At 39.3% G+C, this 72,089-nt stretch overlaps 3 protein-coding genes and 4 pseudogenes across 7 annotated transcripts in view; 4 read left to right on the top strand and 3 right to left on the bottom strand.

Annotated features, from left to right (window-relative positions):
- Nucleotides 1-20,738: 20,738 nt before the first annotated feature.
- pfdn4 (prefoldin subunit 4) lies at nucleotides 20,739-26,178 on the bottom strand. The gene is made up of 4 exons (XM_088329852.1): nucleotides 26,077-26,178; nucleotides 22,721-22,828; nucleotides 22,483-22,623; nucleotides 20,739-21,025 (listed from the first exon to the last, which is right to left on the bottom strand). Exons 1-4 carry the CDS (start codon nucleotides 26,101-26,103, stop codon nucleotides 20,894-20,896), a joined length of 408 nt encoding a protein of 135 aa, XP_088185978.1. The 5' UTR covers nucleotides 26,104-26,178; the 3' UTR covers nucleotides 20,739-20,893.
- Nucleotides 26,179-35,041: 8,863 nt separating this feature from the next.
- bcas1 (brain enriched myelin associated protein 1) lies at nucleotides 35,042-60,778 on the top strand. Its single transcript, XM_088329723.1, has 14 exons — nucleotides 35,042-35,060; nucleotides 35,136-35,198; nucleotides 35,478-35,553; nucleotides 37,487-37,791; nucleotides 39,599-40,348; nucleotides 45,310-45,450; nucleotides 46,108-46,161; nucleotides 47,779-48,000; nucleotides 48,583-48,645; nucleotides 48,766-48,807; nucleotides 48,902-48,961; nucleotides 50,683-50,805; nucleotides 57,737-57,955; nucleotides 59,996-60,778. Exons 2-14 carry the CDS (start codon nucleotides 35,160-35,162, stop codon nucleotides 60,065-60,067), a joined length of 2,166 nt encoding a protein of 721 aa, XP_088185849.1. The 5' UTR covers nucleotides 35,042-35,060; nucleotides 35,136-35,159; the 3' UTR covers nucleotides 60,068-60,778.
- LOC148368988 (U2 spliceosomal RNA) lies at nucleotides 51,951-52,042 on the top strand (annotated as a pseudogene).
- Nucleotides 55,597-55,852, bottom strand: LOC148368987 (U2 spliceosomal RNA; annotated as a pseudogene).
- On the bottom strand, nucleotides 56,062-56,201 carry LOC148368986 (U2 spliceosomal RNA; annotated as a pseudogene).
- Nucleotides 60,779-67,981: 7,203 nt separating the features above from the next.
- LOC148368984 (U2 spliceosomal RNA) lies at nucleotides 67,982-68,136 on the top strand (annotated as a pseudogene).
- A 3,226-nt stretch (nucleotides 68,137-71,362) lies between these two features.
- Nucleotides 71,363-72,089, top strand: part of znf217 (zinc finger protein 217) — an 11,362-nt gene continuing 10,635 nt past the window's right edge. Inside the window, exon 1 of one of the 5 annotated variants that reach the window (XM_088330915.1) lies at nucleotides 71,363-71,434. Coding sequence is in view for 2 of the 5 variants with exons in the window: in XM_088330918.1 (XP_088187044.1) it covers nucleotides 71,854-71,912 (59 nt within the window). In the remaining 3 variants the exon portion in view is untranslated. Of the gene's footprint in view, nucleotides 71,435-71,475; nucleotide 72,089 lie in introns of those variants that run through there. The other 4 variants (XM_088330918.1, XM_088330914.1, XM_088330910.1 and 1 more) reach the window with 4 other exon arrangements.

The raw sequence follows: 72,089 nt of genomic DNA, 5'->3' as shown, positions 1-72,089 counted from the left end.
TACAAGTTACTTATACAAGCCTGAAACATACTTATATAAACCTTAAACATACATTCCATACAAAACATGGCACTGAAGCAACTTACGAACAAATTCAACTTACGAGCGATCGTTCGTAAGTAGGGCAGCGTCTGTATGTAAGTATTTAATGTTTTTAAGGTTGTTTTGGTTTTGCTGGACATTTTCTGTTCACAGGGTAAATATATTCTTCTATTTATGCTGAAACCTTCACAATCCTTTCATTCAAAACATTTGAGAATTGGATCTTGATCTGGGTTGCATCTTGACCTTAGGTTGAAACGGTGCGTGGTCCTGTCAGACCAGTTGAGAGCCACTGATTTAAACACACCCCACACTACTTCTATATTGGCCCACTCGCACCAAAAGGTTTGAATTGGACCTGACTTGCGTTCAAAATCCAGATATGCCATGCAAAAACACAGCGCAAATATTCATTATTTCATGAATACATTTTACTATCTGCATTGAAATGTCTCAGCCCAGATAAACTGCTTTTATCTGTGAGTGCTCATAAATCAAAATGGAAGGGGGTCAGAGGCACCTGTGATTCTTTCTTTTGTGTTTGAAGGTCTTATATCTTGTTACTTTCTTTGATGAATAATTTTCCCTTGTCAGTTTCTTTGGAGTGCGCTGAGACAAAAATGATGCATGTTCTCACCTCAAAGCTCACCTGATCATCTTCCAGGAAATAAGAGGATTTCAAGCAAATGCACACATGCTCTCAAGAGGCTTGCGAGTGGGTTTGGAATTCTTGTTCATAAAATTGGAACACCGGCCAAGGCGCGATTGGTATGGTAGGATGGAAAAACATCACAAGCTCCATTGCAATAATCTTTAGAAATTATTAATAGATAGATAGATAGATAGATAGATAGATAGATAGATAGATAGATAGATAGATAGATAGATAGATAGATAGATAGATAGATAGATAGATAGATAGATAGATAGATAGATAGATAGATAGATAGATAGATAGATAGATAGATAGATAGATAGATAGATAGATAGATAGATAGATAGATAGATAGATAGATAGATAGATAGATAGATAGATAGATAGATAGATAGATAGATAGATAGATAGATAGATAGATAGATAGATAGATAGATAGATAGATAGATAGATAGATAGATAGATAGATAGATAGATAAGGGCTGCAACTAACGATTGATTTCCTAATGAATCAGTCAATTATTTTTTCGATTAATTGATTAATCGGATTTCTAATTTCCCTCCTTTTTATTTAAATATTGAAGTTTTGGAAAGATAAATGAAAACAAATATTCTATGATATAAAACCATACAAAATTAAAAGTGTTTGTCATTTAACTTAATAATAAAAAATGCATAGAAATGTATGCAATACACCTGCGAATATGTAAGATACTACAATTTTATCCACGGATCATATTAAGTTTGGACTTATCATAAAAAACAAAAAGTGATACATTTCAATTTGTATACATTTTTTAATCCACAAAATAAATAAACAAACCCACTTTTCAAAATGTTGTCAACAAATTTGTTTTGGGGGGTGACATTTTGTACTATGATAAATGTTGCCAATATGAAAATAATATATGCTCAAGAATTTGCACATTGGGTAGAGTTAAACATGTATTTATTACTATTTTTCTTTTTACTTTATTTTATACTTATTTTATGATTGTTTTCCTCAGTATTTCTGTCTGCTCCCTTAAAAATTGTTAACTTTGTTTCATGATGAAAAAGTCAAACTCTCCTAAGTTGAAACTCTCATGTTAATTTTGTTTGTAAATGATGCATGTTCAAAATTTAGTACGGAAGCTGCCCTACTTACGAACGAGGTTCCAGACAATCGTTCGTAAGTTGAATTTGTTTTGTAAGTTGCTTCCGTGCTATATTTTGTAGGGAATGCATTTTTGAAGTTTATACAAGTATATTAAGGCTAATACGTATTGTTTTTGACTACAAAAAAAAAACATTTCATTAAATAATATGCTCTATAAAGATAAGTAAAGTTAAGTTTAATTTACTTTTGGAAGATGAGCTTCAAGAGTCAGGTGACTTCCTCCTCCACGGGATAAATTGGCCGAAAAAAAGCGATTTTCTCAACCGCATCTAGCTTCCATATTCCACTTTCATTTAAAATGTAACGGCTCATCTCTTCTTTACACTTTACAACAACCATATCGAATGGATGCACGAGATATTATTCAATAAAAATGTCAAAGTTCTTAGCGCGCTGGATATTCAGTACAGTATGTTACCAGCTCAGTAGCCTAGATGGTAAGGCGCCCGCTTTGAGACTGGGAGGTTCGGGTTCGCGCCCCGGCCGAGTCATTCCTAAGACTTAAAAAGTGGTCGGCGGCGCCCTCTGTTGGCTGCGGCTGCATCGGCTCGCTACAACGGGTCAGGTGCAATCGACATTTCGTTCTGTGTACATTGTTACACAGAATGACAATACAAGGAAATTATTATATTATTATTATTGCACACGAACTAGGAAGAGGAAGCGGATTTTTTCTTCGGGATGGATTGGAGTGTCATCTATTGCTACGCAGATGACACTCAACTATATCTTCCGATGGAGGAATCTGCCACACTAAATTGTGGAAATTTGGAGGCCTGCCTCACTGAGATTAAAGAGTGGATGTCACTCAACTTCTTGCGCCTTAACTCTGAAAAGACCGAAATGTTAGTTATTGGTCCATCTAAATGCCGTGACTTGCTCTCAAAAACTGCTCTGAACATTGACAAATGTAAGATAACCCAGAGTGACTCAGTTAAAAATTTAGGTGTCATATTTGACCCCGATCTGTCCTTTCAAACACACGTGAAGAATATTACTAGAACAGCTTTCTTCCATCTTTGCAACATTGCTAAAGTTCGTCCTATGCTGTCTCAGTCGGATGCGGAGATTATAATTCACGCGTTTGTTACTTCCCGTCTCGATTACTGTAATGCACTACTCTCCGGTCACCCGAAGTCCAAAATCAAGAGCCTTCAGCTGGTACAAAATAATGCAGCGAGGCTTTTAACTAAGACAAGACGGTTTGTTAAAATTCCCCGATTTTAGCTAACCTGCATTTGCTCCCTGAAATCCGATTTGCAACCTCAGTGGAAATGTTTCAATCTAAGCCGCACCTGTATATAAGCCGCATGCGCCCACATTAAAAAAATGTAACACAAACACAAAATTAACCCAAACCCGACTAAGTCCCGCGATTAAAACTGAATGTTCTTCATAAAAGTACACAGTCCAAAAATCACAGCCGGCAAAATGAACGGAAAATAATACCGGTACTTAAGGTTTGATGCAGACCTGCAGAGTCCGGGTCCTGTTAAAAGTAATCCAAGGAAAAAAGTGTATATTTCCAAAGGTAAGGGTGGGAAGAATATATATCCACTATTGTCTGCCGCGTCCACAAACACTCACCTTTACCGGTCCCCACTTCCCGGCAGCCCGCGTTTTTTTCGCCCCTTCTTTTTTATTCGCCCGTGGGAAACATATCAGAATAAGTGTCTGAAATAAAGACATTACAAAAATATACAGTTGCAAATACATATTATACATGGTTACACATATTTACAAAGAAAGACGGTACACCGAGAGAGTTTTCAAAGCTTTAATAACTTTCATCCCAAACGGTGCCTGTGACAGGTAGCAACACGCGAGCAACACGCGAGCAACACGCGAGCAACACAGCAAACGGGTCTGTTAAAAAAACATACTGTACTTCTAAAAATCACGGTAAACCGTCCTCATCTTCCTCCTTAGAACTGAAGCCATCGAAAAGCAACTTTGTCATATAGACGTCGTCCCACGCTCCCTTATTCCAAAACACGCTAGCAACACGCTCGCAACACAGTAAATGGGTCTGGTAAAAAAAACATACGGTACTTGCAAAAATCACGGTAAACCGTCCTCATCTTCCTCCTTAGAACTGAAGCCGTCAAAGTCGTCTTCCTCAGTGTCGGAAAGAAATTTTGTCATATAGACGTCGTACCACGCTCCCTTATTCCAAAACACACTGGCAACACGCTCGCTCCTTCTTTTTTGGACTGCTCGATTGCTTTTAGCTTGAAAGCTGCGTCTTTCTTTTTGCATTTTGCATGATGAGGGTATGTTTACGCCAATTTAATTTACTGTATGCACAAGAAGTTGCCGTCTTCCTCGGCGCATATATTCCACCGGTCTAAATCTACCTTTTGTACTCGAGCGCCGCTGGCGGCCGTTAGTAAAATTACATAAATTGGTCACTGAATAAGCCGCAGGATTGAACGTTTGGGAAAAAAAGTAGCGGCTTATAGTCCGGAATTTACGGTATATTATTTTATAATTTTTTTAGTACCAAACAATACAGGTTACATATACAAACCTTAAACACATCTTATACATAAGTAGGGCAGTGTCTGTATACTGTTTTTTTCCTTTTCTACTTGATGTTAAATTGTTCTTTTGCCTGTCTGTTTTGAGTTTGTTTGGGGTGGGATTTCAGATGATATTTTTATAAAAAAATGTTGAAAACTGAAAATTAAAAAAGGAGAATTAAAAAAAAGAAGCGTTAGTTTGGTAAAAATGAACTAAAAAAATAGAAATTTGAGTTTTAATAAACATTATTTGTTGTACATTGTTTCCTTGAATAAACATTATGGGCCTTTCTTTGTATAATTAAGCAATTTTATTTTCTCCCCATCCTTCCCAATGAAATGTTGACACTGTCTACTGCAAGCTTACAAGGAAAAGTGTTATAAATGTATTTTGCAGACCTCCATTAGCTGACAATGTTCAACAATAATTTAAGGCAAACGGCAGCATTTGGCTAAGAGCCTTTTTTGAAGTCATCGGCAAACTTTGTCCCCAATTTGAATTAATGCAGTCACTCAAGTGTTCCTGTGCATTAAATCATTATATGTAACATGGCGTCCATAATGCACTCTGCATAAAAGCAAAACTCAGACTGTTTTCTGAACAGGAGAGGAAACAGAATGCAGATTAAGTTCAGCTTTTTTTTTAACTCCAGTTTTCATTGAGGTCACGGGTAAGTGTTTCTTCAGGAATCGTGTGGGAGGAAAACTGAATACCTGCTGGAAAACCCATGCAGGCAAGGGTGAAAATGTGAAAGAAATCCCCTCAGGAGGGAGTATCAAGCCCGTAACTTCGAATATGGGGCTGATGAAACAACCGCATGCCTACAGTGCTTCAATATTATCAATTTGCTTTTGTGAGGGTGAATAAAAATGGCAGCAGTTTGAGAGACAACACGGATTTTAATATGACCCTAATCATAAATTGCTGGTTATTTGTTGTTTCAGTAATGTGATACCCGATTTATGAGACAGAAAAACGTGACGTGAAAAAGAAATGTAAAGCAATGGATGCACTCCTAACTGTTAGAACCTGAACAGACGGAGGACCCAGACGCATAACGCTTGCACACAAGCTTTATTTTACAGGAATGGGGCAGTCATGTGCGGGAACACATACGCCAGAGGAAGACAGGGCCGAAACCGGACAGGACGGACGGGATCAATACACAAGCAGATACCGGACAGGACGGGACAGAGGGGATCAATACCGGATACAACAGCAAGATACCGGACAGGATGGGACAGACGGGATGGATGCCGGATACTGGAGCAAGATACCGGACAGGACGAGACAGACGAGATCCATAACGGATACTGGAGACTGGAGCAAGATACCGGACAGGATCAAAATACAAGTCTCGAGGTGTGTTGATGGACTGACAAGGAGTGAATGAGAGCACTGAGTTTAAATAGGAGGAAAGCCAATTAGGCAACGAGTGAGGGCAATAGGCAACCGTGACACTAACCTTCTTCAAGCTCCTCCTCATCCTCAATTGAAGAAAAGACAGAGCTGCCAATTAAATCAGTGAATTCCATCGTGTCCAAACCAGCAGGAGAAAGCCCAAGGCCAGAAAAAGACGGGTTTAGTTACTTAGCAATAACTGCCAATCATGGGCGAAATTGTACCTTGTTTCATGTATTCTTCTAATTTCTAACATTAATCATTCCTGAGAACTGAAGTCAGGAGCTTTATTCAAGCTCTGCTTGTGCAAATGCAAACATCCAGTTCAACAAAACATAATATAAAATCAAACAAAAGCTGGGGAGAGCAGTTCTATTGAGGATTTTATCACTATAAAACAAAGTACAACAACAAACAACACATTTTAAACATATTCTGGGTTTGTTTAGGAGAGTGTGTCTACTAAAAAAAGTGGGAAACTTGTGAGCAGGTATTTTATTAGACATAGGCTTGGTTTGGAAAAAGAGTCTGAGTGTAGTGGGAATTTACCAAACTGACCTTATTTTCAACCGTGGGCAGGATAAACTGACTCATTGGAATTTGGAATGTTCTGGCAAGGTTCCAGACACAAACTATAAGTAAATGCTTCACTCAAATACATAGATAAAACTAAGGGTGTTTTAACGAAGGGGTCTGCAACCTGGTGCCCGCGAACACCAGGTAGTCCTCTAAGAACACCCGAGTAGCCCACAAACAGGTTCTGAAACTAGCTCATCAGTGATGGGTTATTGCGATTTTTGTAAATTTGATTTCTAACTGATTTCCAACATGTTTTAGTGGTTGACTTAATTTCCAAAGATTACAACCTGGTAATAACATAGTAACAACATAGTAATAATATAAATTATTTTAAAAGGGTAAATCAGTCACAAAAAGTAGCTCTCAGCTTCAAAAAAATTGGTGACCCCTGGTGTTAACTTCAACATAATGAATGAGATAATGATTTAAATGGTCAAGTAGATATAATGGGAAAAACCCATGATTATGACTATATATAAAAGGATATTTATAATATTTTAAAAGAAGACACAAAACATTTTTTCTGAAGACTTAAAAAGGCTGTTTTCACAACAACCTTGTCCAAAAAGTGCAAATACAACCCAGCTTTTGTCCAACCACATATTGCTGCACTTAATTCTCCAATCACCAATCTATCATAAACCATACTAAAAGGGTCTCACATGGTTAGTAATTGAAAACTATTTTTGATTGTAGAAAAAAATATTTACATATGTGTTTTTCTCAACTGTGTCATGATTACTCATTACACTCACCTTTGCCCGCTCGTTTGGCGCCAGCTGCTGCTGGTTACCTGATTGGTTCCCTATTTAAGCTCAGTCGTATCACTTGTCTGTTGTTAGTCCGTCAGCGAATCTCTGTTCTCACAAGGCAAGCATTTTTGACTCTGACTCCCATCGGTCCCGTTCTGTCCCCCGTTTTTCACACGTTTGTTCCTGATTTCCCTGTTTGTCTCCTGCTACAACCTGTTTTTTTACCCCGACCACGTTTTGATTTCCCGTCCCGGCTAACGATGTTTTTTTTTTTTTTTTTTTTACCCAGACCACGTTCTGATCTCCTGTCCCGGCTAACGACCAGTTTTTCCATGTAACTACGCTACGATCTCCCGCTTCGGAAGATCCTCTTCCGCATTCAGAGCCCGCTCCGATCCCGGGAGCGGCTTGCTTCCCGCGTCCAGCGAGCACCGGATCTCTGGCGCTGACTTTACTCTATATTTCAATAAACGTTACGCATTTGGGTCCTCCTTCTGTTGGCGCATTTTTAGAGTTTTAGAGAAATCTGTTCTGGTCTTGACAAACTCACTCTTTTCTTTACGGTCTCTTTCTGTTTAAGAATTTAGTGCACTGCTTGGAAACAGGTCCTACTTCCCTTTTCATCTCCCAATGTTGTTTTTTTTTTTTTTTTGTTCTAGCTTATAAATTGAATCCGTCCATTTGATTCACTTGAAACAGGTCTTACTTCCCTTTTCGTCTCCCAATGTTGGTCTCTTTTTTTGTTCTAGCTTATAAATTAAATCCGTCCATTTGATTCACTTTCGTTCAATTTGAATATTTTGCCTGTCGTGTAAATGTAAAAATATGCTCTTTATTAAATGCAAAATGCATTTTAGTGCATTTTACAGTCCCCACTTTGCAAATCTCGAACATTCCAAAGCCGAGAGCAGATGCTTTTATAACAGCGAGTGAAAAAAATGTGATTTGAATAAAGCAAACAAGTCATAATTCGTCCTTGTTATCCCAGAGCTGTAGCTTCCCATTAGGCTGTAAAAGTGAGGCCTCATGTGAGAATGACGACTGCGGGTGCTGCTGCGCCATCAATTGAGGCTAATTGGCTGACAGCAGAGCTGAGTTGGCGCGGTAGCAATGTGACTGATCTGTTTTTAAAATCTTTTCTAAAACATAGTCCTGCTGAGGGGAATTTAAAGGATCCATCCTTCTTCGGTAAGTGCCATAAAGAGGGAATTTGTGGGCAACATGTGGACTTTTCCATCGGTTTGACAGAGCCACCCAGAGGTCATCAGCTTCACAAATCGTGCCGGACTGAAGCAGAGTTAACTTTTCCAAAGCTTTGCTCCTTTTGTCCATGTTATTTTCTTCAAATTTAAGTTAGTTTGGAAGGAACCTGAACAGTTTTAAAGCATTGTCAAATGCATCGGAAAAAGTCATCAGTGTCCCCTTCAAACCCCTGGACATCTACAACTCCTGCCTCATCTGCAAAGCCACCAGGATTGAGGGCTATACAAAGAAACATGTATTGACTATAAAGATAAATAAAGTTAAGTTTAACTTACTTTTGGAAGATTTAGGCGCCTTCCTCCTCTGTGGTAGAAAGTGGCCGAAAATAAGCATTCCGACCATTTTCTCAACTGCATCAAGCTTTCTTATTCATACCCGTCAACCTGTACGTTTTTGCCGTACAAAGTACGTTTATTATGCATTTTAAGATGTGTACAACGTACAGTGGAACCTCGGTCCTTGACCATAATCTGTTCCAGAACCCTGTTCGAAAACCGATTTGTTCGATCACCGAAATCATTTTTCCCATTAAAAATAATATAAATCGTTTTAATCTGTTCCAACACCCTGGATGTTTACCTTGAATGTTTAACGTAAACATAAAGATAACCCAGGCTAATCGTACGTTCGCGTTATCGTAATCTTCCGTGCGAAAGATTACGCTAACATGAACGTGTAAAAATTTAAAAATCAGGTCGTTTACAAGTCATTTAGCACCCGGGTCTTCAAAACAAGTGGTGAGCGGTTCATTGGAAAGGGGGCTCCGTTCCAACACCCTGAATGTTTACCTTGAATGTTTAACGTAAACATAAAGCTAACCCAGGCTAATCGTACATTCGCGTTATCGTAATCTTCCGTACGAAAGATTACGCTAACATGAACGTGTGAAAATTTTTAAAAAAGGGCTAAAACACTTCGTACACCTATATTAAAAGCGAAAGCAAAACGAAGCAAGTCCGCACGCGATAAAAGTTGGTCTACACCCGTACGCCGCTCAGCATCGCACCCTAGCGTACGCACTCACGCATTACCAGGGTTCGAACTCCGATTTTATGACCGAACAGCGAAGCAAGAATTTCTCGAAATTTTTGGTCGGACTCCTATTTGTTCGAACTGAGAGGCGTTCGAAAACCGAGGTTCCACTGTACACGAAAATCTGTACGGAAAAACGCAAATTTGTCAATTATGCGTACCATGCGGTATACACCGACTATCACGAAACGGCAAATCAATCAAGTCAAACGAGTTCGCCGCGGTGGCCTCTTTCACGGTATTGTTTTTTTTTTGTTGCAAACGAAGCGAGCGGTTTGATGCTACTGTGCGCATGCGTCTGCCGCCTTGGGATTTCCCATGGCTTCAGCAATGTTGCAATGGCTTAAGTTGTCCACCAGATGTCATTGTCACTGAATTCTTGAATCATTTTTGGCGCTGTTGTGGAATAGATTAGAGAACACTGTAGTAATTAAGCAATACTTGTAATTTCACCATTTATTAAGAATATGTAAAGAATGATATAACGAAACACATGTACAATATAACATGTTAAACTACATAAATAAAAATGCTTGAAAAAAATATGGTGTAAGATTTTTTTTGTATTTTGTAAGGGAAAATACGACAGTTAGTAAGGGCATGGAGCCCTGGAGGTTGACAGGTATGCTTATTCCACTTTCATTTCAAAAGAAATGGCTCGCTAGAGATACAGTGCAGCGTGTATGCACACAAACCAGGAAGAAGAAGCCAGATTTCTTCTTCGGGGTGGATACTGGGTGACCGGCGGCGGAAAGAAGCACTACATCACTGTCCTCTGTTCGGATAAAGGTGCACACAATACAAAATCTGACTTACAGCAGTGTCCGGATATTTTTTGACATCCCCCAAAAATTTTTCGTATCTACTGTTGTCGTAACTCGAATGTTCGTAAATAAGGGAGCGTCTGTACACTATTTAAGGGTTTGTTTACGTGGGACTAGTGACATCATAAAGACACGTCATTGCTTCTTAACAGTCGGACGGCCCGGTCATTAATATTAACCCTTGAATGCATAAGTGGGATAAATAATTACCTCACAGGTTGTTATTCTTCAAAATCTTTAAAAAATAAATAAGTTGCAATTTAGTCATATTCCAAGTATTCCTCATAAAAAATGTGTATGATATGATGCCATTAGTATTTTTATTTTTTTCCACTACTAATTACAGACTCCACTCATGGAAGACTGTACGGTAAGGTCATGCATCCAAGGGTTAAGTACTTACAAAATAGGACAGAAAATGCACCTTTCATCAAAAATCGAAAATCACATTGAAATTGCAATACTCGTCTGAAAAATCGCAATTGGATTTTTCTCAAAATAGTGCAGCCCTAATGTCAGGTAAATTGGTCGGTCCAAATTGTTCCTAGGTGTGATCGAGTGAGTTGTCTCTATGTTTCCTGTGACTGGCTGGCAACCAGTTCAAGGTGTCCCCTGCCCACTGCCCGAGTACAGCTGGGATGGGCTCCAGCATGCCCGCAACCCTATTGAGGAGAAGCGGTGCAGATAATGGATGAAGAGATAAAAAATTTCGGTAATGATCTATCCATCTATCTATCAACCCTGGTCATATCACTCAAGAGGGGTGACCGACAGCAAGACAAACACATACACAAAAATAAAGGAAATTAAAAAAGGGAAAAAGTAACAAAATACATACACATTTTTTGGACCAAGGCCAACCCAAATGCCCAAACACCCAACCAGGTTAAGCACCTCGGCACCTAAGTTGGTCATGCTTTCGTCCCTCCAGATGAAACGGGACACAAGAAAGCGGCCATGTCACTCGGGTCAGGGTGACACGACACACTCTTCTGTTCAACAGCAGGGCCCGACAGCTTTCACTGGTTTACCCCTGCCGCATCATACAGGTGCCCTGCTCATCCATTAAAACACGTTTAAACATCTCACTATCCTTTTCCAACACCTCTCCACTACTTCCTATCACCAACAAGAGCTCTAGCTTCCACTATATTTAGACCTCATAACACCATCCATCCACGTCAATTGCGGCCTTCCTCATGGTCTCCTTCCATTTACTTCAGCTCTGTAGATCCTCTTCAACATTCGCTCCTCATCCATCCTCTCCATATGTCCAAACCAACCGAGTAATCTCTTATCCGCTTGCTCAGTTCCACTACTACTCCGGTTCCGTCTCTCACAATTTCATTTCTCAATCTATCCAATCATTCCTAACATACTCCTCAAACTCTTCATCTCGTAAAAAATTAATTTACTTCTCAAATCTGCGTTCAGGCTCCAAGTCCCTGCACCATACAACACAGTCGACACAATCACAGTCTTTTCTTAACATCCATACTCAGAGTCTTGTTGCTCATCACTCTCCTCAGAGCACCCAACACCTTGCTTCCTTGATTCACTCTGTGCAATATGATACAACTCTTCCATACCTGTCTTCAATTGTTTTTTTGGCAGGAATGGAACTTCAATGCGGCACACATGAGGTTAAGGGAGCATTTCGGTGTGAATTAAGACCTCAAGCGTTCCACTTCAAGTCAATCAGAAATGAAGACAAACGCATCTTGAAATACATCTCAGGCTGTTAAGTCGTGGACAGGGCCGTTGTTCTTTATTGCCAGGACGACTTGTGCTTATTGTCGTGATGCGCACCGCCGCAGTGTTATATTTCTTTGCCGTCTCGGCTGATCTGCGAGATGGACAGTAATGAAATGAGCAACGTCCCAGCAAAGCGCTGCTGCTGTTCGAGGAAGCAAAGGGACTGAACTCATTAAAGCCGAGCTAATAAAAGTCTGGAGCATAATGCGTCTAGTTACAACTGGGTGTTATCTGCGTGCTTCTTGAATAATTGCAAACGTCAAGATCGCGTTCCAAAGCTCTCAAGTCACATCTTTCACTCCTTGTGCGTTGTGGTCCTTCCAGTCCGTTTGTTGTTACTCAAAGTGAGCTTTTTGATCGTGTCTTTGTGGATCATGGTGCATTCTAATTGATGCTTAAGCAATTGGCTGTCACACTGTAGCGGTGCACAGTAGTTAATTTAGGTATTGAGATACAAAATATGAGCGTTAAAGGGGACATTGGGTATTATTTAGCGCCTCTTATTGGTAAAAAAACAACAACAATTCATTAAAGCCCCAGTATATAATATTTGACCAATAGATGGCACTGTTGTTTATAAAACAGTGCCCCAGAGCACAGCGTAGCTGCAGTGTCTGAACCTCAAGACAAGAAGTTACCGGACAACAACTACCAAGCTACTTTATAAGTTACATGAGTTTAGTGTAGAGCCTAAATATTTGTCGGGAACGCAAATGCAACTCTGATTTCAAATGGCCGATACTGTAAATAGGTTTTCATCTATATCAGAATCTTTATATAATTTTCCTTTGAAATAAAAGCATAGGTGTTTCCTGCTAACTTATCAACATATACCTCAATTTCTTCCCAATACAAATGCATCATAAGAGCTTGCTGCTGTTCCATTCATTCAAATTTCTCCTCCATAGCTAAGTGGGCCGCCATTGGGTAGAAAACTCCCAGGCTGAAAAAGGGGCCCACTCCAGCCCTGGTGTTAAATGATCCTAAATCACTTTTAGTAAAATGAAAAAAAAAAACTTTAACCAAACTGACAATCTTGGTGCTCAGCACCTCGAAAGCTCTGAACCTAAAGTCGCCCCTGGTCTCGAGCATCGGTCCGTTGGCCGATAAATAGATCCGACAACACTTGTTCTCAGCCAATCAGAACGTGAGGATGACAACAGCCAATGGCTGCCGATTTAGGTCGTCCAACTTTGTGTCACATGTGATCCACACCCTTGTATAGTGATACCTCTACTTACAAACGTATTTTGTTCTGGAAGTAACGTTGTAACCGGAAACATTTGTAGGTACTTTTTTGTATCAAAAATTGTTTGACGATGTGCCTGGGGCACTAGTAACATTGATCCGAGCTCTCCAAACAATTGGTAGGGCTGAAGTCCGTCCCTTTTCCTCAGTCAAAAACTAATGTAGAGAAGTGTTTGAAATGGATAAAGGCATGCTATCGCCTTCACTTCAACTCAACATGAAGATGATTGATAGGAACCGGAACAAAGTTATTTGTTCTACAGTTAGTCTTTTATTTTTATTAAATTGAAGTTGCTTTTGGTTTGGTTATAAAACAGTACCCTATCAACCTCAGAGCATGACGTTTAGCTCCTCCCTACCACGTTAATTTGACAATAATCATGAAATACAAACACAGACACGCCTTTAAAAATCCGTTCTGTCATAGGTTATGAACGGATGAAGGTTTTGCAACGAGAGCTTAAAGAAAACTTTGCTTCTTTTATAGCATTAGGTGCACCAAGGATTAAGAGTGACGTGACGCATCTAAAACTCGTTAAGGTCTGTTAGAAGGGAAAACAAAGTCTACATACCCTGATTTACATTTGCAGTAAGAGTCCGTCAGAGCTGACAAATCTGAATAGATTTCTATGTGGAGTTGGTACGGGGCTTCTGACTTCCTCATAGATCGCCAAAATTACAAAGTTATAAGCGTCTTTGAACAACTTGATTCCATGGATATAACTTTGTATATAATCATTAAGACCATTTTCTACTGTCTCTTGGGATACGTTTGAATAAGAAGGACAAAATGGTACATCTATGTTATCAAGAATAGCGACTCGAGTCACTCACTGTTGTTTCAGCAGCCCCATTTGCTCCACGTGTGATACATGGATACCGTAACTATGGTGGGCGTGGCTTAGGGCTCTCTGGCAGACCCCTTTTTATTTTATTTTTACCCAATGCGACCTGCAACTCCTAAAAGTCATCTCCTTCCGACCAATACTGATAATTACCGTATTTTCCGCACTATAAGGCGCACCGTGTTATAAGGCGCACCTTCAATGAATGATATATTTTAAAACTTTTTCCATACATAAGGCGCACCGCATTATAAAGCGCTATAAGTGCATGCTGGTTTAAGATCAGGTAATTGTGCAATTTTGTAATTGTAATCTTGTGCAGTCCTTCGAGACATTTTTGTGATTAAGGGCTATATAAATAAATGTGACTGGACTTGGCTACAGTAGAGGCTGTAGTTACGTTATGCAACCATTAGATGGTGCCGCGCTAAAGGGAATGTCAACAAAACAGTCAGATAGGTCAGTCAAACTTTATTAATAGATAACAAACAAGCTTTCCACAACTCCATTCACTCCCAACATGAACAAACAGCTGTTTTATTATTTTCTCTGAGGTAAAGCATTTTCGTGACACATCTTTAAACAACAGCAAGGCATAACATTTTACTTTTCCTCCGTTTAATCAACACGCAAAAAAAACGTCTGATACTGTTACGGTAAATTAAACGTTAGTGCAATCGCAATATAGTGACACTCATAATGTGCAAAAACAATAACAAGTGCAAAACAATAACAATAAAGCAATAACATAATAACTGTAAAATGTAAAAAGCTCATCCTCATGCTTCCTCCACTTCCGCACCATCGATTCATTAATGTTAAACTCTCGCTGCTGCTCTATTTTTGTGTTCTACTGCGTGACTGATCACCTTGAGTTTAAACTCTGCGTTGTAAGCGTGTCTCTTCATAGGAGCCATTTCTGGGTCTTTATACAGATTCAGATTCAGATTCAGATCTACTTTATTGTCATTCTAGTACACGTGTATACAGAACGAAATGTCGATGCATCTGACCCCCACAGTTTCCTTGAATGTACAGATATAAATAATGTTGTATTGTATTTTGGCTACGTGTAGTATTTTACCATAGTGCCGATAGTGCAAGAAGAGTAGCTAACCAGATGTGCAAAATGGGCACAAATAAAAGAGAATCGTTGTTTAATATTTCCCAGTATGCACAGCGCGCTTCTACACGAAAAATGGAGTCGGTGGCTGCTTCTCTTTGTTGCGAGACCTTGCAATTCAACATTGATGCATATACTGGACTGTCTCAGAAAATTAGAATATTGTGATAAAGTTCTTTATTTTCTGTAATGCAATTAAAAAAACAAAAATGTCATACATTCTGGATTCATTACACATCAACTGAACTATTTCAAGCCTTTTATTATTTGAATATTGCTGATTTTGGCTTACAGCTGAAAAAAACTCAAAAATCCTATCTCAAAATATTAGAATACTTCCTCAGACCAAGTAAAAAAAATAATTTTATAACAGCAAAACTAAATCAAACATTTGAAAATGTCCATTGATGCACTCAGTACTTGGTTGGGAATCCTTTTGCACGGATTACTGCATCAATCCGGCGTGGCATGGAGACAATCAGCCTGTGGCATTGCTGAGGTGTTATTGATGCCCAGGATGCTTCGATAGCGGCCTTCAGCTCATTTGCATTTGTAGGTCTGGTGTCTTTCATCTTCTTCTTAACTATACCCCACAAATTCTCGATGGGGTTCAGGTCAGGGGAATTAGCAGGCCAATCAAGGACAGTGATGCCATGGTCAGTGCACGAGTTACTGGTGGTTTTGGCACTGTGGGCAGGTGCCAGATCATGCTGGAAAATGAAATCCTCATCTCCATAGAGCTTTTCAGCAGATGGAAGCATGTAGTGCTCTAAAATCTCTTGGTACACAGTTGCATTTACTCTGGACTTGATGAAACACAGTGGACCAACACCAGCAGCTGACATGGCTCCCCAAACCATTGCTGACTGTGGGAACTTCACACTGGATTTCAAGCAACTTGGATTTTGCTCTTCTCCAGCCTTTCTCCAGACTCTGACTTCCAAATGAAATGCAAAACTTGCTTTCGTCTGAAAAGAGGACTTTGGACCACTCTGCAACTGTCCAGTGCTTCTTCTCCATAGCCCAAGTCAGACGCTTCTTCCGTTGTCTTGAATTCAGAAGTGGCTTGACCATGGGAATACGGCTATTGTAGCCCATTTCCCGGACACGTCTGTGAACTGTGGCTTTTGATACCTGGACTCCAGCTTCAGCCCACTGTCTTTGAAGCTCCCTCAAATTCTGGAAGCGGCTCTTCTTCACAATTTTGTTAAGGCTGCGGTCATCTCTCTTGGTTGTGCAGCGTTTCCGGCCACATTTTTCCCTTCCAACAGACTTTTTGTGGATATGCTTTGAAACTGCACTTTGTGAACAGCCTGCTCTTTGAGAAATTTCTTTTTGTGTCTTACCCTCCTGATGGAGGGTATCAATGATGGTCCTCTGGACAGCAGTCAGATCAGCAGTGATTTAGTTTACTAAACCAAGCTGAGTGTTTTTAAGGCTCAGGAAACCCTCGCAAGGTGTTTCGAGTTAATTAGATGATTCAGGTGATTAGTTGAATAGCCTACTTGTATACTTTTTCATGATATTCTAATATTTTGAGATAGGATTTTTGAGTTTTCTTAAGCTGTAAGCCAAATTCAGCAATATTAAAATTATAAAAGGCTTGAAATAGTTCAGTTGATGTGTAATGAATCCAGAATGTATGACATTTTTGTTTTTTTAATTGCATTACAGAAAATAAAGAAGTTTATCACAATATTCTAATTTTCTGAGACAGTCCAGTATAAGGCGCACCGGATAATAAGGCGCATAGTCAGCTTTTTAAAAAAAATAATCAGATTTTATGTGCACCTTATAGTGCGGAAAATACGGTAATTTGTGTCTTTAATTTTCCGAAAATTAAAACATCCAATCATTCACAGGCCCAAGTTTTCATGCCGAGCGTATTGCTGCCATGATGATTAGACGCATGCCAGGATGAAGACAGAGAAGCCGTCTCCCTTGATTTGTTTGACCGTTCTGACATTTGAACGAGCGTGCCAAAGCAAAGGGCAAACCTCTTTCTTCCTTCACTGCAGCGAAACAAAGCGATCAGGTAGATGAGTTTAAGGACCAGAAGCAGACAAAAAAAACACGTATTTGAAGACCTCCACGCCCCTGTCGCAAAGCATTTTGGTCACGGCTGGCTGGTCACGTGGTTTAGTGCAGCAAGACTTCATTAGAAAGCTGTTTTTAGCTCCTGATTAACTTCAACGGGGGAGAGAGTGACCCCTTGCGGTCGCTTTTGGCAGGTACAACTCTTTAATTGGCTAAAATAAAGGATTCCATTCGTTGAATATATGGACTACACTCGTCACATTGTGGGTCATGTAAACAAATCAACATTGATTCGAGTATGTTGGTGAATTCTATATATTTAGAGGTTTTGGTTTAGGGATTTATATAAATGTTTTGGAGTTTTAATGCAAACCCATAAATATATTTGGGCTTTGAACACAACTAATATAAGTAGCCGTCACATAAATCTCTCCCAGAATTAGAATTGTCTAAATTGAAAACAATTTGGTGAACATTGTTTACGAGATTAGACTTTGGCACTTTAGAACAAACATGAAAAAAAAGACCTAAATGAGTAGAATAAGATTTAAAAAATAATGTAATGGTAAATATTCAAATATTTACAATGCAGCATTCGTAAACTGGGCTGCATCAGAACAATAGTGAAAAATCTTAAAATTACATTAGCAACTCAGCCTGTTTGTCCTTGTTTGGAGTGATTTGTAGTGTCCGCCAGAGGGCAGCAGATAAGAGATGGTGGACAGGTCCATTATAATAATAATAATAATAATAATAATAATTTCCTTGTATTGTCATTCTGTGTAACAATGTACACAGAACGAAATGTCGATTGCACCTGACCCGTTGTAGCGAGCCGATGCAGCCGCAGCCAACAGAGGGCGCCGCCGACCACTTTTTAAGTCTTAGGAATGACTCGGCCGGGGCGCGAACCCCGACCTCCCAGTCTCAAAGCGGGCGCCTTACCCGCTAGGCTAATGTTGTTAGCTCTCCAGTGAGACTGGGAAGAGTGCAACCGATGATGTTCAGGGCTGTGTGGTTGACACACTGTAAGATTTTCCTATCGGCAGCTTTGGTCCCAGGATACCCTAGTGATGGCAGTGTGCTCTGCAATGATGGCTCTGTAGATGGACACTAGCAGCTTCTGTTTCAGGCCGTTTTCCAGAGTACTCTCAGGAAGTGGAGCAACTGCCAGCCCGGCCTGCTCTACCAGGTTTGGTATTGGCTTGTCAGGAAAGGTCATCAGAGATGTGGACAACCAAGAGTTTGAGTGGACTCTCTTCATACCAGAGGTGGGCAACCCAGTACTTGAGGGCCACCTACCCTGTATTGGAGCAGAGAAACCTCCAAAATCATGTCTACGTTTGCTCTATATAGTGGAGCTTGGTTTGTGCTCAAGTTACTTCTCCTTTTATTAAAGTATGACTCTTGAATTTTGTGGTGTTAATTTCCCAATCCCAAACCCAATCTGACAGGGTCAAAACAATGTAGGGTCATCTGCGTACTTAACAACTGTTTATGAGGTGGGTCAGTAAAGAGTACAATATATAGAGTGAAAAACAGAGGGCTCAGCACACATCCCTGGGGGAACCCGTGCTCAGCGTTAGGGTGGAAGAGACAAGGTGGTCGAGTTTCAGACAGTGGGCGGTTAGAAAGTCCATAATCCAGCTTCTGTACGTCCACAGCGCGAGACATGCTGAGAAAATATAAACTGTTATGCTGTATTACTTTATTTCAATGAGATATAATTTACAGTGGAACCTCGGTTTTCGAACATAATCCGTTTTAGAACCCTGTTCGAAAACCGATTTGTTCGATCACCGAAGTCATTTTTCCCATTAAAAATAATGCAAATCGTTTTAATCCGTACCAACACCCTGAATGTTTACCTTGAATGTTTAACGTAATCATAAAGCTAACCCAGGCTAATCGTATGTTCGTGTTATCGTAATCTTCCCTACGAAATATTACGCTAACATGAACGTGTAAAAATAAAAAAATCAGGTCGTTTACAAGTCATTTAGAACCCGGGTCTCCACAACAAGTGGTGAGCGGTTCATTGGATGGGGTCTCCGTTCCAACACCCTGAATGTTTACCTTGAATGTTTAACGTAAACGTGAAGCTAGCCCAGGCTAATCGTACGTTCGCGTTATCGTAATCTTCCGTACGAAAGATTACGCTAACATGAACGTGTAAAAATTAAAAAACGGATAAAGAAAAGAATTATGAGTAGGATTTCTTACCTTTGTTGTGGTCAGCAGAAGGCGCAGGTGGACAGTGGGGTATTCCCTAGCAAGATCAGACACTCGCACACCTCCTTCATATTTTGCTATTATTTCTTTCTTAAATGCAATAGTTGTACCCGCTACTTTTCTTTTTTCACCTGTAGCAACTTTGCTGCTTGCACTGACTTTCTTCTGAGGCATAATTAGGGGCTAAATGACTTGGTACACCTATATTAAAAGCGAAAGCAAAACGAAGCACGTCCGCACGCGATAACAGTTGGTCAAGAAAAGAGCGTTCTACACCCATACGCCGCTCAGCTTTGCACCCTAGCGTACGCACTCACGCATTACCGGCGTTCGAACTCCGATTTTTTTGACCGAATAGCGAAGCAAGAATTTCTCTAAGTTTTTGGTCGGACTCCGATTTGTTTGAACTGAGAGAAGTTCGAAAACCGAGGTTCCACTGTATTAAATAAACAAGCACCAGTGCAGATTGATTGCCTTAATTCAGATTCAGATCAGATTCAGATTTACTTTATTGTCATTCGTGTACACGTGTATACAGAACGAAATGTCGATACATCTGACCTGCACAGTTTCTTTGAACGTAAGCTGGGAAGAACTTATTCTGCATTTCGATTGTTTGCATTTCGATTTCGATTGTTTCATGGAGAAAGGCATTATGATAGCCTTGTTTTACACATGACTGTTAAGTTTTTAAAAAATAGTTCAGTTGATTATTTCAGGTCTTCAGCATGGAAACTCAGGAACATAGATTTTGCTTGCCTTCATCCATGTTTCAGATCAGGGGATGTTATGTTGGTCTGTTCATGCCTCTAAAAACTACTGTGATGAAGAACTATACAAATAAATATAACCTGACTAAAACAAGGTCACAAGGAAAAATGTTCTGTCTTCTCAATGCATTTTCGTGCTTTTAACAAGAGCAGAAAGATGTGTGATAGAGCTCTTGGAAGACCAAAAGCATGTTAAGTCTGTTGCAATTGACCTTTTGGGTAATTAGCACCTATGTTGTGCCATTTTTTTCTGTTTTACTCTTAACCATACCAGGAATGATATCTATGAACATTATCATTCATTTTACATAGCAGTCCTCATCTTCAACCAACTCTACAATCCAATTTCACTCAAGTTTTAGGACATATGCAGAAGTCAAGGTGGCCTGGAAATGATCTAAATAACACCAAACTCACACAGAAAGGCTGAAGCCAACACTTTTCAATATAACTTGTTTTGAATCATGACTCACAGATCAACAAAAAAAGACAGAATGATACACTTGAATAGCATGTGTTTATTTACTGCTTTCCCCACTTCGTTCTCATCTGTGTGGTTCTCGGTTCTCATAGATAAAGTCCAAACGGATCTCCTGTTTTTGTGTCAAACGTTCTGTAAAAGTCCTTATTGGGTCTCCTGACAATGTCCCACCTCAGCTTTCATCCGCCTCCAAATTGATGTTGTCACCAAACTTGGCGTAGAGCTGCACTTTCAGGTCCGACAGCAGCTGTTGGATGGACATCACTCGCTCGTCTAGATCCTTGACTTCTTGCTGCAAAGATTCCTGCTCACAAAATGAAGAATTCTGAATGATCGGATGCATACACCTCACTACATGACAAATGTGCTGCCAATCTTAATATTGCCAATCTTAATAGCTGCCAGTGGCAAGGAGCAAGGAAGATAGGAGCAAAATATTTTAGCTGAAACTCAACATTTTTTGCCTCTACCAGTCAATAAGTGTTGTAACTTTCATTGTACAAAGTTTCCGTTTGTAATCACTTCCTGTACTAACATTGTGGCATGATACTGTAAACGCAGAACCAAGTGTCAATGTTGTTCATCTAGGGAAACTGGTACTGCTCATGTGAACCATTTAGTGTTTTATTGCCCTGCATAACTAATTGGTTACTTTAGGCTAACTTTCCTGTACAAACAAAAACATACAGGGTTTATACAGGGTTTTTTTCATGGCCAAATTCAACCACCTTTAAGGCCAATTTATCCAGTGCCTTTAAAGGAAGAAATCCTGCGCTGATCCAAAGCAAATTCTCTTTGGTTGGCTTTAATGACTAAACCAAAATCGCTATCTTGCTGCTAGCACACACTTTGTGATATTCTGAGCCGTTCCTATCTCCGTGTCTACGATCTTTTGGTGCCAATGGGATGCTATAAACTAAAGTTATTTCTGACATTCTGCTTAAACAATGCAAGTACAGTCAGGCTACGTCACAATTTTTTTCAAAAACGGAAAGAGCTTATTGGGTTCAATATGGAAGGGAAAAAAGAAAGATTTTACTGTATAAATAAAAATCACATTTTTATTTTATCTTATTTTTTCAGAGGACCTGTGTCTGAATTGGTTAAAAAGAATTGTAAATAGTCAATTTTTTGCATTTTATCGTATATTTATAGCACTGAAGAATCAATATTTAAATTTTTCAATTTTATTGTTTTGCATTTTCGGGTATGATGTATTGTTTAAGCTTCAAGAGTTCATTTATATTTCATGCGTTTTGCACGGATTCTCTGCATAACATATGGAATTACTAATTAGTAAATAATTTGTTGCGTAAAGTCTTATTATTATTTATTATATAGATTAAAAAAACAAAAAATAATCTGAGGAGCTGTTTGATAGCCAACAGAGCCAAAAAAGCCAGTTTGCTAAATAGAGCTGTCCCTCTTGGGTGCAACCAGTAGGAGAGAGGTAATGCTTCACATGACAACGCCATTATGACAACCTACAGGAGTAGGCGTGTCTGCATCATTTTTATGCCTTTTTCGAATTTGCCTTTATTCATGCGTGGTCTCTTCAGACAGCCAAAAAACAAGCCAGTGGCAACAATTTCAAGCGCTTCACCCAATATTCAAGCATTTTTCTGACCTTAAAACCACAATATTAAAACTCAAGCATGTTCGAGGATTTAAAGTACCTGTTTGAACCCTGAACATAACACCCTAATATGATTGCTTTACGGTGCATTGATACATATCCGTGTGTATCGACAAATAACTTACCTTGGCAGCCTCCAGCATCTCTTGCGTCTCCTCCTGCGTGTGACAAATGAAGACGTCACCGATCTGATAGGGTATCAACAGTGAATCGTCATCAAACATCATTAGGTCGTCGCTGGCGTCCTGCAAGTTCTGCAATGACTTCTGCAAAAGAGCGTAATGCATCAGTGAGCAAAAACCTGCAAAATACGACCTGATATACATAATAATTCAGGGCTTACGGTAGTCCCACACTACTCACGTTCTTTAACTCAATTTCCTTTTTCAGTTCTGTCATCCGATTTGTGCTCCTAGCAAATTTGTTGATCTTCTGCTGGTCTTCAAACGTGACATTGACATCTTCGACCCCCTGCACAGGACAAAAAATGAAGTCAAATTTTGACACACTGTAATCTTGAATTTGGAAAATGTAAAAACGCTCTTGATTTTGGCTATACAGTGAAGAAAATAAGTATTTGAACACCCTGCTATTTTTCTATTTCTCCCACTTAGAAATCATGGAGGGGTGTGAAATTTTCATTGTAGGTGCATGCCCACTGTGAGAGGGATAAACTAAAAAGAAAAAATCCTTAAATTACGATGCATGATTTTTTTTTAGCAATTTATTTGTGTGATAGAGCTGAAAATAGGTATTTGAACACTTGAGTATCATCTGGAATTCTGACCCTGAAAGACCTGTTAGTCCACCCATTAGAAGTCCACCTGCAATACATGTATCATCCTGAATCAGATGCACCTGTTTGAGCTACATAAAGACACCTATCTACCCCATAAAATCAGTAAGACTTTAACTTGTAACATGGCGAAGACCAAAGACAAAATTGTACACCTCCACAAGGCTAGAAAGAGCTACAGAGCAATTGCCAAGCAGCTTGGTGAAAAAAGGTCCACTGTTGGAGCAATCATTAGAAAATGGAAGAAGCTTAACAGGAGGGTCAATCTCAATCGGAGTCGAGCCCCATGCAAGATATCACCTTGTGGGGTCTCAATGATTCTGAAAAAGGTGAGGAATCAGCCCGGAACTACACTGCAGGAGTTGGTCAATGACCGGAAAAGAGGTGGGATCCCCATTTCCAAGGTCACTGTAGGTAATACACTAAGACGTCATGATTTGAAACCATGCATGGCACGAAGGGTTCCCCACCTTTAAAAGCACACATGTCAAGGCCCATCTTAAGTTTGCATATGACCATTTGGATGATACAGAGGAGTCATGGGAGAAAGTTTTGTGGTCACCCGAGACCAAAATAGAACTTTTTGGTCATAACTCCACTGAGCATGTTTGTAGGAAGAAGAATGAAGAGTACAATCAGAAGAACACCATCCCTAGTGTGAAGCGTGGGGGTGCTTTTCTGCACATGGGACAGGGCGAGTATACATTCATTTTCTCGGGTGTTCAAATACTTATTTGCAGCTATATCACACAAAAAAAATTGTTAAGTCATGCATTGTGATTTCTGGATTTTCTTTTTAGTTTCTCTCTTTCTCACAGTGGACATGCACCTACGATAAAAATTTCAGACCCCTCCATGATTTCTAAGTGGGAGAAACAGCCAAATAGCAGGGCATTTAAATACTCATTTTCTTCAATGTATGTAGTCAATATTATGAAAGATGTATTTTAGATGTAACCACCCCAGAAAAAGTCAACGAGTTGTTGCCAGAGTCAGAAAAAAAACAAGTGGAGTAATTACATCTTGAGAATATTTTAACAAGGATGGTTTAAAAAAACATTTTAGGCATTTCATATCAGTAGGTGATATCAAAGCAAAGAAGATCGCAGTTATGAGAAGATACAGAAATATATTTGACCAATAACCCTTCATATAATGTACTGTTCATCAATTTGCCTTATTTATTATTGTATATTAGGGCGGCACGATTAAACGAAATCTAATCGATATTACAATGAGAAGTAGAGTGATTGTGTAATCGCATGACACTGCGTTTCCCCCCCCCTAAGATTTAAAGTTCCCCTTTGTTATTTGAGTGATTGAGTGTTTGGTAAACCGGAAGTCACAGTTCGTGTTTTAACAGTGCCGGCCGGCCAGAGGCAAGTATGATCGGCAATAGCCAATAAAGGCGAGACAAATCCTTATTATTAGTAAACAAAGCAAGTGAGCATTAACTACCAAAAAATATTCAACAGTTCTTTCCTACCACAGCAGGCACTCATCATATCAGGGGAATCCAGAACTTTAAGATCCAATACTCTTGCATAACATTGAAAAGCCATTGTGCCAGCCGAAAAGCTAATGCTGTATGGGATGATTTCGATGACCTTTATGATGTCCCTTATTTATGACAGCTATTAAAAAAAAACCACACTTTATATATGTTGGTTAAAAATACTGAAGGAGATTAATATACCAAGAGTTCCTTTGGGTATTACATGTTATACGAGTGAGTCATAAGCAATCCTACAAGTTTGAAATATTATTTATTTGTTTTTCAATTTACCACTGTGGAGTAAAGTTCTGTTTTAATTTTGAATATGTCTTCCCTGCAGGAAAAACAAAATGGGACCAGAGTAGGCACTTAAAAGATTCTGATTCAGCCTACTCTTTTTGGGCACAATTTTAAGTACTGTGTTGTATTGAGGGCAGCACATTCGTGGCACAGTTCTAAGATCATGGGATCAAATCGAGCTACCAGCTGTCCTGTGTGGAGTTTGCATGTTCTCCCTGTGCTTGTGTGGGTTTCCTCCTGCATTCCAAAACATGAATTTAATGACCTGTTTAAATTGTCCCTAGGTGTCAATGAGCGAGTGAGTTGTCGGTCTCTAGGTGTACCCCTACCCACTGCCAGCTGCGATGGGCTCCAGGACCCCCACGACCCCACCAAGGATAAGCGGTGCAGATAATTGATGGATGTTGTATTGTACAGTTGTTAGTGTGCAAATAGTTCATAGTTTTAATTTATTAATTAAACATTTTGTATTTTTCTTTTATTTCTCGGTGTACTGTACCTAAATAAAAAGCCACAAATAAAGAATTTCCAAGAGGCTAGAAAGTACAGCATCAGTACTGACAGAGGCAATGCACATTCCTATTTATGTTCCGTCCCTAATTCAAATAAATCATCTTTATGCACACACGAGCGGTTTACTATTACATTCAAAATACATGCATTTGGAATATCTTCATTGTGTTTTGCAGGGGCGTTCCCATGCAATAGAAAGCATGTATGTATTAACGCAAACCCATTCATCCAGTGTGCGTTTAACACAGAAGAAGAAACCAAACAATCCACTCGCATTCACTGTCAGAGAAAGCCATACTGACCACACGAAAAAGAACCAAAATGACAGTGAAAAATATCTGATTGGAAAAAAAAAGCAGAAAGGATAGCGAGGCTCCCGCGACCCTAGGGAGGATAAGCGGCACAGAAAATGGATGGATGGATAGCAAGGTAGCTAGCCGCCAGTTAGCATCATGCTGCATTGCTCGACATAAGGGTGTGACATTAAGGGTTTAAGAAGATCGGAACTTGCTCTTGAACATTTATCAGTTACGCTTACAGGTACACAACACACAATCCTTAGCACAGTGGTATAACGTTCAAACAATTGACACTTATCATTATAAATGTACATACGGGTTTTGCCTTTATGGTTGCTGCCATTTTTGTTTCCTCGTCGACGTATTTGACTGTGAAAAGGGAGCGTCCAGCTAACAGCGCCTCTTGCGTCGTGATGGAGCAGCGAACAACCTCGCCTCCTTTATTTTTAGATAACACGACGAGCGATAAGTTTTATCTTTCGTATTTTAAATAAAAGCATGCATAACGCCAGTCAATGTTAATCGTATAGTTCCACTTAGTATAGCAAGGACTGAGTGAGATGCTGCAGCAGCGTGTGAAGGTTAGGGGCATATTATGTGGAAAACAAGCAGGGTTGGGTAGGGTTACTTTAACTGGATTACTTTCAATTACTTTTGGATTACTCCAATACCAAATATGCTAATAAAAGACAAAAGAAACTAAATATGAATAAAATTGTGACTTACAACACGTGGTAAGCTTTCTCTCCTGGCTTTGATCTCTTTGATCTCCGGCAAAACTAACATAGAATGCGACAGAAACAAAATGAAAATAAATCCAAACAGCTTGCCAACATCATTTTTGCCGTTGCATGTATTCCGTTACTCCCCAAGCCTGCACAAAATTTAGTCATTTTATTCATATTTAGTTTCTTTTGTCTTTTATTGGCATGTTTGGTATTGGAGTAATCCAAAAGTAATTGAAAGTAATCCAGTTAAAGTAACCCTACCCAACCCTGAAAACAAGTTAGAGCCCCCTGGATGATATCTCTATAGCAGGGGTGGGCAATTATTTGCAGTTGCGGGCTGCATTGGGTTAAAAAATGGCCTATCTATTTTTTCCATTTATGAATAAATATGTATGCATGTAGATGCTATCTTACTTTATAATGTATTTATTGATAAATAGATTTATTTCATCAAATTGCTTTTGAAACGCTCAACATCAAAGCAAGATAATATATATCAGCACTACATTTTAGATTTAGTTTTGTAGCATTGCTGTAGTTGTATTTTATGAGCGTTTTTGTAGTATTTCTGTAAGCAGATTTGTTTAATATTTCCATTGTAGTATTTTTGTAGTATTTCAGAACTAAAGCTAGAATTAGAATTGGATTTATTGTTATTGATATCAACATAGTGAAACATCAAAAGAAACGGGATAAGTCATGGCGACATGTGATATAAAAACTTGCACTTTGACGGTGACACGAAGAGCATGCTAGGAGCACGCAGGCGCACTGGGTTGCTAGGCAGATTTTAAGCGATAACAAGTTTGTTCATGTTAGTAAACTCTGGGAGCGGCTAATAGCATCTCATACTGCACTGTATTTTTGACTTTGTATTCTGAAACGCCTTTGTAACTAGAAGCAATATTTTTCCGTTCAGGTACTTCGTAACCTAAATATTTCGTATGTAGAGACATTCGTAAGTAGAGGTAATCACTTTATGTGATTAAGGGTAAGCTATACAAATAAATGTGACTTGAACTGACATGATCAATCGATTGAATATTCTGAGAACATTATCATGAGAATAGGAGTGCCCAGCCTTTTTCAACCTAAGAGCTACTTTTGCATATACATTAATCAGCGCAAAGGACACCCAGTTTGATATGCATTTCCAAAATAACTACCGTACTTATGACGTTATTATTATGTCGTTACTGAGGTATTACCAGGTCACTTACTGGAAGTATTGTGTTAAATAGACCTAGCCAACCACTAAAAAAGTATTTTTACTGAAAAATCAAAATGACCAAGCACTGGTGAGCTATTTTCAGAATAGGTCCGTGGGCATCTCAGATGTCCTTAGGGGGCACCCTGCTGCCCATGGGCACCCATTTGTGACCCCAGCATTAGAACATGATGTATTAATGTTATGTCCTAATCTCATTGTAAACGGCGGGTCAGTGGCTTGCATGTCAGCCTCACCATGCAATTTCAGCTAACGCCCTCCCTGTGTGAAATTTGCATGTTCTACCCATGCCTGCAAGGTGTTCCTCTGGGCACTCCCGTTTCATATCAAGTCAAGTCAAGTCAAATTTATTTATATAGACCTTCATCACAAAAATGTTTCAAAGGATTGCACAGGATTACAATGAAACAATTACCTGATCTTAAACCAGGTAAAAATAATATTCCCACAACATGCATGAGAGGTTGATTGGAATTCTAATTCTTTTAGATGCAACTGCAGCTTTGCTTACCCTTTAAATGATTTGTGGATATTTAACGCCACACTTGTAGTCACTGAATGACTAAGTTGTCATGATGGCTGATTAATTTCACCTGTGCCCGCTCGTTTGGCGCCAGCCACTGCTGGCTTCTTGATTGGTTCCCCGTCCTACTTAAGCTAAGTCCTTTCACTCGCCTGTTGTCAGTCCGTCAGCGGACTTCTGTTTTCACAAGGGAAGCATTTTTGACTCTGACTCCCGTCCGTCTCGTTTTTCACCTGTTTTCCATCCGTTTGTTTCTGATTACCCCGTTGTCTCCTGCCACGACCCGTTTTTTGACCCTGACCATGTTTTGATCTCCTGTCCTGGCTAAGAGCCTGTTTTTGTGTCTACTACACTACGATCTCCCGCTCAGGAAGATCCACTTACGCATTCGGAACACGTTCCGATTCTGTGACCGACTTGCTTCCCGCGTCCAGCGAACACCGTATCACAGACGCAGCCTTTCCTTTATACCTCAATAAACTTGTGATTAACGTTACGCATCTGGGTCCTACATCCGTTCTGTTTGTGACATAAGTAAGTCATGGGTTTGATGACTCCGGACTTCTTCTTTGGAGTTCTTTTATGCTGCTGGTCCATGCGTGAGTATTTTTCTGGGAAAATCAAGATGCAGATTTCAGGATACTCTTTCAATATTCCCAAAAGTCAATTTATATACCAATTGTTTACATCTAAAGGTAATTCAATCATTTTACAACGAATTGCATTAAGCCATTCAAACCTGTATTGATCGGTGAATATTTAAGTGCACCTGTTTTGCTCATATCGAAAGTCAATAAGTAAGGGACCCTGGTAGAATTGTCATTCGCTTGATGAGTGGACACAGGTCCTTCTGACACACCACTATTTGCATACATGCATTTCAATCTCTACTCGTTTTGCTCCGTTAGTTGTACTACAGTGGCATTGCTTTTGTCTGATTTTTGTCTGAATTTAAATGTGAAGTTGTTCATTCCTGGCACTAAATGTCAGAGGTGTTATTAAATGAGTGCACTGACTGTCAATATTTCCACAGCAAACGGTGCTGCACCCAAGTTCAAATATTTGCAAGACGTGTACAGCAAGTGTCATCATTTCGTTTGAGAACACATGCATACCATTAATTCAATAAGAATACAGTGGAACTCGTATCGTCGAGCAATCTTTTGTGCAACTCCAGCAACATTTGTGAGAAAAGCAAACTACACGTCATGAAAAATCTGCTTACTCAATTCAGAAAAAACATCACAGTCGTAGACCAGATAAGTATGAACGTCAGAGATCAGAGTCGAAACCCCAGCCTCGAACGTACGAACCAATAGTCCACCTTGCTTTCTGTTTTCATGGCAGGCTTTATTCAACTTCTTCCCAAAAACAAATAGATAAATCGTCAATTTAAAAAAGCAAACATTTTTGGGGATGAACGTCATTGCAGCAAGCATGAAAATGATGCCATTCGATCTTTTATAAAGATTGCACAATCCAGATAATGGGAATCCAACACCCACCTTCATGTGTAAGCAGGATGCCACCCTCAGTGCATTGTACTCAAGCATTCCAATTTGAGTTCATATGAAGAAGAAAAAAAACCCAAAAGAAATAAACGACTTTTTTTCCTCCACGGTACAACCGACTGATGTGCCCCTGTAATCGTGACAGATTCCACTCCAAAAAGAAATTTAAAAAAACAAGACAGATAAAAAGGGGAATTCAGTTGATGAGCAGAAACTTTATTGATGTATTGATGATGTGATCATCTTATCACAGAGCTCTTTGTCTTTCTTGATAAGCTCTGATCAAAACGAGAGTTACTTGTTCTTGACAACCGTCTCCACTTCAAAAAAAGAATGTTGTAGACGAAGATATTTTAAGACAAGTCAGCTTTGATTAAATGGAAGTTGTATCTTAATCATTTAAAAAGAAAGTAAAATGTTGTCAGATGGGGAAAAGAAACCACCAAGGGTGAACTATTAGGACAACAAACAATGAAGCAAATTTTTTGTACAAACAACATGACTGTACTAATTTTGACAGTAAGGCTGGAAGAATGGTTTAGATGCAGAGAAAAATAATTGCCCCTACCTGATTTCTGTATCTTTCCACATTTACCACTCAGAAAGATTTCAGATCATCAAACCAATTTTAAAAGTCACACAGGGACCCAATATAAAAGCAGTTTTGAAATGTTGATTACCTCATGTGTAGTCCCTTCTCAAGGTTTCTTCATTTTCTTCATATTTTTGAGTTTTTCCTTGTCCTCGTGTAGGTTTTAGATCAGGGGATGGTGTAATAATACCCTGTGGTTTGCAATAAGCTGTGGTCTGTGCAGCCCTTTGAGACTCTTTGTGATTAAGGGCGATACAAATAAACATGACTTGACTCTGCTTGATTCCATTTATTGAGGCTCAAAAACATCGGAAAAAGTATAAAACAGTTCAAAGTTTGAATAAGTTAAAACTGGGTTGTGAAAAAATAAATGTTATCATAATTTGGTAACGTAATTTAAAAAAAAAAAACGTTTTATGCATATTATTATATTATCAATGGTAATATATTTGTCAGATGGACCTCCAAAAACCCTTCAAAACGATTTTTTCTTGCTTTTTCTTGCTTTTTTCTGACTTTTTCCTGCTTCCCCCAATAGCCCCCCCCAAAAAAAAACATTATTTTGTTTCTTGTTTTCTAGGTTTTTGCTTCTTTTTTCTCATGTTTCTTCTTCTTTTGTTCTCCATCTTTCTTTTTTTGTTTTAGTTTTCTTGCCATTTTACCTTGTTTTTCTTTCTTTTTAATTCTTCTTATTTATTTCCTGCTTTTTAACATTTTTTTCCAAGCTTTTCTATTTTTTATTGCTTTACTGTGTCAAATGAATTCAAGTCATGTTTATTTGTACAGCCCTAATTCACAGGAAGTCTCAAAGAGCTGCACGGACCACAGACTATTACAGACTTTTATTACACAATCCCTGAGGCCACCTTCGAGCGCAAGAAGGCCAAGTCCTCAGAGCTGGCTGCAGAGTGCTGGCTGGAAGGCGACAATCTACCTTGTGGAGGTCGACTGTCGAGGCTACATGAGGCAGTCAGCGACACGCCTTCTGATGGATGCAGGAGTGATAGTAAGGAAATCGCAGGGAAGCTAATAAAAGGTCTGGCAGAAGAGGCCGAGAAGAGCAGCTTTTGGCTCTAGTTGAGGAGGAAGGACAGGAGCTGGGGAAAGAACACCTAAACCCCCGAAAATCAGCTGCAGGGGGTTGTAGGGAGACATCCCTGTCACTGCTCTGCCACCAGGAGACGTTATATTAATTAAAGGAGCAAAATGTTGAAGATAGGTGTTTCCTAGCTGACGACCCTGCAGCTGAGCCATGAGCACTGAAGGAGGTGCGACAGGCAGCAATACCAAGCAGTAAATACCAACAACCTGTACTTTAATTGGGAAAAAAATTAAAAGCTATCAGGCCCTGTGTGAAAAAGTGAACGCAAGTTGGGCCACCTTTGGCAGCGATAACAGGAAAGAAATATTTACGATAATTGGTAATGAGTCTTTCGCAATACTGTGGAGGAATTTTGGCTCACTCCTCTTTGTATTAAAAAAAATCTGCCCTATTGGAGTGTTTCCTAGCATGAGCCACTTGTTTAAGGTCACACCACAGAGTCTCTAAAGGGTTTAAGTCCAAACTTTGATTTGGCCACTCCAGAACCTTCAATTTGTTTTTGTTGAGCCATTCCGAGGTGGACTTACTGGTGTGTTTTCGATCGTTGCCCTGCTGCATGATCCAGGAGCGCTTGATTTTGAGAGAGCAAACTGGTGGCCAGATATTCTCCTTCAGGGTCCTCTGGTAAACACCAGAATTCCATCAACCGTAGCAAGTTGACCTGGTCCTAAAACCGCAAAGCAGCCCCAGACCATCACACTGCCACCACCAGGCTTTGCTGTTGGCAACATGTTCTTTTTGTTTTTGCCTGGGAACTCTCCCATTGATGCCATTTCAGCCTGTGTCTTTCTTATAGTGGAGTCATGAACACTGCCCTTAACTGGGCTGCTTTGCTGCCTCAGGACCAGAACAACTTGCTGTGGTTGACAGAATAGATAGATAGATAGATAGATAGATAGATAGATAGATAGATAGATAGATAGATAGATAGATAGATAGATAGATAGATAGATAGGTAGGTAGGTAGGTAGGTAGGTAGGTAGGCAGGCAGGCAGGTAGGCAGGCAGGCAGGTAGGCAGGCAGGCAGGCAGGCAGGCAGGCAGGCAGGCAGGCAGGCAGGCAGGCAGACAGACAGACAGACAGACAGACAGACAGACAGACAGACAGACAGACAGACAGACAGACAGACAGACAGACGAACGGGCGGATAGATAGATACTTTATTCATCCCCATAGGGAAATTCACACTTCCAGCAGTATCCTTGAGTTGAAAATAAAATGATAATAAAACAAAAGAAATAGAATACAGAAATACCCAATATAACGTGTTGATATAGAGCAGGGGTGGCGAACATGTGGCCCTAGAGCCGAATGCAGCTCTTGGCCAATAAAAATGCGACTCTGCCTCATCATATTTTCTATATACCGTGGCTCTTTGCCTTGTTTCATGCTTAGTTTTTTTGCGTGTATTGAGGGTAGACTCTTTCTTTGAAATCAACACAAGAACAATACTTGTTGTATTGTAAGGAGAGGAGTGTGTTATGGCCAGGGTTGGGTAGGGTTACTTTAACTTGATAACTTTCAATTACTTTTGAATTACTCCAATACCAAATATGCTAATAAATGACAAAATAAACTAAGTATGAATAAAATTATGACTCACAACACGTGGTAAGCTTTCTCTCCTGGCTTTGATCTCTTTGATCTCCGACAAAACTAACATAAAATGCGACAGAAACAAAATGAAAATAAATAAAAAACAGCTTGCCAACATCATTTTTGCCGTTCCATGTATTCCGTTACTCCCCAAGCCTGCACAGAATTTAGTCATTTTATTCATATTTATTTTCTTTTGTCTATTATTAGCATATTTGGTATTGGAGTAATCCAAAAGTAATTGAAAGTAATCCAGTTAAAGTAACCCTACCTATCCCTGGTTATGGCAAATGATATGTTTTTAATTGTGTGTGTTTGTGTGTGTCTGTCTGTCATGGCAGGTCAGCGCGTGTTGTGGCTCTTTGACTCTCACAGTTAAAAATTTCAACTCTTTGTGACAAACTTGTTCGCCACCCCTGACATAGAGTATTAAATAGTGCTACATAAAATACACACTGTAATAAAAATAGGGTAATATGCAAATGTGGGGGTGGGGTTTAACGTGCGCTTTTATTCTCCTGGGTGGAGTTAAAGAGCCTCATGGCACGAGGAAGAAATGATCTCCTCAGTCTGTCCGTGGAACAAGACCGTGACAGCAGTCTTGTCGCTGAAGCTGCTCTTCCGTTTGGAGATGATTCTGTGTAGAGGATGTGATGAATCGTCCATGATTGACCGCAGCTTTTTCAGTGCCCGTCTCTCAGCTACAGTTGTCAGGCTGTCCAGCTCTGTGCCCACAACAGAGCCCGCTTTCCTCTCCAGAATAACGAATTCTGACAATGAATGGCTCCAGAAAAACACTCCTTCCGAACTAGAACACTTACACAGTGTCGCAAACATGACGTAAAAAAAAGAAACACAATTTATCTTACATGTCAACTATCGTGCCCAAAAAGTGATAAACCCCCTCGTCCTCTTTGCAAAAAAAAATATTGCCACTCATCCGCCTAACTTCTACCTCCTCTTTCTCGAACAGAGAAAATAAATAAAACACAACAACAAGAGCAACAACTAACCACTCATCTCCCACCCGCTTTTTAGGTTTTACATTTATGACCTGTTTTTGGTCAGATTTTGCCCCAAGGTTAATTTACAGTGTGCTTAAATTGGAGATCCCCTCTCTCTCAGTCTCTATAAAGTTTAAAAAAAAGATATTTTTTTTAAGAGCACAAGTTATATATTTGTTTCCTCATTATCTGACTCATTTCTCTCTCTGTCTCTCTCTGTCTCTCTCTGTCTCTCTCTCTCTCTCTCTCTCTCTCTCTCTCTCTCTCTCTCTCTCTCTCTCTCTCTCTCTCTCTCTCTCTCTCTCTCTCTCTCTCTCTCTCTCTCTCTCTCTCTCTCTCTCTCTCTCTCTCTCTCTCTCTCTCTCTCTAAAACTATCTGTATAATGACAAAATGTCAAAACAATAACTACATGCAATGTATCCTTAACTAGAATTTTAAGAGAAGGAATTGGCGCAGGTATGACATAGAGGATTTCATACGTAAGCAATTAAACTTAAAGTTACTGCAACTTCTAAACCTCTGCCTGTCAAGGCTCAACTCGGTAGTTCAGGTGGTTAACGGATCCGTGAACCGTGAACTACTAATTTTGGTCAACCTAGACGGATTAAGTGATGTAGCTATTCAATGTATGTTTTCTTCAGCAAAACACAACCATTGTGAGTGTAATAAAATCTAAATATTCCTATAGGTCACACAAAAGCTTGTAATCACTCCCCTACAAACCACAAACGACTATTCTTTCCTAGCTGAGTGCCACGTAAACATTCTCACAGCACATCTGCGGATAAAGACAACTCACACAGGAATCAGCTTGACCTAATCACGTGCTGTCGGCTGTCTCTTGGTCTTTTCTTGGGGAGACAATCTGATTGACTATTTAAAACAGTCCCACCCATCAGCAAGCATACATATATTGGACTGTCAAAAATAGCTGTAAACTCAGTCCACGGGGTGTCCTTTGACTTCTTGTCATCAAGAGGAGAGTCCTGATTACTTAACCTGAAGTGCAGCTTCGGTAAGACTGTTCAGTTAATGGCTATGTAGAGCCATATGCTTCTCTTAATTATATATGTACTGCCCTTGAATATAGAGTCTGCATCTCTTGGTTTCAAGTATGGGGAATGAGCATTCCAAGAAGAAAGATCCAAGCAAGGTAAACTGACAGAAATGAAATGCTCATGTGATTATTCATATATATATATATATATATATATATATATATTTTTTTTTTTTTTTTTTTTAATAAATTTCAACGTCATTTATCACGATCATAATCATAACAACAACAATAACTCGTATTAGTCAATTTACTATCCGCACATCATGAATCATATATTTGAGCCCTTCTCTGGGAATGTATGTTTTATTGAACTATGTAAAAGTTTACATTTTCATTTTTACTTGTTCATTCTCCCGTGCCATGTGTTTATAGACAAATCATTGTGAAAACAATGGAGGACTAAACGGCCTGGCAGTAAATATCAAATCTGCTGAATCGGACATTGATGGTGAGTGATTATAAATTCCAGTTCAACCTCAAATCTTGTTTTGTTGGAATTTTATACTGTATATTTAAAAAAAAAAAAAAAAAAAAACAGGGCTTGAGTTTCCTACATGATATGTGGTTTAAAGTAAGACTCTGATATTTTATTTGTCACACAAATATAAATTTTGTTATTGCTTCTGAAAAAGGAAAGTGCAGGGAGGGTTGCACTTAGATCATTTTTTAAACCTAAAATGAATACACATTTGTAAATGCACATTAAACTATTATATTATGAGTTTTATTTTAGAAACGTGTACAGCAAAGACATATCTAACCTAAACTCAAACACAAAAAAATATTTTTGGTCAACAATAACCTTTTAGGCATGCACAGAATATGTTTGATTATTAATGGGGTTGTAAGTTTTTTGATCTTTCAATTCTTAGTTACTAAGTAAGTTAATTTTTATGCTCAAAAATTTAAAAATGCAATGTATGCACTCGATGCAAGTGTCATTTTTGTTTTCAATCTTTGTTGCAGAGAATTGTTTAATATTATTGTGGTAAAAAAATAATTAGATGTGTTTTGAGTCAAAATTCTCTCAAAAGGGATATGCATTTAGTCAGTTAATATTAGCATGGTAGTTGTTGACTTAGAGAGCATACATGATGCAATTTGTCAAAAACGCGTGATCAATTTTTCAGAGATCTTAAAATCAGCTTTCCATGTCCAGGTTGAACTGATCCTTTGGACTTTATAATGCTGGGTAAACAGTGACTGTTCCTTGTGCCTTCTATTGTGAACTGTAGGCGTAGCCTTGAAGTGGACTATTTAATCAGTCATGGTGCAGTTGGTGTCCTTGGATAGGGAATAATCCAGTGAGATATTGACACACTGGTAAACTAATCTCATGTTCTCCAGTAGACCAACCCATGTTTACTTCATGGAGCACAATCCACAGTGATGCTTTAAATGGATATGTACAGCACTTTTTACAGAGTTATTTAGCTCATACTATACACTTTTTAAGAAAACAAAGGAAACATGTTGAGCCAGATTTTTTTAACTTCCAAGAAGAGGCTGCTAAATTGTGTGTTTGGTCGAAAATGATATGTGTGCTGTTAAAGGTATAAAAAATAAATGATAGCTATTTTTACGATCCTAATGGCCAGCAAAATACTCAATGTATTCGGTCACTGGCAAAAGGTGAAATGTAGAGTATTAGTGCTACTCCCAAAAACGGAATTGTCGGTATTGTCTGCTTAGCACATACGGATCCCGGTTGCGCCCTGTTTGGAGATTGGCTTCTACGTCATGCTGTGTGTGAAATGAAATTTGTGAATGTTTTTGCAAGGGTAAACCTTAAGAAAAATCAGTCTTCAGATCTTAAATCAGGACATGTTTTCATTGTCGTTTAAAAAGAGGTCCCAAACTCTTATCGCTGCACGTTGTTGGTTTAAATGTATTGAATTGCAGAAAGGACGGATAAGTTTTTCCAACACACACATGCCCACACTCTGACATGGACAAAATGGTACAAGAAACAATTTAAATGCAGTTTTTGTCCTTCAAGTAATTGTATTTACTTGGTCTGCACTTGATGCACTTTCCCAAATTTTCTACAGTGATATACAATCGAACATTCACTTCCTAAAACTGAAATATTCCACAAAAAAAATGAACACTCTCTCAAATACATTTACACCTTTGTGGTTAAATACATTTACACCTTTGTGTAAATGTTTTGAAGATGCCATACCTGATTGTACTACATTTGCAACAATTTCGTAGATCGATCTAACATGAACCAACAGTCCATGCACAGCAGAATAAGATTGAAGAATTTTGCACCAGCTGTTTGTGGTCTTAAAAATTCAGGGCCTAATGGAACAATGCAGTTGACGAGTCAAACTTTTGATGTTTTCATTTCATTTATTTACTTTTCTTCCTTTCAGTTAACAATTTGACACCAAACCAACAAAACGGCAAGGCTGCTTTGAATTCTACCACAGAACCTGAATATGAGGTGTTGCAATCTGGCAGTCTACAGGCTGAAACACAAATCATTCCTGCAAAACTGGACACCACCGCCGTGACAGAAGAGACCGAGAAACATGAAGAAAAACTGCAGCTTTTTGATAAACTTTTCAAGAAGAAATTAGAACCACAGGGACCAATTGATGTGGACTGCATCGCTCAAGAGGATATGCTTCCGAATATTGCAATAGAAGAGAGTCCTTATGTTTTTGATGCACAGCTGGTGAGTTTTTTCACTTAGGGGCCACTCTTTTGGGGATATTGGTTAGGCCTAGTCCAGTAAAGGGTTTTTGGGGTACCGCACCATTCACTTTTATGTTTATTAAGAATACATTTGGTGAAAAAGATTTAGCCAAAGAACATAATGTAAATCAGAAGGGGTTCTCGTTTCTAGTGAGGCATGGATACAAAGCCCTGGCTATGCATATGGTATATACCCTATCCAACTACACTTAAGTCCAGGCAACCGAGCTATACCCCAAAATGCATTTCATTGCCACAGTCACTGAGCAGTAACAACCAATGTTCCCTCTAATTTTCCACGGGTCTGAGCGTTCACACAAAGTCGGTGAGCAACGCTTGAAACAACAGTGAGCAACCATAATCCCAAGTGTGGCAACTAAATCATTATCAAACATGTCCAAAACTTGACATCAAGTGACATTTTGCTGAGTTTCCGGCAATGCAAAAATGTTTTTCTCTTTCGAATGAATTGACTCATGTACAATTGCAAAGGTTGTACGGCCTACAAACGTCGTTTGTTCTTACAATTCTTTCACAAGATATCCATTTCTTTTTATTTCCTGACATATTTTGTCGCATAATATTAACATTTTTTGGGGCTTATTTCGTCGGTTGCAAGGTACAGAACTGTACTTAATCACATTTTTTAGTGGAATTACAATGTTGGCAACAAGATTGACTTGGTATAATTGGAAATTATTTGAATGCAACACAAACTTTTTCTTCTTTTTCCCTGTTTTTTTCTACTTTTTTTTTAAATTCCTTTAAAAAAATCTCATTGTGTTTATTTTTTCCTAGCTGTTACTTTTTTCTTTTTGTTCTCTATTTACTTTTTTCCTTTGTTTCTTTCTTTTCTTTTTTTCTGGCTTTTTTCTGAATTTTTCCTTCTTTTTTCTCTTCCTTTTGTTTCTTTTTTTCTCAGCTTTTCAACTCCTTTTTCATTTTGGTATTTTTTTCTTTTTTGTTCTATTCCCCCTTCCTTTAAGTCATCTTGTGCATAATTTTACATAATATTTGGTCATATAGGGATGAAAGAAGCAAAAACAACATGAAGAGCCAATTAGGACCCGAAAGAGCCGGTTCCTTTTAGTGAGCCGAGCCGAAGAAACCGGTTCTCGAAAAACTGTGCTGGATAGATTTTCTTGTGCGCTGAGAATGTGCGGGCAGTGCGCGATTGCGCACGCGTGCAGTTTAGAGGGAACATTGGTGAACACGTCTTTTTGTTTTTTTTTAGCTCTAATATGGATTAAAAGTGTAAAAGTGCCCCCGTTATTTGAAACCCGTGAATCTGATAATCGTGTTTGTGTGAGATAAGTAAAATGCCTGTGGTTATCCATTTCAGTGGCAGCCATTTGACAATTGCAAACAGAATAGAACATCAAAGTTGCCCAGACTCATGTAACAACTAATCATGGCTAAACTGTTTCCTGAAGCAGAGCCGTCAAAGGTCATTACCTATGGCCTGAGAAACTGTAAAGTCATCCTCAATCGAAAGAAAGTGTCCAAATGGCCGCCCCCAGCGATAGCTAAAATAGGTCTGCTTTTCTGCCTCAGGTAAAATGTACTAATGCAATAGTAATTAAAATGTTTACGACTAGTGGGTAGGCATAGAACATAATATTGGAAATATATTTAGGAAGGAGGGTTTAATAACAGGTCACCGAAATCACATAATGTTTGCATTGCAATGTGGCACCTTATTCTTTGATTTGGCATTTTATGTATCTGTCCCAGAATCATACACCAAAATGTCAATCTAAATGTCAATACTGATTTTTATGATCAAGGAATGCGGTTTGAGACGAGAAAATGCACTCAACACATCTGCACCAGAAGAAGAGTTGGATTGTCTTCAACAGCAAGCTGAGTTGCCCAATCAGAGAGGCCAGAAAACCAAAGGAAATCCTGCAACACAAAAAGAAGAATTTGTACAAGAAGCATTGCGGAACAAAGTACTGGTGGAAGCGCTTGTAGGACCAGATCAAGTCCAAGAGCTGAGCAAATCTAATATCGTAATTGCAGATGGGGTGGTTAAGGAGAGCATACAAGAAGAATGGTCTGACAACTTAACAGCAGGGATCACAATTGTAAAGAACAAGCTTTATGCCATTCATGAGGATTCTGTGTTCAGGGCTGAGAGAGTGGATGTGACTGACGAATGTGAAATCCAAAGTCCTGAAAAAAGGAGCCCTATTGACAAAATCATCGAACTTGCTGAAAAAGTCAAAATGTCTGTGCTTGAGGATGGAGAAAGAGGATCAGTACATAAAGGACTTCTGACTGGGACTGCTGAGCCTCAGATCATCAACCAGGATATTAAGGAAAGAAACAACACACAACCTAACACACAAACAGACGATGTTGCACCGCTAAGCCTGATCATGGAGTCACTTTTAGAAAAGAAAAAACATTTGGTTCCTGAAAGACAGCCAACAATCAATGACAAAATTCTCAGTATTGCTCCTGATAATGTTGTGCTTGAGGACTTTTTGGAAAAGTACACTGCAAGGAACAAAGAACTTTCAACCATTGATGAGGTTCCTGAATATTTTGATGAATCTTCACTGGATGCAAAAACTTGTATGGATAAGAACATTAGTGTGACGTGTAAAACAAATGCCAATTCCTGTATTAATTTTGATCCAAACTCTAAATCCAGTATTGCCACACCTCCAGAACCTGACAACAGATTTGCACCATTCCATTTGCAGCAAGAACGCATACCGACTGATTTAGAGCCACCATTTATTTCTCGGGAAACGATACAAAAGGAACCCCAGGCAGTCCTTGCAAGAGTTGAAGAAGATACACCTGTCGAAAAATCAAGTTCTCAACATAAGGTCACTCCAGGATCTGTGAGACCCATGGCTTACCGCTCCGTGCTCCGCATCAAAATCCCTGCAGTCCCAAAAAAGGCCGCGGAGGAGACCAGGACGCAAAGAAAAAAATGAAAGTACAACTAGAACGTGTTGATGATAATACTCTTCTCAAAGACTTCAGAATGTGATTCCAAAGCAAAGTAAAACCTGGGCTCTGTTTGCATTTTCTCCAGGAATCACAAAGTAAACTCAAGTTAGCAATTTAACAAATGCTCATGGTTATGCCGTGGAATCAAGACAAATAAAAACAAAACAGCAGTAGAAAATGAAATAACACCTATCAAGGAATCAGCTTGTGAATCATCTTTAAAAGCTCAGACAGAAGCCAGATGTTCCAAAGTACTCAGTCAAATACATTTAATTTGCAAGCCAATTGGGAAGGATGGGATTGACTTCACTCAGCAAAAAACTTGAGCGGTGTTGTTAAATGTTCAAGACATAATGAAGAAAAGAAACGCACATTCATGCTAAAAGTTATGTGTAAATCCCTGCAATCTCAGACACACCTAAAGAAGAAAATGAAAGCATTTGCAAAGATCCAAGAGTGAATTTCTTCATTTTATTTAACGGATGTTTGAGAACACTTACGTTCTTAAGATCAGATGTACAGATTGTTCTATCTTGCAAGCAAGCCCATTGCTAAAGGAGAAGGATTCATATTGCATAGTCAAGGAAGCAGCAGCAAACCACTGCATTGTTTCTCCAAGCTGGGGAAAATCAGCAAAACAATGTTGGAAAGTCACTGTCATCGAATGATAGCAGAGTGATTTTCTTTTGTAGTCGTTTCTCAGAGTGGGGCAGCACGGCAGCGCAGTGGTTAGCGCGTGTGCGGCACAGTTCTGAGGTCATGAGATCGAACCTTCCTGTGTGGGGTTTACATGTTCTCCCCGTGCTTGCGCGGGTTTCTTTCGGGCACTATGGTTTCCTCCCACATTCCAAAATCATGCAGGTGTGAATGAGCAAGTGAGTTGTCTGTCTCTGTGTGCCCTGTGACTGTCTGGCAACCAGTTCAGGGTATAGAATAGAAGAATTTACTTTTATTGTCATTCTTTGTAACAATGCACACAGAACGAATTGTCGATACACCTGACCCGTACAGTTAAACTGTAGCGAGCCGATGCAGCCGCAGCCAAACAGGGCGCAGCCATTTTAGTCATTAGGTGACCAAACCACCCAATTCCAACCCTTAATGCTGAGCGCCAAGCAGGGAGGCAATGAGTACCAATGTTGTAAGTCTGAAGCTTGAACCAGCGACATCCCAGTCTCAGAGCGGGCGCCCTACCATCTAGGCTACGGAGCCAGTATCCCCCTGCCCACTGCTCGAAGATAGCTGTGATGGGCTCCAGCACCCCCACGACCCTACTGAGGATAAGCGGTGCAGATAATAGGTAGATTACACAGAGTCAAAAGGTCTCCATAGACCCACAGTCCCCAGAACAAATCAAGTAACAGATGAAGCAAATAATAAAATCTCAAATGTGATTCTTGCATCGCAACTTCAAAAGGGTTCCAAATGGTCAACATAGCTTGTGTTGAGAAAAAAATTTGAAAAAATGCCGCGGAATCGAAAGCTTGCCTTGAAACCCCCAAAAATGAAAATCTCAGAGACTGAACAAATTGTAAACAAAAGTGAAATGAGGCCGAATGAAGGTTTGTCAGACCAAACTAGGAAAGACCAGGAGCACATGGAAGCTTTACTTGGGAGGATCAAGTCTTTATGTGCATCTGTTGTTGAAAAATTGCCTTACAAACGTGAAAGTGTTGACATATCTTCATTGAGTAACAAGAATATGGTTGTAACTCAAGTAGGCCAAAAGTGACATGGAAAAGCCTCCCCCCCTTTGTCCATTAAAAAAAATAATAATATTGATGGAAAGTTTGTACATTTATGTCTTTAATGTTTTATTCTTTTGAATGTACAGAATATGGAAGTGAATTCAATAGTGTTTTGATGATGTCGAGGCATGTTGCAATGTATTAATAATCTTGACAAAAGATTAAAAAACTACTTTTGGCAGGTCTGGCGGTTGTAATTTATAATTTTCTTCATGTATTAAATAACAAAACATCATACAGTTATGATTTCATTTGTTTTATCATCCATGTCACATTTTAAAAACAAACATTATAAAAATCTAATTACATTAAACAGTAGAGAGAATTGGAAAAGTAAGTTTCCATTTTATAAAAATTATGTAACGGCGGCCTTAATTGTGAAATGCAGAAAATTCCGCTTAAAGAAAGCCAAGTCAACGCTGTAAGGTACTCTATAGCAGTGCTGTGTCGAATCACTGGAGTGGACAGCTAACATCACTAATGAATGGTAGATGCTCCTTAGTTGTTTAGCTTAGCTGTAATCCTTTTTAGTGAATCAGAAAAACTCTGAAATATAGCAGAATGTTAACATATCTTCACTTTGCAGTAATATGAGTCATTGATATTCCACCCAAAGTAAAATCACATATTGCACATTTAACCTTTGTTTCTTGGGGCTGAACAAAGTGGACATAATGTCATGATTACCGATGTGATTCACCTGTGCCCGCTCATTTGGCGCCAACCGCTGCGGGTTCTGATTGTCTCCCTGTCCCTACTTAAATCCAGTCCTGTCAATTCCCTGTGGCCTGTCCGTCTGCGAACATCTGTTTATACAAGGCAAGCCTTTTTTGACCCTGACTCCTGCCTGTCCCGTTTTTGCTCCCGTTTGTCTCCGGCTACGACCTGTTTTGATCCTGACCATGTCTGCTCTTCCGTCCCGGCTTACGACCCATTTTTGATCCCGACTACGTCTACTCTCTCGTCCTGGCTTACGACTTGTCTCCGACCCCGACCACGCTTTTGCTCTCCCTGACCCGGCTACTGTTTTTCCGTCCCTGACACCGTCATCGCTCGCTACGGAAGATTCACTTCCGTATTGGGATCACAATCCGAGTGCGAGAACGTTACGCGATGGGTCTACCCTGTGTGCTGGTCGTAACCATCAAATAAAGAATTACACACCCTACGAAATTCAATAGTGTCTCAGATCTCGCGTGCAAAGAGAAAATAGTGATAAAACAAACTTTTTCCCTGACTCGGGATGATGGGCTGCTTGGATTATATTTGCTAAAAAAAAGTACCAAACATCTAACAAATATCATTATTGGGGGTGACAGAATCTGATCCACGGGATTTGTATTAAGTGCATTGTTGATTAAGGACTATACAAATAAACATGACTTGACTCCCATCCATTCATTATCTGCACCGCTCATCCTGAGTAGGGGTCGCGGGGGTGCTGGGGCCCAGCTATCTTCGGGTAGTGGGCAGGGGACACCCTGAACTGGTTGCCAGCCAGTCGCAGGGTACACAGAGACAGACAATTCGCTCGCTCATTCTAACCTAGGGACAACTTGGACCTGCCAATTAACCTAACATGCATGTTTTTGGAACGTGGGAGGAAACCGGAGTGCCCGGAGGAAACCCACACAAGCACAGGGAGAACATGCAAACCCCACACAGGAGGTTCAATCTCATGACCTCAGAACTGTGCCGCACACGCGCTAACCACTGCGCCGACTTGACTCGTTTCAGTTAAAATAAAACAACACCAATTTTCATGTAGTTAAGTAAATAGAAAACGTAAAACCAGTTAATTTGAATTCTACTGAAAAAAATTCATTTTTTGGATCGTCTTTAGGGTTGCAAATGTTTCTGGCTCATTTTCAACCCAATATTGAGAAAGAACAGTTCCACAAATTGTTAATAACATTTTTTTAAAAACAAAATAAAAATATCTGTGCATGTTAGAAATACTTTGCCACAAATAAGTACTTTTACCAAAAGTGTTCCTAGATTTTTGGACGTCCTGGAATAAGATCCTAATCAACAATACAAATATGTTCAGAACGTAAAAAAATTGCAACATTAAACTGAAGATACCGGATGGTAAAAGAGTCACCATGCCTGTCAACCTAAGCCAATTTCTCACCTTATTAATGATAGCAATTTCCCTTACTAAGCAATAATAAACCATACAAACATAACATTTAATCAAAGCAAGACAGATCATGAAGAGTACCGAAACAATATTGGCAATCTACAATGACGTTGTGGTCGGCTACCAATGAGTGAGACGATCCAGAATATTGTAGAGCCGAAATTGAAAGACGAGATTGGTCTAACAAAAAACAAGGCAAGACCAAAATTGCTATACAGCGTACACAATTCGAAATGATGAAAAAAGCTAAGGTTCAATGTTCATAAAAATTAAGTGTGCCATTGATGTACTGTGTATTAAGTTCATAAACATAACATCATAAATTCAGTTATTCATCGTTATGAGATTTACCAAGATAAAATAGTAAACGAATGGCTTGCTACTTCAAAGACCATCATTATTGGGACATGTCAAGGTATTCAACAATTCTTGAGGCACAACCACCAACATTGTTGAATATCAATGAGTGAAGGGGGGCGGGACATGCACGTTCATAAAAGGGTTATTGTTGACAATGTGCAAAGTAGGCAGAGGCATGGTTGGAATTGTGCTCGCATTTCAATGCTGTGATTAAGACGCTGCTGCACTGCTCTGCTTCTGCCTAACCCTCCAGAGACTAACTTTCTGTGATGCTACTTAGGAGACAGCTCACCAAAAGCCAGAGGTGCTGACAGAACCAGACTGTGGGACTCCAGACCAAACTGACCACGCTAACAGTTCACCTGCAGAAGAGGAAGCTAACCCAGGAGAGAGTCCAGTTATGAACTTCTTCAAAAATTTAGTAAGTGACACATTTTGAGGCAAAACAGGAAACGTTGGTTGATAGGTTTTTTTGTTCAATTTGATTTTACCTGCATCATAATACCAAAATGTACTCAATTTCATTATAAAATTCAAAAGTCAATTTGTGCTTTGTCACCATGTTAAACCAAATAACTTGTTTTGAGTCTGGTAATAATTTAAGTAAATCTGACTGAAGACCAGCAAAGGTATCCATTAACAAATTGTGTTCTGACGCACAAGCAGCCATTGTGTTTCCTCTTCATAATGGCGTGGTTTGGAACGGTTGGCGTTATAAAGACCGACAGCGCCCATGATAATCAAGGCTTGGAACATGCGGGAATGTGGCGGCCCATTGTTAGAGCCATCGTGTGAGCTCACAAGGGAGGCCTGTGAGGATATAAGTTGAGACTGAGAGCGAGGGAAGGCCTACGCCATCTCCGCAACACAATGCCTGCCAATCTCACAGCGATGCTCTGTCTACATTTATTCCAGAGGCCCATTCTATCTCACTGTCACCAACAGCTTGCTTCCTTATACCTTAGCATTTGTAATAATTCGGAAACAATGTATTTTTTAGGCATGTTATTATTCTATTGTGTGCGATTTTTTTCCATGGCAGACTTTAACGGTGACTGTCCCTTTACTTTTTCGGCAGATGACCCCCACTAAAGTGTCCAAAAAGGAAACTCCCGAGGTCTCAAAGGATCAGGTGAACATCACATATCTCAACTAGAAAACAGATATTCAGAGATGAACTGAAAATTCTTAGTTTCATTTTTAGATTTTGTCATACAATCCGACTTCATTGCTGTCTGATGAAAACCTCCTATGACCAAATGTCATCGTTTAATAGCCTTTTTCAAATCAGTACAATTGCTTACTTTCTTTGATGATTTCTTTTTATTGGCTCCTAGGTAATTGGTTTGAGGCTATAATCCAGGGGTGTCTAACTCATTTAGCTCGGGGGCCAGACTAGTAAATGAATGGCATATAAAGTGTGCCCTAACTGGAGGCCTGGAGGTATTTTCGGAGGCTCACAATTAAATTATCATTCAGAAATTTAAGATCTGATTATAAAACGATTATTGAGGGTTTTTTCCCCTTCGATATTGTTTAGAAAGAAAAATCGAAATAATAATTGAATTAATTTCCACTATTGTTTAGTTACCTCAGCAAAACTCATGCAGATCGAATCCTTTAGTTTCTTTAAAACAACATTTAGCCGGCACCTTAAATGTAACTAAATAATGATCAGATATAAAGTAAGTATACGGTAACAACGTCACATTTAAGATTAAACTCCTCGAGTCAGACCCAAGTTCAGTGTGTTTCTGTCTCTATGAGTCAAATCAGTGATCAAAACCAAATGTAAGTTTCCTTTTTTTCCTCTTTTTTTGCTTTTTTTATTATTATTTTTCTTTTCCTTTTTCTTCTTCTTCTTCCATTGTTGTCTTTTTTTTTGCTGCATTTCCCCTCCTCTGTAGTTTAAGGATTTAGAGAAGAGCCGCTTCTCTAAAAAAAAAAAAACCTGAAATCCCATCACTACAACAAAGGGATAAGCTTGGAGGGTCTGCTCTCTGGCGTCTGACGAAAACACTATGTACTGTAGGGGCAAGGAGAGTTCAAGCTAGTGTCCGCTGACATACACAATATCTTGCCCAGGCTGCCATCATTACTACATCCACCTTTCTTTGGGTGAGCAGAGCATGTCCGTGGGTGGGCACTCCCCTGCCCTGGTAACGCCCTTGTTTTAAGCTAATGCTTAACAAAACAATAAATATATTTTCCAATTCGCAGCGCTCTCATGTAGGCAGGTTCAGCTAAAATGGCTGAGTCATTGGAACCATGTCTTAAAATGAGAGGAAATACGAGTCATTTTACGATTAAAGGCTGTTCTTTTAATGCTGGCATTCTAATACCTCTGCTTGAAAAAACATTACAAAAATAATTTTATTGCAGACAAAACAAGGCTGTGAAAAATATTGTAATTCTTAGAATATCTAACAGTGTTTTTTGATGTCATGCTGTAAAATATGATAAAAGCAGTTGCCTTGCATATACTATAAAAGTTACTCAAGTAAATATTCAAATTTTAATAATTGAGGTGGCATAAAATGGCAATGAATCAAAGCTGAAGATAAACTGTTCGAGCACAATCAAGAAAATGTACGACTCTCCATTTCTAATGGTTATGAAAAACTGGTTGTCTATTGGTGCCCTAGTTTCAGTTCCTCTGCCACCCAAATTACAACCAACATACATTAAAAATGAAGCAGAGGTTTCTTAACTCGGTGAACAAGCATCCTAAACCAGTTTCTCTCCCAAGGTTGCACAAGTATCTGATCCTCCTGCAACCTCCAAGGGAATGCTGATCCCGCCGCCGCCTCCACCTCCAGAACTTCCAAAGGTAGAAGTCAAATTGGAACCAAACAGCAAATCGGCAAAACCCAACACTCCCAAAGAAAAAGCAAAAGCTGTGGCAAAGAGCACCGAGTCCCCCAAAGGAAAGTCAACCAAAGATGTCCTGGGCAAATGGTTTCGCCAAAAGGTAGATAAAAACCAGCCCGGGTGGGCTTCATCCATTCTATTTCTTTTCATATTAATGTATGCACGTAACATATAGTGTACCATCGATAAGTTAATAATTGCATGTGAGGTAAACAAGGGGTCACCAACCTTTTTTAAAGCTGAGAGATACAGTACTGCTTTTACTGATTGTAGGGCTACCAGTTTTATATGCATTTCTGAAATAACAATTTTTATTATGTCATTACTAGGTTACTACTGTGTTATTATTTTGGTAATACTAAGCTATTATGAATCGGGCAAAAATAGCCCCGGTCACCCACAAAATCAACTACATTGAATAAGGGTACAGGGCGATTACATATACTATATAACTGACATCTAAAATATTCTGTATAGAGAAAAGTAGCCTACTGTGATTTAGTGAGAAGCTATACATTTTGCATTGAGTTAAATGTTTTTTTAATTGTTTTAGCATCAATATTTATGTTTCACAAACAGAGAGCAAACCATGTGATGCATGCAGTAACGGTAAAAGAGTGAGGTTCAGTATGATGCATGATGACAGTTAACTCTCCATAAGAGCTGTTTCAATATGCTGCAGACTAACAAGGAGACACAACTGCAAGCAGTAGAAGCTGAAGTAGATCCAATGGTAGAAAATCAGGTAAACATCTCCAGCAGCTCAAAAGAAGTGACACATTTTAGTCTTATAATGCTGTGTCTCAACTCTTAATTTAATTTAATACAAATCAAAAACTACAAAAGACATTAATTTACCCTGCAGGAAGCGCCAACGGACGTTCCACAAGCAGTTGTTGAGGTGCAGGTAATTCATTGCAAGAACATTTTTGACTTGTGCTATTTACGAGGCATGGTCCACTAAATATATAAACATGTTTTCGTTTGTATTTGCTAATGAGGCTGAAGAACCTCAGCAAGAGTCGGTACAAGAGGAAACACAAATGCTGGTACAAGAGAAGGTAATGCAACAGAAAATATGTCATGAAAAATTACTTATTTCTTTGGCGGCAAGACCCAAAACTTTGAAACTTGTAAAAGGGAACAAACCGGAAGTTGCTTATACAGTATGTCTTGGATTATATTCGGAGAGGGCAGCAATTAAAGACACAGTGTTTATTATTCAGTGTCAGGACCAGAACGGAAACAGGACCCACTTGCGTGACGTTTACCACAAGTTTTATTGAAGGAAATAGGAAGGGCTGCGCCCACCATCCGGTGTTCGCTGGAGGCGGGAAGAAAATCGCTCTCGTACTCGGATTGTGATCGGAACACGGAAGTGGATCTTCCGTAGCGAGCGATGGCGGTGTCAGGGACAGAAATCCGGTCGATTGCTGGGACAGAGAGCAAAAACATGGTCGGGATCAAAAAACGGGTCGTAAGTCGGGGCGGGAGAGCCTACGTTGTTGGAATCAAAACGGGTCTTAGCTGGAGACAATCGGGAGCAAAAACGGGACAGGCGGGAGTCAGGGGTCGAAAAAGGCTTTCCATGAATAACGGAGGTTCGCAGACGGACTGACACTAAGGGATTGAAGTTCAAATAGTGACAGGGAGCCAATCAGAACTCACGGCGGGTGGCGCCACATGAGCGGGCACAGCTGAGTCACATCAGTAATCATGACAATTCAGTGCCTCCTCGTGGTACAAAAATGTAATTTGTTGTTTTTAAATACTCATAGGTCCAGTGATATGTTTATTTTCCATAACATGAGCCTCACCTGGAGGGAACTGACATAATTGTATTCCATCTTGCTGCCACGGGTCCCAGAAAAAAAGAAAACTTACCGAAAATCTGGCCAAAATAATAAAAGAAAAATGGTGCCTTATGGTCACTTTGAGGCTCTGTCATTTTCATTGTTACTTGTTTTCAGTCACATGACAGAATACCAAACCATCTAGCTTAAATTATATTTAAAATAAATTACGATAATCAGGGATGATTTATCTCCAGTAGAAGTAGACACACAAATTGGAGTTGTTTGTCGTTTGGATGGTCAGTGAAGAAAAATAAAACAAATATTGTCCTTTTCTGCAGATGGCAGTAGAGAAACCACAGCCTGAGGTAGAACATGAGGTGATGAAATCAGAGGAGGTACCTTCAGATATGATGTGAACTGTTTTACTTAGACAAGGGTTTCCAATCTATAGGTTGGATTGAACCAATAATTTTACATTTCAATTGTTGCTGGGATTTGTAGTTTTCAAACCTATTAAAACAGAACATTAATTACTTTAACCTTCTCTTTGACTTGCAGGTGCCAACTTTGCTCATTTCTTTCACAGCATGTTTACTGGTCTGCTGGCTAAAATGATTTAACCATGTGGTGCATACCGCTTATGGAGTGGTGAAGCCAGGGAGATCACATTCCGCTTTGTTGCAGATCGTTATCAAGGTTTACGAATGTGCTAACTTTAGTTGAAATTTTTGCCTGCACCTGTATTTTGCATTTTAATGAGTAGCGCATGAGTCCTCGACAATTCTCCTCACGCTCCTATTTAGGCAACATTCAGTAGAAACGGATCATGGTGTGCTTGTTTGCTATTCTTGTTAGGATCTGTTCTCGGACCTTTTTACTTTTAACGTTGGCTTTCACTCTTAGGGTTTCACTTTCATGATATCCTTGTCATCGTCCTCATGAGAAATGTGGTGATGTTTATGCTTTTTCTTTGTCTTCCACAAAAGAAGGTAGATCCTTCAAAAACTGGGACATTGGAGGCCTCTGCAAAGGCAGATTCTTCCCCTTGCACTCGTGAAGAGAAGAAGAACCCATCAAAGTCCTCTGTTTTCACTTTCTTCAAGCCAAAGGTAAGAACCACTCGATAGAGCAGGGATGTCAAACTCAATTGCACAGAGGGCCAAAGCTCAAACCATACCTTTGGTTGCGGGCCGAACAGGATAAAATGTCATTGAATAACCTAAAGCTTGTCGTTTTTTTTAACATAAATTTGAATTTGAAAAAGACAGGACTATTATTCCAGAATAAACAAACTTGAGCATTAAATGATTTAAAATACCTCCTGTCAAAAGTATACAAATTCAAAATATGAAAAAAAAATTGAAATATGAATCATATTTGTGCTTTTTACTTTGGGATTTTTTTTAAAGAAAAACTTCTGCTGGATCTTCATGTTCTTCCTTAATTCTTTAACTTTCTGTACCTTCTGCTCTGCGTTCAGGTTTTTCATCTTATCCTGATGTCTCACAGTGCCGTTTAACATAATATTCCTTAATTATGGCCATATTAGCACATAGGTTTACCAGCAATTTCAGTAAACAGCCACCCATTGGTTTTGAAAGGCTCAGTTTTCAGAATCAACTCTTTTCTTGGCCATTGTAAAGTTTTATCATTCTCGAAATCCATAGGAAGAGAAACTTCACCCTGCTTTTCTCCGTTTGGACTTCCGTTACATCGTGATGGATAGAGGTTCGTCCCTGGGCGTTATGTCTCCGCTTCCTGACACCAAAGACTCACTATGAATGCATTTATCGGTCTTGTTTTTCAACTGGCCGACGTGGTGTTTGTCAATCGATAGTTTTAAAAGTGGCTGTGCTAATTAGAATGATGCGGGGATGTTTCCGAGAAGTCTTGAAGCGCTGCATTATGGGACCTGTAGTTTGAGAGTTAGCTGTTATAGTAGATGTATATAAAATGACTTCACGGGCCGAATATAATCATACGCCGGGCCGGATGTGGCCCGAGGGCCGTGAGTTCGACACCTTTGTGATAGAGCATCTGTTCTTTGAAATGTAACGTTTATTTTTCACATCACCTTCATTGACCTGCCACAGTCCAAATACCTGGATGCCAGTGAAAAAATTAAAAAGTTGAAGGTATTTTTTCAGATTGCAATGAGATTCTTGACATGGCGACCATGATCATGAAGGTGGTTCACTGTAAAAGTTCAGATGTGTCGGCGAAGATGTGTCGGTATGTGCCGGTCAGGTCTAGCACCTTGATTTTTGCAATCCGGAGATGGAATAAGAGCTTGCTCTGTCCACTCCACGCATCGGCTCGGTATTGCAGTACTTCCGGGAACGGTGCATTCGCACTGATTGCTGCATGACTCTGTGGCTAGGACCTTGACTCGGCCTCTTGGCTGAGAGCAAGTGTCTAGGCCCCTTGGCTTTGTAGCGTATTGTGATTTGACCGATAACGGATAATGGATAATTGATAAAGAATATAGAACAATAAACCTTACAAAATACCCCCCTAAAGCATTCCACAAAAGATCATTGGAGCAATATTTAAGTTATTTTTTTGCGAAATGAGGAATTTGGCTAATTGTTTTGATTGGCTTATTACCTGTAATATTGTGTTATTATGTTTGATATATTACCTTTCTTAGGAAGCGGACATTAAAATCTGAAGTTGAATACAAAACATTTAAAAACAACTAGACAAACATAACAACAAAAAAAACTTTCAAGCAAAATATTTCAGGGACCTGGTGGAGAATGAAATGAAATGAAATGATCTGCATTTATATAGCGCTTTTCAAGTCAATGACTTCCCAAAGCGCTTTACAATGTGCTCCACATTTCCCAATAGCGGCCTTGTATTTCAGACATGTAAGACGCTAACCTGCTTATTGGGGGTATTAGGGTTCAGTATCTTACCCAAAGACACTTCGACATGTAACACAGAAGAGCCGGGATTCGAACTGGGATCCCTTGATCCCAAGACGAGCGCTCTACCCTCTGAGCTACTGCCGAAAAACGATATCAATACAAAAAGTTTCTGAAATGTAACAAATAACATAAAGATTGCAAACAATACAACCTTGCTGAAAACATGATAGAAATAAATGAAGAAAGAACAACAAAGGTCAAATAAGTCCCAGATGATTTCACAAAATATCATTCAGGGCAATTTTTAAGATGAGAATTGGGCCACTGCCATTTTGAACTAGGCATTTTTTTCATCAATGTTGTGTTTTTATTGTTAATATATTACTTTTCTTAGGAAGCATACATTAGAATCTAAAGTTGAATATAAAACATCTAAAAATTAACTAATATAACAAAAAAAACTTCAAGAATAATCATTTTAGGGACCTCATGGAGAAGAAAAAAATAAATACAAAAAATTTGTGGAACAAATAAACAATATAACCTTGCTGAATACATGAGGAGAGTGATGAGTAACGAGACTATGAGTATGGATGTTAAGAGAAAACTGTATGAGAGTGTGATTGTGCCGGCTGTGTGGTATGGTGCAGCGACTTGGAGCCGCAGATTTGAGAAGGAAATTAAATGATTTTGAGGTGAAGTGTTTGAGGAGTATGTTAGGAGTGATAAGATTGGATAGATTGAGAAATTAAATGTTGAGAGACAGAACTGGAGTAGTAACGGAACTGAGCAAGCGTGTGGATAAGAGATTACTCGGTTGGTTTGGGCACATGGAAAGGATGGATGAGGAACGAAGGTTGAAGAGGATCTACAGAGCAGAAGTCAATGGAAAGAGACTAAGAGGAAGGCCGCAATTGACGTGGATGGATGGTATAATGAGTGCACTGCATGAAAGAGGTCTAAATTTAGTGGAAGCTAGAGCTTTTGTTGTTGATAGGAATGAGTGGAGAGGTGTTGTAAAAGGATAGTGGGATGTTTGGACATGGTCTAAGGGATGGGCAGGGCACCCGTATGATGTGGCAGGGGTAAACCAGTGAAAGTGTTTGGGCATTTGGGTTGGCCACGGTGAAATTTTTTTTGTTGTTTTTGCTACTTTTTTTCCTTTTTTCTTTTCTTTGTTTTTGTGTATGTGTTTGTTTTGCTGTTGGTCTCCCATCTAGAGGGATATGACCCAGGTAGATGGATAGATAGAATAAATGACAGACGGTAGAGCTTTGTGCCACACATTCAATAAGATCGTTGAAAACATTGCAGCAGGCATCTGAAATTGTTGATGCACAAAACAGTGAAGTCAAAGACAATGTAACCAATACATTCACTCTTTATGTATGATTTTCAAAAACTGTAAATGGAGTTTAAGTCCCAAAAAAATCAGCTTACTGCAATGACCTAAACACGACGGTTATTAGGCAATAACACTTCTGCTTTAATATGGAGAACCAATCATGCGGTATGTAGAAATAAACTTCTAAATACATAAATACATGGCTACAAATATATTGTATATGAATAAATAAACACATACAAATCATGTAATATCTAAATATATGACACAAATCTCCAATCCAAAGTGTCCCTAGGTGTGAATGAGCTAGTGAGTTGTCTGTCTCTGTGTCCCTACGACTGGCTGGCGACCAGTTCAGGGTGTCCCCTGCCCACTGCCCGTAGATAGCTGGGATGGGCTCCAGCACCCCTGTGACCCTACTGAGGATAAGTGGTGCAGATAATGACATAAATTCGTTTTATTCATATGTTTATGCACTTTGTCATTTAATTTTTTACAGTATTCATTTCGTCATTTATTTTTCCACAACATAATGTTAATCAAATAAGGATGCAGGTCAAACAGGCATAGCTTTTCGCCAATTGTTTGATCGGTGCAGTAGCCATTTTGTTCACTGATCAAACGATAGGTGAAAAGCTCAGGCAGCAGGGCCCCACTCTTCATTTGAATGACATTTTGTTGTGACAACATAACAAAATACATGACAAAATAAATACAGACAACATCAAGAAGTAAGAAAATGCATAAATTAATGAAAAAAAATATATAATATATTTAGGTATTACATGACTTATATAGCAGCACGGTAAGCGCAGTGGTTAGCACGTGTGCGGCACAGTTCTGAAGTCATGAGATCGAACCTTCCTGTGTGGAGTTTGCATGTTCTCCCCGTGCTTGCATGGGTTTCCTCCGGGCACCCCGGTTTCCTCCCACATTCCAAAAACATGCATGTCAGGTTAATTGGCCGGTCCAAATTGTCCCTAGGTGTGAATGAGCGAGTGAGTTGTCTGTCTCTGTGTGCCCTGCGACTGACTGGCAACCAGTTCAGGGTGTCCACTGCCCACTGCCCAAAGATATTTGGGATAGGCTCAAGAAATCCCCCCGACCCTACTGAGGATAAGCAGTGCAGATAATGGATTGATGATTTATGTATTATGTGTGCAACCACCAGGCTCCAGACTGGTAGCGGGCTATGGGTCGTTTGGTACCGGTCCACACAGAAAGAAAGAAAAATTGCCTTAATTTTTACACACATCCTTTAGCCTAAAAAAAAGTTGTGTGCGTGTTGTACCGAAATTGTTAAGGTAGTATAGCACCCAAATGCCTGATTGTCAGATATCGCTGACCACATATGCTCAACATGGGATGCACAGAGAATCGATCCTTGATCACGGCAGGTTTTTTTTTGGGTTTGAACAATTTTTTTGACACTATTAACAGCAAATAAACAATGTGAGGTTTGAACAATTTTTCTCGACAATTTTAACAGCAATAAAGCACATTTACAATTTCGTTATATCTGACAGGGGTTTTTAAGGGTTATTGTTCTATCTTCGTTATTCATTATCCATTATCCGTTATCGGTCAGTTCATAATACGCTACAAAGCCTAGGAGCCGGGACACTTACTCTCAGCCAAAAGGCCAAGCTAAGGTCCTAGCCCTAAAGCCTTGCTGCGATCATTGCGAATGCACCGTTCCCGGAGGTACTGCAATACCGGGCCGATGCGTGGAGTGGACAGAGCAAGCTCTTATTCCATCTCCGGATTGCAAAAATCAACTTAGCCAAAGGCCAAGCTAAGGGGGGTTTTGGGGTTTTTAAGGGTTATTGATCTATCTTCGTTATTCATTATCCATTATCCGTTATCGGTCAGTTCATAATACGCTACAAAGCCTAGGAGCCGGGACACTTACTCTCAGCCAAAAGGCCAAGCTAAGGTCCTAGCCCTAAAGCCTTGCTGCGATCATTGCGAGGCCAAGCTAAGGGGGTTTGGGGTTTTTAAGGGTTATTGTTCTATCTTCGTTATTCATTATCCATTATCCGTTATCGGTCAGTTCATAATACGCTACAAAGCCTAGGAGCCGGGACACTTACTCTCAGCCAAAAGGCCAAGCTAAGGTCCTAGCCCTAAAGCCTTGCTGCGATCATTGCGAATGCACCGTTCCGGGAGGTACTGCAATACCGGGCCGATGCGTGGAGTGGACAGAGCAAGCTCTTATTCCATCTCCGGATTGCAAAAATCAAAGTGTCAAAGAGTAGACAATCTTGAGGACGGTTTACCGAGGTAGCAAAAACAAGTCTAGCAAATCCTGGCCACCAGACTATGAGTATTGTAGATGTCAAAAGACAAGGCAATAGCTTTTATCTTATCATTACATTATCTTTGCTCACGGTGCGACTTTGTACAATGTTGGAATAAAGCATTATAGGAAAGAGTTCCGCCAAAACAATATCAAACAACCGAGTACCGCAAGTGAAAATAGTGTGATAATGAGATAAAAAGGAATGCCTTTTCCAATGTTATCCAGATCCCTAGTGGTCTAGTGATTGCACAGGGAAATTGGGCATGTTATATTTTTTAATCATTGTTATTATCATTTTTATTATTGTTATTATTGCGCCGGGTCGTGAGACTATAGTCAGACATTAAACTGGTCCGTTGTACAGAAATGGTTACTGACCATTTTTTCACGACCACAGAGCGCAGTGTTATAAGGTGCACTCTCCACAGCTGGTTCTATTTCTGTATTTAACACATACACAGGGCGCATCCCATGATTGGGTGCAGGAACTCTCTGCTTGAGGCGCGTTACTACAACACAGACTAGAATTCAAGTGTGAGTATTTAAAAAAACAATGGAAGCAAAACTGAGTTTTGTTGTGGTTTATTTAGGTATTGATTACAAAGTAAAACACACGGACAAAACAAAATATGAAAAGGAGCTGGTTCAAAACAGTTTGCCACTCATATTTTCCCAGTAATCCATACCATAACAGTCAAAATACTCGTCCTCTTTTTCTGACTAGAACGGCTTTGCTTAGTCTCCACTAAAAGGTTTGTTTTCTTCACCCCTAGAGTAACTTACTGAAAGCTTGAACAACAGTCCCGCCGAAGGGTCCAGGATTTATTACAATCCTCTGTAAGTTTCTGCGCCACCGTTGTCCTTGTCCGGGTGGAAAAAAATGACACTGTTGGATAAAACTAAAGCACCAAGACAATAACAAAAATTCAAATTGCTAGATACCCTATGGCGTTCGCATTTGTGAGAGCTTCTGCAATCAATGCATTGCATGTCACGTGTCCTCTTCAGCTTGTGGGAAACTTGTGGCGAACATGGAGAAGGTGTTTAAGTCACAGATGATTGCATATATGTCGTAATTAGGTGGACATTTGAACAACCTCACAAAAACATCGGATTTCACCCAAACACGTTGTAAGTCCTGACTCGGCCAAGCCTCGAACCTGTGACCTTCCAGTCTTGAGTGCAGGCGCCCAGCCCAAAGAGCACCGAGCTGGTCTCTGACCACTGCTTTACATGAGACACAGCGCGCACTGCACGATAGGGCGTGCCGAACAATTTGAAGAAAATCTGAGACTTTTATGTGCGCTTCATAGTTGTAAAATACCGTACTTCATATCTGTTTTTCTTTTAATTCACCAAAGCGGATTTTTCATTACAGTTTAAAGTATATTATGTATACTTGTACTGCAGAAGCTACTCAAAACAAGGAGTAAGAAATCATCTTGATAGATTGGCCCTTGTTGAGGCACTAAACAACTTTATCTTATGCACATCTTCCATTGTGTGTTTCATTGCTTCAGGCCAGTGATCCCAAGAAGTCGAGCCATGTCTTCGTCAAAACAGTGGATGCACCTCTCACACACAAAACCAAAGAGGAGACTAAAGTTGTGCAGAAGTCAACCGAGGTGGTCGTAGAGGACAAAGCGGCCTCTGTGGCCCCCAAAGCGGGAGATGGTGCCCCTAACGTGGCCCGAAAGTCAGAGAAGAGGAACTCCATCCAGCTCTTTTTTAAACACCTGGTAATGAGGTTTTAATGCCCAAATTAGCTTCTGTATTCAAAGACCACAAAAAAAGAGTTAGGCGCTGTCTCCACTAGATGGCAACAGCAGCTAAACGGTTGTCCACCACGGACATTGAAATGTATTTATTCATTATTATTTTGCATTTTTGATTATTTGAACTTAAAAATTACTCCTATTGAAATTAATTGTAATAATACATCCATGCTGTCAAGAAAAAAAAAACCAACTAAAAAAACCGAAACGAAACTGTAAAACTAATGCAAAATCACAAAAGTTCGTTTTGGGGGTACACGTGATCACAAGGACCTATCGTGATTTGACGGTACCAGCTCAATTTGAACGTATTAATGTCTCTTGTCCATTTTTGTGTCAGATCTCATCGCACTATATTACAAGGTTTTGCTTTAGATTATTTCAGTCATCTGAGTGATTAAAGCTTTTCACTTGTTTTATAGTTTTCAAAGTTTATAAACATTCTTATTAGTATTACAAAAAATTAATAATTAAATACATTATATTTTTGTTGGTATGGTGACTGACTGGTTTGTCCAGTGTTCCTCAATCATTTTGTAGGTAAGGCTTACCGTCTGTCAAAACTCTTTTAAAATAATGAATTCCCAGCAATAGCTTCGTGTTTTTTTATTGTTTATTCTAAAGGTTTATTTATCTTGTTTTTCCGAAAAATAAACATTTTAAACTTCAAATGAGTACAAATTATCTGCTAGTTCCGGGGTTGGCAACCCAAAATGTTATAAGAGCCATAATAGACGATTATATAATTCTTATATGGAACTTGACACACACTCATAAATATATATATATATATATATATATATATATATATATATATATATATATATATATATATATATATATATATATAATGTCCATCCATCTATCCATCCATTATCTTCACCATTTATCCTCTGTAGGGGTGCTGGGGCCCATCCCAGCTGTCTTCGGGCAGTGCGCAGGGGGACACCCTGACCTGGTTGCCAGGCAGTCGCAGGGCACGCAGAGACAGGCAACTCACTCGCTCATTCACAACTAGGGATGATTTTAGACCCGCCAATTAACCTGAAAAGCATGTTTTTGGAATGTGGGGGGAAAGCAGAGTGCCTGGAGGAAACCCACGCAAACACAGAGAGAACATGCAAACTCCATACAGGAAGATTCGATCTCATGACCTCAGAATTGTACCAAGCACGCGCTACAGAAACCTAATCAATTTCTATTATCAAACATTTTTTAATAAAAGCGCCAGGAAACCACTAGTAAGCGACAAAGGTGCCGCATGTGGCCCAAGAGCCGCTTCTTACTGACCCCGCGGTGGTGGAACAAGAATGTTTTACAATGTTCTTTTTACAGACAGACAGACGGACAGACAGTCTTGTTTGTAAGCCACGTATTGTCTTTCCCATTTCGGCATTAAACAGGATCATCTCGGTCAATGGTAGCAGATAACGTCATCGTAGATTGCTAAAATTGTTGCGGTACACTAACAAATGTTATACTTAATCAAGCATTTATTTGTTAGATAAAATAAACATGTTTACACAAATTATCTCTATCTTAATTCTACAAAGTATGTCTTGCTGTGAGTAAACAGGTTCTGTGTTTTGTTTGTAAGGTTTATTATCGCTTAATAAGGGGAATGGCAATCATTAATAAGGGGACCCATTGGTTGAGGTTGACAAGTATGGTCTGGGTATAAGCTTGTGTGTCTCCGTGTTGCATGCGACTAACTTGCAAACAGACCTGGGTGTCGGCTGCCCTAAGTCAACCGGGATGGGCTCCAGCACCCACCATCCCTTATTAGGATGGAGTGGTTCGACATTGAATACATCTAAAACATTACTTTCAAATGTGTAAATAGTTCATGTGCCTTTTTTGAAGAAAAAGCAAAAAATAATGCGGCTAACAAATTCTGTGGGCTACAACTGGTCCTCAGGCCAGAGTTAGGACACGTTTGTTCTAGATCCACTTTGAGACACTGCACAGTTTGAGAAAGGCCTGATCCACTATTTCTCTCTTTAGGGTCAAAAACGTCACTCAAGTGATGCCGGGGTCCAGACTGAGCCGGCGGCCGTGGCTTCAGCAGCCAAATGAAATTGTCACACAAGTTCTTCTGTATGGACTTCCCTGGAGTTTTATTTTTCTTATTTGGTTCAGTGAAACATCATTTGATTAATTGCTTATTTTTTGTCGGTTTAGCAATTAGAGGTCAAAAAACTGGGGGAAATTAACTGTCAACATAAATAGAGGATGCAGGTGTTTGAACATATGACGTTTCTAGTTGGTCCGCTTCGTGACAATATAGAAGACTGTTGGGTCAACTTAAACACTAAACAAATTAGGTCTGTTTGGACTAACAGCCGCTATCACTAGCAAACTTGATTTGCAATTGCTGCAAGCAGAAACTTTAGTCCTTTATCGAGTCAATTTATATTCTGTGTGTGCTTGAGAAAATAGACTGCACTTAAAGATCATAAGTCTAAGTAAGCCGTTGGGGTTGATATTGACATTATCAATTGGACACTTGAGATGAATCACAATCGTTACTCCGTCTAGAAATAATTGCAAGCTTGGAAAACGACTAATTCATGTGGGAATGAATGTAATGTGATCAGCAATGTTGTGCAAGTATGTTGTATAAATTGTAACTGACACCTTATCAATATGATGTTGCCTCTTTGAGAACTGTCAAGTAGTAGCTGTCCTGTCACATTTTTGTCTGCAATTAACATTCTGTTTTTGTCTTCTTCTAATAATGTGTTTATGTGTAACTTCAGCACAATAAACAGTTTCTTGCTTTGTGAAGTGTTAGAACAGAGGTTCCTTTTAACAGGTTTAAAGGACATTGGGTTTGGAGGGTGTTAATAACATGATGTGAACATTGTGCATGCAGTTTTCATGAACTTGTGAGAAAGTGTGACACGTCTGTTCGTTATTTTGACGGATTAATTTAGATTTCTGACTTACAGCTGCTGGAGAAAATCGGGAACAGCAGTAATTTGGTTGCAAATTACGTCAGTACTGTGCGCTTCTATGAAAATATAGAAATTAAATTCATACTCATATTTATGTAGCAGCCCACACTAGACTTGCGCTAGACCAGAGGTGTCAAACTTACTTTAACTGGGGGGGCCACGCGATAGAACAAACATTCTCTCAGGAGCTGGACTAGTAGATGAGAGAGAAACAAAAAGAGAGAGAAAGAAATGAGAGAAAGAGAGGGAGAGAAAGAGAGAGGATATGACAAAGAAAGAGAAAACGGGAGAAAGACAGAGACATAGAATGTGAGAAACAAAAGAGATAAGAGAAATAGAGAGAAAGGAGGAAAGAAATAAATGAAGAAAGAAATCCAAAGAGAAATAGAAAGAGAGGAGGAAAAGGAGATAAGGGGAGAAAGAGAGAAGGGAAAGCAAGAAAAAGAGAGAAAAGGGAAAAGGAAGAGAGCAAAAGAAGGTAAAAAGACAGAGAAAGAGACAAAGAGGAACAAATAAAGAGAAAAAGAGAGAGAGAGAGAGTGAAAAAGGAGGGATAGAGAGTGAGATAAAAAGGGAGGAATAGAGAGAGAGAAAGAAATACAAGTACAGCATTTGTGAGAGGCACCTGGCTTTGGCAACATCAAGAGGACATATTTCAACCTGCAGCTCGTTTTTCTCTTGCGCTTCCCTCAGCATTGTCTCGCGGGCCTGATACGGCCCGCGGTCCGTCCGTTTCACACCCCGTGCGCTAGACAGTACACTTTCCCTTTAAAGACACTGATCATGTCAGTGATTTGTCATGCCAGTAAAAATGATATTTCCTAGAAAATCACTGCGACTCACTGGTAAGATATTTTGAGAGCCAGTCTGCAGGTTACGTCGGTGCTCTTTGGGGGGTCCCTGGTGCTGGCAGGCACCGTGTTGGACACCCCTGCAGTGGATTGAATTGAATAGTCATCATTGTCATTGATATCAATGTATGCAACGATATTAGACAGGATAAACATGTAATAAAGACTTTAGAAAGAAAAAAAAGGATAAAAGGAAGAAACATACATATTATATATAAAATATTTACAACATTGTGCTTATAGACTGGCCTAAGTAATAATAATAATCAATGTTTGTGAATGAAAAGGAATAGTGAATTGTAACAATGCAATGAAAAAAGTGCAACAACATTTGGCAGCATCAAAAACCCATATTAAGTCACAAGGTATACATTTTCAGTTTTGTAAAATAACATTTAAAAACCAGAATAAGATCCGTGTTTTTGCAGCGAAGACGTAGCTAGGTTAACTGATAGCTTGTGTGGTAGCCAAATTGTGAATGCCAGCATTTGCCATTTTCATTGTGGTGAACTAATTAGGAGACATGCTACACAACCAGTTGATGCTCTTTATTGGTATTGGCATCTTTTATAAACTTCAGTAAACGTGATGACTGTTTGCTTTCATATTGCATGCTACAATCATGACATTTTTTGCTATTTACTTCAACACGCTTCCTCCATTGTTTCCATGATAAGAATGTTACAGTGGTTTGGGTGTTGGTCGGTCACTGCATTGTGACACTCATGTGACGCAAGAAAATGTTTGAAACTCGGCTTTGCGCAATTGTATCGAAGAGAAACTGTCGGCAATTTTTCAAGCATTTATGATGTCATGCGTGTGATGAACGGCCTGATGTGCAGCCTTTGGAGGAATGTGTTTCAGATGACTTTCGCCCGGTGCTCGGCCGCCATTAAGCGATGAGTCACGGCCCTCGCGGCCCTAATTCACACTGCTCTTTTGTTATCAAGGAAACTCCTCTTGCGTTACTCTCCGTAATAGGTGGATCATTTTCAATTGTGCATCAGTGTAATTGCACAGGGAATGACAGAAGAAAGTGACGCCATTGCCTCAGTCTCTTAACACACTCCCTTGCTTTATGACCGATCATGTGGGAGGGAGCTTGAGTGGAACAAGTTTGGGGATGGTTTCAAAACCAATAGGGCTTCATGTCATCATAGAGTAAGTATTCCTCACTGGGATTTGACACCACAACCAAAATGCTGGAGTCTTATTTGTTTGTTTTGAGGGAAAAGAAATGCTCCATGAAGCTTCTCAAGGTCAAATACTCATTCATTTGAAACCCATTAATTGATGTATTACATATGAGAAAAGTGTAATATGGTATGATGAATCATTTTGAAATCTCATCTCATCTCATTAGCTGCACTCTTATTCTCAGTAGGGTCGCGGGGGTGCTGGAGGCCAACCCAGCAATCATCGGGCAGTGGGCAGGGGACACCCTGAACTGGTTGCCAGCCAATCGCAGGGCACACAGGGACAGACAACTCGCTCGCACATTCACACACCTAGCATAATATTTATTATTCTAGTCAGTGGCATCCATCTTGCCTGGGTTATTTAAAATGATATAAATAATTCGGTTGGAGAGTTAAATGTCACCAGATATACTCTGCATTTTATTTATATTTTGTTTTCCCTTTTGATTTTCTTTTTTTATTTTCTTTCTTTGTTCTGATTGTATTATTTTTTTTCTTAGTTGTTGTTGTTGACATGACATTTTTGTTTAACAAGTTAGTTCAATGCCAAACACCACAAATTCTCGAAACAAGTGATTTTGTCAAGACCAGCACAAAGGGTAGACCCAATCGTGTAACGTTAACCTCAAGTTTATTGGGATAAAGAGGAAAAGCAGCGCCCGCGATCAGGTGCTCGCTGAATGCGGGAAACAAGCCACTCACAGAATCGGAACGTGTTCAGAATGCGGAAGTGGATTTTCCGGAGCGGGAGATCGTGGTGTCGAAGATGGAAGGAAACAGGTCGATAGCAGAGACAGTAGAGCAAAACGTAGTCGGGTTTAAAAGCAGGTCGTAAGCCGGGACGGGAGAGCAAAACATGTTTGGGGTCAAAAAACAGGTCATAGCCGGAGACAAACGGGGAAATCAGGAACGGACGGGTGGAAAACGGGTGCAAAAAGCGGGACCGACGGGAGTCAGAGTCAAAGTCAAAGTGCTTGCCTTGTAGATAGAGGTTCGCTGACGGACTGACAACAGGCGAGAGAAAGGACTGAGCTTAAGTAGGACGGGGAACCAATCAGGAAGCCCGCAGCGGGCACAGGTGAAATTAATCAGTCATCATGACAAATTTTTGTTTCTTTTTTAGAGCTATTTGTTTCTCATTATGTCAGTACTTCTATATATACATAGATGTGATTTTTTATAAAAAGAAATGTATACAGCATTATAGTTTATTAGAATTTTATTAGAATATATGGTCAAATCTGAGCTACATTTAAACGACAAATGTATTTTTGTGACCTGATTAGGTTGTACTATGCTTCTCTCTACAGAAAACAAATGTAAGCATTGCTCCAACTTACCTTTATTTTGAATGGATGAGTCAAGCCTTTACATGACATGATGCCCATCAGTACGATCGTTACTTATCACTGAAAAACAACAAAGGAAAAGAAGATTGTATCATACAAAAACAATTAATCATAATTCTTGTTCCGTGGGATTCTGAAAATAATCCTGTTGCACTGTAATTCTCATGCGATGTCTTTTTTCCCCTGCTTTTTTCAATCAAAATAATTTTTAAGTTTTATTTTTATTTTCATCATTGTCCCCCTAGTACCAACACATTTTGTTCACAGGTTTAATTGGGTTTGAGATATGTCCTGAAACGTTGTTTTTCCTATAAAATGTTTTCTTTGGATGTCATTTTTTTCCCTCCGGTTTGTTTGTGTGTTTGTGGCTTAATTGATTGATGATATTCTATCATCCGAAGGTTCGAGAGAGTTCTCCATTCAGGCCCCTGTGCTGTGGAACGCTCTTCCCCTCGAGATTCGATCTGCAACCTCAGTGGAAATGTTTAAATCTAAGCTTTAAACACACTTCTATTCTATAGCATATGAATAACCTATATTTTATGTTGACAATATCTGTGTATTAATTGCCCTCATGTAGGTTTTGGATTGGGGGATGGTGTCATAATAGTCTGTAGTTTGCAATAGTCTTTGATCTGTGCAGCCCTTTGAGACTCTTTGTGATTAAGGGCTATACAAATAAACATGACTTGACTTGACTTGTCCTCCATTTGCTGTACCAGTGTGCAGGATAATTATATCAAACCAGTGTGAAAGAAAAAATGACTGAATCTTCATCTATATTGGTTGTTGTTTTGCAGTTGCTGTAATAAAATAAGGAAATCATACCCAGAACGGATTTTGACCTAAAAAGAAAAAGAATGCTCTAGTTACATATCTTTGAAGAAACCACATTCAAAGCCTCTGATGAAGCCCTTTCCTTGTAAAACTATTCTTGAAAAAAAAAAAACAAGACTCAAGTATGTTTGCCAAAGTCAGCAAAGTTTCATTGGAGAGTGTGGTGATTGACTATTGCACAGCTGGTTGTATGCAGAGCACAATGGAGCCTACAAGGGTGTGGCAGCAGATCTTCTACTATCTCCCTCTTTTTGAGGAGACAGTTGGAAAGAAAGGGGTTGGGGGTGGGCTCAACAAACCGGACAAGAACAAAGAAGTCAGCTGCTCCTGACAAGTCAGGATGTAAAAACACATGGCCCCTTTACATACATCCTTTTTTTAAACTTTGTTGTTGGTACTTTTTTGTAGCTTTTTGTTTACTAACAGTACAGAAAACACCAAGCATTAATCAACCAAAGGAAACAATAAACTAAACAAAAAACAGCAGTACAATACAGTGATACAATACTTAAATATGTTCCTAAAGGGGGTAGGCTGAAGCCGAAGCTTTTAAGTGCCTGGCTCTATTCCCTTTTTTTCGTTATAGGCAATGTCAGAGTGGCTAATCGGGACATTTCTTGAAGGGCTGGCTGATGTCAAGGTGGAGTTTGGGCTGGCTTGATGAGAAAAAAAACTTCAACATATATCCTTCACTTGCACTATCTTACCTTAATCGTGCATTCATTCTCTAATCAAGTATTTGGCCACATTCAGTGCAACAAATAAGGTTAGTTTTACCGACTGAGGGATTTCCCCCCTCTCAAATATGAAGTTCGTTTGCCCTACCACTACTCAACTGTAGCTGTCAAATGAACACAAAACTGCTTAAATTATATGGAGCAGGGAGGGCAGAAAGGTGCTAGGTGGAGATGAAAAAGCCAGGAACGGAAAAAGAAACGTACAAAAGAAGGACGGTTATCAGTCATTTCACTCATCTTGCACTTTTTGCCTTTCATCTGTGTGAACCCGGTGTGCTGTAAAGGTAGCTCCTCACATTTAAATTGGCCACAGTGATGGGAATTCCGTCTGCTTTTCGAGAAGCTGCTCTTTCGGCTCGGCTCACTAAAAAAGAGCGAGTATTTCACCTCCCAAAAGTCTTTTTGGAGAGTTTTTGTTGCTTCTATCTATGTATTAAAAAATATGTATCATTATGCACAAAATTACTTTTGGGGCGGCAATTAAAGCTAAAAAAACCACAACAATTAAAAATTAAACAGAAGAAAAAATAGAATAAAGGCAAAAAGAGAAAAAAGACGAAACAATAATAAAGGAAGAAAGAAATAAGTAAAAAGCTATAAGACTCACAGGAATACAAGGAAAATGAAAAAAGGGAAGGGAAAACAGGGGAAAAAAATAAGAAAATGAGGTAAAATTCTAGAAAAAATAAGAAAAAAGCTTAGGGAAAAAGGAAAAAACAAGAATAGAAAAGCAGGTCCTCTCACAATATAACTTCCTCATAGTTGCCTATCATGTCATTCGGCTGACATACAAGTTCCTGTTGCCCCTTTCCTGTACCCAGATTGCACGCAAGAGAAGCCTCTCAGCTATATTCGGGCAGTGGGCAAGGGACACCCTCCACTGGTTGCCAGCCAATCGCAGGGCGCACAGACAGACAACTCACTCACACCTAGGGACAATTTGGACCGGCCAATTAGCCTGACATGCATGTTTTTGGAATGTTGGAGGAAACTGGAGTGCCCGGAGAAAAACCCACGCAAGCACGGGGAGAACATGCAAACTCGATCTTATGACCCCAGAACTGTGCCACTCAGCCGCCATGCTGCCCTCATTGCTGTTCCTTTCATTCAATTTTTTCCTCCATTGCTTAGTAGGCCGACTTTGGGTATAAAACTCCCGGCCTGTAAGACAGACGTATTCAAAACCAAAAACAAGAAAAGAGAACCTTACCCCGCAAAGGAAAATTAAATGATTTTGCAAATACTTTTTGTGACTAGATCATTTATTTTTCAGTAGCAAAGGTAAAAAAAACTGATGAAGTTAGATAAAAAGACACAAAAGCTTGTCTGTTTACTTTCCACGATGACCTTTTGCACGATTACATTCGGTTGAGGTAATTAGGGCATTTTAGACAAAATGTGTCAGAAGGCCTTTCATATGGAGATAAAGAAAACAACTTCTACTAAAAATAAAAAAAATAAACAATATTCAAAATGCACTTCGTCTAGATTTTACAGACAAATTGTCATGTTTTAAAAAACAAATCGCATTTAATGAGTTCTTAATGACTTTAATCGCTTACAACATATTTAGACTCATCATCACTTTTAGCATCATCATCATTACTAAAACCCATGGGTAAGCAAACTATGGCCCGTGGGCCAGGTGCGGCCTATCAGGCTTTTTAATCCGGCCTGCCAAACGAACAAAATAAAAATATAATGATAACATATACCACTGTTTTTCAACCTTTTATGAGCCAGGGCATGTTTTTTACATTGGAATGATTTTGCGGCACACCACTAACCAAAAATGTTACAAAATGACACTGAACAGTATGTTTGATTACAATATAATTTATAATACCCCCAGTTTTAGAGCACAGACACTTGACAATGACATAATATTTGCAGAAAATGATTCATAAATGTTTTATAAATTCTAATTTTTAATAAGTGACACTGGATAATTTCTCATGGCACACCTGACAATCTCTCACGGGACACTAGTGTGTCGCGGCACCGTGGTTGAAAATCACTGACATATACAGTAATAAAGAAAATACTCTTAATGAAAATTGTTATTTTGGTGGCACTCTTGTCCCCAGTGTCCCTTGATGCTAGGTCCTTAGCTTGGCCTTTGATTTTTGCATTTCGGAGATGGAATAAGAGCTTGCTCTGTCCACTCCACGCATCGGCCCGGTATTGCAGTACCTCCGGGAACGGTGCAATCGCAATGATCGCAGCAAGGCTTTAGGGCTAGGACCTTAGCTTGGCCTTTTGGCTGAGAGTAAGTGTCCCGGCTCCTAGGCTTTGTAGCGTATTATGAACTGACCGATAACGGATAATGGATAATGAATAACGAAGATAGAACAATAACCCTTAAAAACCCCATACCCACTGATAAAGATTTATATTTTTCATAAAGAGAACTAATGTGTACTGCTTCAAAGTCCACTATCAAATAACTGGCCACATTATTCTGTGCGGTAACAGTTCTTTTTTTCTGCATGTATTTATTTTATTCATCAAGATATTTATCAAAACTCAAGCAAGAAAAAAAGAAACCTATTGCAGTTCTGTATGCATATTATCAGATTTAGTGCTTAAAGGGGGATATCTGAATAGGTCTACATGATCCTTTTGTCCTTAGGTATTGCTGAGGTATCGGATTGAAGACCTAAACACTTTTCCGACTTACGTCATCACCTGATTACCGGCCACAGGATGCGCGTGCATTGTTAAATGGAATAGAGATAAGATTTATTCTTTTAATTGCATTTTAGGAGGCGTATTTTACAAAAACAACATGTCCAGCACAAATCGCAATTTTAAGGAAAAGATTATTTTGCAATTCCGAGAGGAAACAGGCTTTTCAAAAGCAAAATAGGACCCTGTGGCTGTGAGCCATTAAAAGAACTCACTTGATGGAAGATGTCATCCGGAATGCCCGAGTTTTCTGTACCCAGTTCATATCTTGTAATTTATTGTGGCGATCTGGTTTACATTTACTTGAATGCCAAATGCCTTAGTAAGTGTAGGTATGACGAGTGTTGGGAAATGCTGTGTTTGATACCAATGCCTACCAGGGTTGGGTAGGGTTACTTTAACTTGATTACTTTCAATTACTTTTGGATTACTCCAATACTAAATATGCTAATAAAAGACAAAATAAACTAAATATAAATAAAATTACTAAATTTTGTGCAGGCTTGGGGAGTAACGGAATACATGGATGGGCAAAAATGATGTTGGCAAGCTGTTTGGATTTATTTTCATTTAGTTTCTGTCGCATTTTATGTTAGTTTTGCCAGAGATCAAAGAGATCAAAGCCAGGAGAGAAAGCTTACCACGTGTTGTGAATCATAATTGTATTCATATTTAGTTTATTTTGTCTTCTATTAGCATATTTGGTATTGGAGTAATCCAAAAGTAATTGAAAGTAATCAAGTTAAAGTAACCCTACCCAACCCTGATGCCTACTACAGATTGTAAGTTTGCTACTGCTTGTGCTAGCTAGTCATTTTTTTGATAATAATAATAATTGGAAAAAAATAACATTATAAACATTGTATATCAAATATCATATTTAATAACAGTACATTGTTATATTGTAATAAAAGCCCCACAGTGCCGATAAAAGGAACTGTTTTTCTGTTGTTTGATCACCGAAATGTATCTTGCTGCTTGCAAATATTTTGTGCTTATTTGAGAGGTAACGATCTACGATCCAGGATCTTTTTCTTTTAATTTGCTGTTATAGACTGACATGTATTCCACTGTTCTGCCTCAACAATGCGCATATAGCTTGGCTACTTCACACTTCTTTACAAACACGGAAGGGGTCCATTGGCTAATCAGTCAGTAAATCGCTTTTCCTCTCCTGGGCTGGCCTATCTGCTTTTTTTTTTAACTCTATGTGGTCCGCAACTCAAAATGTTTGCCCACTCTTTTTATAACTTGACTGACAATAGTCTTCTCGTCATAATTATTTCATAGAGTTGTTAATGGAGCTGTTCATTTCTATTTATTTTAGTAAGACTGCTGCGTTAAAATAATAGTGCAAACAAAAGGCGCACTGGAGAAGTTAAACTAATGTACTTTGGGCTCACAACTGCTCTTTGTTGTGCTGCTCCTCAGCTGGGCCGCGCTTACACATAATGCCGTCTTTTCCTTCAGGCACGCAAGGCCGTGAATGCTGCGTTCAGCTGAATATCCCCATTGATTGGATCATTGTATGTATGTGGCTTTGAAAGAGCTATCAATGCCTGCCTGCTGTCTGGCTGCCTTAAGGAATGGAGGAGGGGTGCTAGCTCTTCACATTGCTTCTTCTTTCCTGTACAGTATGTCATAAAAAAACATCAACAAACGTTGTGAATTGTTCTGTTTTAAATATTGCCTTATTTAAGTTAGTTTATAAAGATATGGGAAAAATATACAAGAGCAATTGAGAATGGTGTATTTGAATACAGAAAGAAGCTATCAGAATACAAACAAACTTTATATCCAACATGTTTTAAGATATATTGAAACCTAAATCCCATTTATTAGTATTCAAAGCAATGAAGTACCAACTACTCAAACATTTTCATCAGTTATATCCCAACAGAGCTGACCTTCATTATCTCAGAGGAATCTATAACTTCGAGGTCCAGTATTTTCGCACAACATTGAAAAGCCCGTGTGTTATCCAGAAAGCTATTCATTTATGAAAAGAGTTAGATGATGACCATAAAAATGTCCTTTATCAATATAGATTTAAAAAATTATATACTATATGTATGTGGGATAAAGAAGAATAATATATTTCTTTGAGTATGATATGGTATACGAGTCACTAACAATATTATTATAAGTTTGAAATGTTCTATAAACCTTTTTTCCAAAGAACATTTTTGGGGTATCACATGCTATACGTGTCACTAGCAAGATCATAATAAGTTTAAAATGTCATTTCCTTGATTTCTAATTTTCCTTTGCAGGGTAAAGTTTTTTTAAAGTTGTTTTTAGGCTTTTTAAAAAAATATGCTTTCCCTGCAAGGAATACATGTAACAGGGATGGGCACCTCAAAGCTTTGGCTTCAGCATATTCCCTTTATGCACATGTTTCTGTTGGATATTATTGTATTGTTCAGCTGTTTTTGTGCAAAGATGTTGTTGTCTTCTTTTGTTAGTGTTTAATGGTATTTTTGTGCTCCCCAAATAAACTTGATTCATTTTTTAATTTATTCATTCATTGGACTTTATTCACTTGGCAAGGCAGTGATACATTTTCAGTGCATGTATTTTGATTGATTCCACCCTTCCACAAAGGTAATCGTGTCATCTAACTTGGCTGCATTAACTGATTTCTTTTTGATCGTGAAATGGGAGGAAGGTGACTCAACCAACCTGCTTCTGCAAAAAAAAAAAAAAACACACACTCACTCCTCCTCATGTAACTGTGAAAAAGTTGGAGGTTACCCCTCCCCCACCCCCACATGGTGCCTAAAGAAAAAAAAGAAGAGGAAGAGGAGCAACGGCGCTTTCATAAGGTAGCTTTACACCTTCTCACAAGTTAAAATAACGCACGCTTTGTGACGACGCACTTGAACATTTTGTATCCTAAAATAACTACCGAGAGTTACAATTTGGGCCAGTGTGTGACAGCGATGGAGTTATTTGAGCAAAGGCAAACGTGATTAGTCGCTTGTTCGCAGCTGATGAATATCGTGACGTCGATTTAGGAACAAGAACATTTTTTTTTGCAAAACGCCGCAATAATACAATAATAAGCTGCACGTTGCAAGCCACTTGCCGTTAACCGTTTTTTTTTACTTTCATCTCAGCTGTTACTCGCAACCACGTGACATCACTCTTCTTCCGAGGGAGGACGCGCTTGAGGTGAAGTTAGGTTAAGGAAAAAAGAGGGGGGCGCCGTGAACGCGCCTCATCTTCTCAACTGCTGACTAAAATGATTGAACAGTTTGATGGGGGCATAAAGGCGAACCGGGCAGAACAAACGACATCAAAGTAAGATTGAAAAAAAAATCACTTCTATACAAAACAAAAGACCGTCGCAAGGCGACGGTATCCAACCGGAAGCGGGAGAAGAGAGGTTATTGTTTCTTCTTTAAAAAAACACACCAACAAGTTGTTTTCGGTTAAGTTTGTGCTCGGAGCCTGAACGCACCACAGATACGCCTCAAG

Source organism: Urocampus carinirostris, chromosome 3, assembly GCF_059441175.1.
Source record: "Urocampus carinirostris isolate Australia breed hairy pipefish chromosome 3, RoL_Ucar_1.0, whole genome shotgun sequence".
Lineage (NCBI taxonomy): Eukaryota > Metazoa > Chordata > Actinopteri > Syngnathiformes > Syngnathidae > Urocampus > Urocampus carinirostris.
The sequence above is the reverse complement of the archived record's forward strand: the minus strand, read 5'-3'. Positions and strand labels throughout refer to the sequence as shown.

What these genes read in the sequence shown, in the direction of transcription:
- pfdn4 (XM_088329852.1), bottom strand. Translation starts at nt 26,103, where the DNA reads ATGGCAGCAACCATAAAGGCAAAACCC. An exon ending in CAACCATAAAGGCAAAACCC is followed by an intron (nt 22,829 to 26,076) that starts GTATGTACATTT and finishes TGTCCTGTGCAG; the next exon opens with GGGGTCGAAGATGTCAATGT. An exon ending in AGGAAATTGAGTTAAAGAAC is followed by an intron (nt 22,624 to 22,720) that starts GTGAGTAGTGTG and finishes GCTCTTTTGCAG; the next exon opens with AAGTCATTGCAGAACTTGCA.
- bcas1 (XM_088329723.1), top strand. Translation starts at nt 35,160, where the DNA reads ATGGGGAATGAGCATTCCAAGAAGAAAGATCCAAGCAAG. An exon ending in CCGAGGTCTCAAAGGATCAG is followed by an intron (nt 46,162 to 47,778) that starts GTGAACATCACA and finishes TTCTCTCCCAAG; the next exon opens with GTTGCACAAGTATCTGATCC. An exon ending in ATCCAATGGTAGAAAATCAG is followed by an intron (nt 48,646 to 48,765) that starts GTAAACATCTCC and finishes TTTACCCTGCAG; the next exon opens with GAAGCGCCAACGGACGTTCC.